This window comes from Lissotriton vulgaris, chromosome 5, assembly GCF_964263255.1.
Source record: "Lissotriton vulgaris chromosome 5, aLisVul1.2, whole genome shotgun sequence".
NCBI lineage: Eukaryota > Metazoa > Chordata > Amphibia > Caudata > Salamandridae > Lissotriton > Lissotriton vulgaris.
Window position 1 is genome coordinate 1,173,756,480 of NC_141693.1, and position 66,691 is coordinate 1,173,823,170.

General features: G+C 49.0%; 1 pseudogene; it reads left to right on the forward strand.

Annotated features, from left to right (window-relative positions):
- Positions 1-23,286: 23,286 nt before the first annotated feature.
- Positions 23,287-57,191, forward strand: LOC147712172 (uncharacterized; annotated as a pseudogene).
- The last annotated feature ends 9,500 nt before the right edge of the window (positions 57,192-66,691 follow it).

Genomic DNA, 66,691 nt, shown 5'->3' on the forward strand with positions numbered 1-66,691 from the left:
CCTCAAGCCCACACCGGCAGCGGGGCTCAAGCACCGCCCCCACTGCTGTCACTATATATTGGGCACTTAACTCCGCAGCGCGGGAGCGTCCCGGGAGAACCCCGGGACAAGGGTGGGACTGTTTGTGACCGTTAGTGCCCGGAAGAGGCCGGGTCGGGCCACCCCCCTTGGGTCTCTGCTCTTTGCTTCTCTGACCCCGCTTGGTGTCTCGGGTTTGAACCTGTAACATATGTACTGGTTACTAACTATTACCACCACATATTGACAACATCATAGATCTGTATATATTGTAATTTCTTGCAACTTCAAAACACAGGATACTATTAACCATCCCGTACAAACAACAGTAAAGAATGGGGAAGAATAACCATGCGATACCTGTCCCTGCCTTAAAGCAAAAGGCATTGCTAAAAACTCCACTACCCAGCCTGAAAGCTATTGACCGCATGCTTCAGAAAACTATAGGGGTGGTGGCTAACGCTATTGAACACACCGAACGCCCCCTCTCCCTCCCAGCCGGCGCTCTTCCCCCTCTCCCCCATACCAATACATCGACGCTTACTATTAATTCCCAGGATTCGCTAATGGCACCTTCCTTTGCAGCTCTCCCTGGGGTTAATCATCTTCCAGCAACTCAAGACATCGCCCATAGCAGGGGCAACGTACTTTCTGAGTCCCTTCCAATACCATCAAGGTTATCTATGACCCCTACCTCTTTTTTAAATGAGTCCATTCCCAATCCCCTTCTTCAGCTAGAGTCTCCCACAGCCAATGAGTCCCCTGATTCACCACTAAGTCCAATCCTGATCTCTACCTCACCTCAGAGTGTAAACAGCGATAGCTCAAGGGTAATTACAAGAGGGCAGAAGGCCAAGCACAAGTCAAAACACGCCTACACAATAGGACCAGTGGTCAAAAAAGATAAGGGGGTTGCAGGGGGCAGTAAACATAAGGAAACAGCTGCTAAAAACAATGCAACAAAGAGGAAAACTAACAAGAACACTTCCCCTACAACTGTAACTGCATCCACCTCTAACAACGATTGTGGCCCTCATGCTATAAACAAGGAAAAGCCAGCCACTCTTCCACCATTCGCCCCTTTCACTTTACGTAATGAGGGTCTTTTCGACAAAATTGAATCTCTTATGAAATCTTTAATGGCTCCCCTCTTCGAAAGGGTAAGGCGATTGGGAGATAAAATAGACAACCTGGAGCAAATAATGAAAAGCAGCTTGTCTATCCCAGAGCAACCCACGGCTGGGGAAAATATAAAGCATACCACCTTAACCCAAAAAACAGGTACTAGACGTACCTCCCAGCCATTAAGAGATCCCCGGTCTACACCTGTTAAAATAACAAAATCCACGGGAACAAAGGGTTGGCCCTTACAGAGGGCTCCGATCAGGCCGGAAGCTAACGAACAGGTCAAAGTGGAGGGTAGCCAGGGAAATCCCACAGAGCATACGGGCCAGGTGGAAAATAGCCCCTGCACACCTAATGTCCATTCCTCGCCTGGCAAACCAAAGAGGATATTTACACATATTGATTTACCACCCCAATCACTGCCATATACTGTAGTGTTAGTTTGTGTCCCGGAGCTCCCCCAAGGAAAAGTTGAATCTTATCCCGAATTAAGAAACAAACTGGCTCAGTGGCTGAATAAGAACAGGCCACTCCCTCCTGATTCATGAGGGAAAATACTTTTTGCAAGAAGGATAACATGGCTGGGGCACAGGAGAAAAGACCACCCAGGGGACTGCATTGTCATCAATTTCGGCGACAGGCGGGTGGTGCAGAATATATGCAATTGGCCTTATCAGTTTGCTGTGTCTAAGATACTTACAAGGGATCTGAGTTTTTTCTACCCTCAACTCCCCCCTCTTCAAACAACTATGAGTCGAAGGGAGTTCGTAAATTGGGAATTGGAAGAGGGAACGGGCATCAGATACAATATCCCAACTTTCAGTTAATTTGATAAACTCTCCGAACTAGAAAGGGTGGACTGACTTCACTGCAAGGGTTCCCCTCCAGTTATAATGAACCCCGCACTCACTTCCCCCCGAAATCTGGGTAAATTAGATCATGGTGCTGTAACAAATGAAGAACTCTCCATAACTACCAGTAAGGCCTACTTCCAAGAAGAAAAAATAGCAACGGCCCCTGAGCTTATCCCGAATAAAGTCGACCGATCAGTTGAAATAGTATTCTGGAACGTAGCGGGCCTGCGTGCAAAGGTCGTGAACGACATCTGGTTAGATTTTGTTCGCAATTTTGGCATTCTATGCCTGCAGGAAACATGGGCGCCATCTGAGATACATATTGAAGGATATAGAACATTCTTCTCTCCTGCACAACCCTCTTCTTCTGGCAGAGCAAAGGGTGGACTGACCATTTTTTTGTCTAACATCCTCCATTTCCCTAAGCATAGTCCCCTTTAAACTGTAGGAAAATTTCCAAATACTCACCTTGCACTAGAGTAACACAAACGCCCTTGTAATTGTGAACTTCTATAATAACCTTTCGCCAGATGACCTGATAAAAACTATAAAGGAAATAAACACCTGTATTCATGACTTAACAAATAAAGCACGAAAGGAGCTGTCAATAATTTGGGGCGGGGACTTCAACCAGACCCTCTGCAGGCAGAGCACTAATACAGTCTGTGGTATTGTTCATGAAAATGGTGGCCAGGTAGCCCATTTTCCCCACACCACAGTCGGGCACTGCTTGAACAACAACACCTTTTGTGGCTTAGGCCTCGGCCTGGCTAACGATTTGCTGGAACCGCCTATTCCTGTCACACCTACCTTTAATGGTAGAGGCAGGCCAAGTGCAATTGATTTTACTTTTATCTCACTTAGCGGGAAAGGATCTACTTAACTATAAAACCCATGATACTACCATTAGCGACCATTACCCAATTAGTGTCACCCTAAAACTTATTAAGAACCGTGTGAGTTTTAACATCAAGACGGCCCTAACCCAAAACAAACTCACATTAGATAAATTGAATGGTTATTCGCTAAGGTGGGAAAAGGTGGACCCCCTAGCTATTACCGCAAAACTGGTTTCAAACCTAAGACCAGTGCTCGACAAGTGCCTTGACCCAGCTACCACTAGTGAGGGAATCATGGCTAATTTTTTTGATATTGACAACAGCAATTAGGGATATCTTATTTGTTAAGACAAAAAATGGCAAAACCAGAAAAAGGGCTGGTTTGATAACTCTTACACCAAAGCATACCAGAGCTTAAAACTAGTATTAAATAAAAAGGACAGAATTCCTAAGGAAATCGCAGCACTCAGGAAAACCTAGAAACAAGCTCTAAAACTGAGGAAGAATACTTTGAAAAAAGATCTGTGGACCCAATTACATAGATCATGTTCCCTGAGGGACAGTGCCGCTTTCTGGAAGGTCGTGAAGTCCCCCTTTTTAACAACCACAACGGCCAATCCCAGTATAGATGTTGCAATCGAGGAACAGTCGTGGGTTGAATATTTTGAGCGGATATTCAGCCTTCCCCCTCCTGCAACTCAATCGACCCTACCTGGGCTAAATTCAAGATCTTTTCTGTTGCCTATCCATATAACACACTAGGAGGTGGAGCTAGCCTTAACGGCCAGTAAAAGCGGTAAAGCACCAGGCCCCAACGGGGTTCCAATAGATTTCTTTAAATCCAATATCGAACTTTGGTCGCCAATTCTAACTAGGCATCTTGTGCCGTGGGTCCTATTGACTCGTGGTCTCAATCAATCCTTGTGCCTATATTTAAAAAGGGGGATCATCAATCACCATCTTGCTACCGCCCCATTTCTCTGTTAGACTCCCTGGGGAAAGTGGCCGGCCGTGTTATTCTAGAGCGCCTCCAGCAGTGGGCCACAGATAATAAAGTTCTGTCTGACCTTCAATTTGGATTTCGAGAGGGCCTGGGTACAACATAGCAGGCCCTTAATTTATCCCTATTGATATGTACATATGTAAATGCGAAAGAGGGGGCCCTCTATATGGCATATGTTGACCTGTCAGCAGCATTTGACTGCGTCAACCATAACAAGCTGTGGACCATCTTAGCCGAGATGGGAATAGAGACGCCCCTCTTAATATTTTTGCGCGAATTATCCTCAGGTGCCACAGCAAGAGTTAAATACGGCGTAGGGGGGAGCTAGCAAAGTCATTCAGAATAGATCGTGGGGTAAGGCAGGGTTGCGTCCTGGCCCCGTTTCTATTTAACCTTTATACCAACGGCTTGGAAAAAGCCATGGTTACGGGGAGCCAGGACCTCCCCACTATAAACAAGCACCCAATTCTTTTACAAAGTGGAAAATACACAAATGTAGAAATCTTTTCTTAAGTTTATTAGAAGTAAAAAAAAACAAGGTCCTGCTCCAGCAACAGTTCTTCCAAGACAGCCACCTTAACCCCGAACATTCTAACATGTCATCATTGTTAACATTCTAATTAAAATTAAAGGAACAGATAAGGATGTAACACATCTCCCTTTTTTAAATAAACAAACAAAAAATAATATTAATAAAATGAATCATATAATTTGGAATAATCTAAAGTTGCTAATATCATGCAAACAATATATGCACTCTAAGATTAGTAACATCATATAATATCATACAAACAATATATGAACTCTAAGATTGGTAACATCATATATACAATATATACACTCATGAATACAAAATATAATCTTTCAGCTTAACTGGTTTTTCCACAATACGCCCAGATAACCTTCTAATGTTAGGAACAATCTTCTGTAGCGATTCAGGATGTGAGATGTCTGAATTAGATTGAATGTTTCCAGGTTGAACCTTTCCAGTATAACCAGAATTTGATTGAACAGATACATCACTTTTCTTGTTCAACCAGCAGTTTCGTTCTAAATCACTGCACAAAGTAACACTATTTAAATTCCATTTGCGACCATCGTCCAACAACACGCAATTCCCTTTTACCTCCAACATTTTCTTAGGTTGAGACCATCTGGAAGAACCATCCTTAGACAAACCAAATCGGGAAGACTTCACCCAGTCACCAACACAAAATTATTGCACACTTTTCTTAATTTTAAAGTTGTGTCTGTTGATATACTTCCCCTGATATGCATTCATTCTCTTACTAAGACTTTCTTTAGAAACACTGCTAGAAGAAGTTTTAAGCATCCACGCTGGAGTCACTTTGTTACATGCAGAGCGACCCTTAAGAAGATTAAATGGAGTCACTAATGTGACAGAATGAGGGGTATTACGATAGCTCCAAATCATCTTCTTGACAGCAATTTTACAATCAGCACCCTATGCCATAGCCAACTGGATACATTCTTTTAAAACACGGTTGAATCTTTCTACCATACCGTTTTCCCTTGGGCAATACACCGCAGTTGTAAAATGTTTTACGCCACACAACCGTAAATATTTTTGAAACTCCTCAGCTACAAATTGTGGACCATTATCAGTAGTGACTGTTTCCGGAAAACCCTCCCTATGAAACAACTCTTCACAAAAACTAATATAATTAGAAGCTTTGATCTCTCTAACAAATGCTACTTCTGGCAATTTACTGTGATAATCCATTAGGACAATGGCAAATTTTCCTGCAATGTTACCAACACTAAATGGACCACAAATATCCATAGCTAATTTTTGCCACGGTTTGTCAGGAAATGGAACAGGACTGATGTGTGACTCTTGAGAAACATGAGACTTGTCACTACAAGTACACGCTGTACAGTTCCTGACACACCTTTCAACATCTTTATCCATGCCAGGCCACCAGAAATCGCACCTACACCTTCTCTTCATACCAGACATTCCTGAGTGCCCCTCATGAATAAGATCTAATAACCTATTACGCAAACCTGATGGTACCACAAGTTTGTCTGCCCTCCTAACAATACCGACAACAGGATCATAAGAAAGTTCTGACCATACCGTCTTATATTCAGATAACTCACAATCACTCCATGACAAACGATTGCATACTGACGTTAACCGTGTAATCACTTGCTTCAATACAAGATCCTCCTGTACCGCTTGCTGCCATTCCTCCAAATCAATAACACCATTGCAAGCTTCATTCACCGTAGCTACTGACCAATCTTCATCCTGGTCCCTTTCAATTTTACCATCACACACCGGAAGACGAGATAAACAATCTGCATTAACATTTTTAATGCCAGGTACATATTTCATTTGAAAATCATACTCTTGCAACTTGTAAATCCACTTTGCAATTCTAGGGGTAGCCCTGCCAGCACCTCAAGTAGAAAATATATCCACAAGAGGTTTATGATCGGTTCTTAGTTCAAAATTAGTTCCCCAAATATAGTTCCTGAAATAATTCACACCCCAAAAACAAGCAAGCGCCTCTTTTTCAATGACCGAATACGAGGGCTCAGCACCTTTTAAAGTACGTGATGCAAATGCTATTGTCCATTCATATTTGTCCTTCCCTTGCATTAAGACAGCACCCAGACCATATGCGCTCGCATCCACAACAATGATTGATTTCTTGTTGGGATCAAAAGGTTTAAGTGCTACAGCATTCATGATGTCCATCTTGATACCCTCAAAAACAGATTGACACTCAGTATCCCACACAAATTTGGCTCCTTTTTTCATCAACAACCTTAAACAAAAAACTTTTGAATCAAAATTGGACACAAATTTGGAGTAATACTCCGCTAGACCTAAAAAAGAACGCAATTGTTCTTTGTCAGATGGAGATGGAGCATTTTTAATAGCATCTAACAAGTTTTTTTTAGGTCTAACACCTTCGGCGATACTCAATTTCATTCCTGGCAAACTTACATTTCTCGGCAGCAACAGTCAATCCAGCACTCTGAAGTTTGGACAATACTTCATTTAAAACTATGTCATGGTCAACCATACTTTCACCCCACACCAGTACATCATCTTGAAACACCAACATGTTGGATACACCTTCAAGAACTCTGCACATGACTCTCTGAAAAACAGCAGACGCAGAGGATAACCCAAAAGGCATTCTCAAAAATTGGAAAGCTCCCTCAGGAGTTATAAATGATGTCAAATGCCGGGATTCTGAGTGCAGCTTTATCTGATGGTATGCATTAGACAAATCAATAGATGAAAAATACACAGCGTCTTTAACTGATGCTATCATCTCATTAATTCTAGGTAAATAGTAACGATCCACCCAAATATTCTTGTTTAAATCCCTTAAATCGATGCACATGCGTAATTTGCCATTGGGTTTGCGCCCTAAAACTACTGGACTAAGCCAATCTGACGCCTCAATAGGCTCAATGATGCTTTCTTGACACAACCTGTCTAATTCAATCTTCAGTTGCGATCTTAATACCAAAGGAACATTGCGCACTTTGTGAACAACAGGTATACAATCAGGTTTGAGAATTATACGATGTTCAAATTTTTTAAGACATCCTAATTTGGAACTGAATAATTCTGGAAATTTTTTATGCCACTTAACACTAGCATCACTTTGAGTTAGTAAAACTGGATCTGAATTGTTCTTGTCGCATTTAGATTCTTTATCAATGTTAGATAAAAGAACTTGATCAGGATGATTTGGGTTCAGAATTATTCCCAAATTCTTTTGTTCATTCCATCCTAACAAAGCTCTGCCTGTTAGGGTTGCTACTGGTCGTCTTACGTAATCTCGTGAATTTAAGATCAGTCCATGTTCACATTAAGCTATCAGTTCAATTATTTATATTATTTATTAGTATGAAACTCTGGAATAGTTTTGTGTATGTAATCTTTTATTTTCAGTCAATGTAATAAGCTGTTTTTGAATTTGCATTTGTCAATGCTTGTTGAATTCTAGACTAAGAATTTAGTCCTTGCATTATATCTGCTAGAATGTGCGCTCGTAACGAGAGAGGCTCGCGCTGGCTCTCGTGACTGGAATCTAATTGGAGAGAGAGCTTGCGCTGCTCTCGTGACAGTGCTATGTCTATAAATAGACATTTCTCCTAACGGTTCGGCGCTTCGTCTCTCGTTGGTTTCCTGACGAGCGCTTCTGACCAAGAGTTGCTGGATTGTGTTAACGATCGATTTCCCCCCTCAAAATCCACTTCTGGGGTCCCTAATTTCAAAACATTTACTTCCCAGCCCCTAGTCGAGTCTTCCAAGCTGTCAGTTTCCTGTCGATGAGTGGCTTCACTGAAACCGAAGCTCCGTGTCTTTCCCTTCGAGTCAGCTGGGATATCGAGTTTCTTTTTCCTCGCGCCTGAAGGCGGTTCGAGTCTCCAGTCACCGTGACAAGCAAGAAGGACAGTAAGATTTATTATTTTCTGCTGTTAAGAACTGAAGAATTTTAGCGCTTCCCAAGAACTGACATTAATAATAGAATCAGAAGACCCACGCTGTTCAAATGTAAAGAGGTTATTATTATTAACAGCCTGAAAAAACGAACCTTGGCAAAGTCAAAAGGTTTATTTAGTGAAACAACTGATGGGTCAATTTAAGAGTCTACAAGTACTTTTAAAGCAAGAGACTAGACTCCAGAAAAAGAATCATGCCTTGGCAAAGGCAAGGAACAATTGTAGAACCAGTTGAGTTTGAATTTATGTGTAAATAGGAAATTGTAAAGACTCTGGAAAGAAGAGTTTATGTTTCAAGTAGCTTGCTGATTTATTCAACTAGATTAACAGCTGTATAGGAGTAGGTTGTTGTATTCTTCTTCTATCTTCCTACTGCAGATTTTTCCATTGAATTGAAGAATTGCTGAAGTCTCCAGGAGTCTTGAGATTGAGGCAGAGCAATTCTGTTATAAATTGAGTGTGAACAAAGGCCACAAGAACCTAGGAATTGCGTGGAACCCGAAGCGCATCCTAAGAAAAAGTCAACGGCCTGGAACACTATCAAGAGAAACAACAGCAGAAGCCAATGTTTATTTATATGTTGTTAGTTTCTCTGTCCACTTCCCCTTTCCCTTAGGGAAAAGTTGATTCATTCAGAGTTGAATTCCTGATTGTGTTAATTGATCCTTGAGGGAGTTGGGAGTTTGCAGCTTAAGAGGAAACGTCGAACGTGACTCTCAGGACTTTCTCAACAGTAGACGAAGCCCTTCTTTTTAAAAAAAATTGTTTCCTCTTGAGTTAGTAAACTCACCCACATGGATGTTTCACTGTTGTCGCAGTTAGTGCAGAAAATGACAGTGGAAATGGAGCATTTATGATTGGAGAATCAATCGCTTCGTCAAGAGTTAGATGAAACTAGAGCGGGGTTTTCTGTTTGGAGCGATCCCTCAAAGGAGAGAAAGCCAGTTTTAGCGCCAACTAGATTTGGAACTGATGTACGTCAGTCACATTCCTCTGGTGATCAGTTAGATAGTCAACCAGTCCAAGTCACAGTTGTTACTCCAACACCTGTCCCTTTGGCAAACCCAGAAAGATTTTTTGGAGATAATAGTAGATTTGCAACTTTCCTTAGTCAATGCCAATTGCATTTCATGTGTAAACCTCAATTTTTTTCTTCTGACACTGCTAAGGTAGCTTTTATAATTTCTTATCTTGGGGGGTGGGGGGTGGCTGCGAATTGGGAAATGCCTTTGGTGGATAATAATGACCCACTGCTTCATAATTTGCAACATTTTAAAGTAGCCATGTCCAACTTATTTTCAAAGCATACCGTAGTTCAGTCTTCTGATAATGAGTTATTGAGTCTTCGTCAAAGGGACCAAGGATCTCATTTCTTATATTACTACTTTCAATAGACTTTTGACTGAAACCCATTGGCCTGAAGAGAAAAGAATTTCTTTGTTTTATAGAGGTCTTAAGGATGATTTGAAAGATTCCCTTGCACACATAGTAAATTTGCCTGGGGATTTTAAGGAATTTCAGGATCTAGTGGTTAAGCTTGATCACAGGTTAGGTGAACGTAGAAATGAAAAAACAAGGAGTGATTTTAGAAGTTCACAATTTAGACTTGAGAAAAAAGAGTCAGAAGTTAAGAATACTTTAGTTGAACCTGTTTTATCGGGAGGGTTTAAAGAACCTTTAACCCCTGAGGAAAAAGAACAAAGACGTATGGGTAACTTGTGTTTGTACTGTGGCAAGCCTGGGCACTTTGCTAAGGATTGTACTGTTAAACCTGCAAAAAAGAAAGTCCTAGTGATTGAAACCCCTTCGACAAATCTGTCAGAAAACTAGAATTCTCGAGGAAAGCCGAGATCGTTTCTTCGAGTAAATCTTCTTCTAAGATCTCCCAATTTGTCACAAATGTAACTACACATATTCCAAAACATTTTACTATTTGGATGGTTTTTATTTTAACTACTCTTCAAAGACATAGTATTCCTGTACTTTTGGACTCTGGGGCCACAGGACATTTTTTCGATATTGAGTTTGCCCATGAATTAAATTTAAAATGTCTTGCCAAGGAGGAACCGGAGCCTGTGAGGGCTGTTGATGGTTCGGTTTTGTCTTCTAGGATGATTCGATTTAACACAGAACCATTGACCTTAGTGGCAGACAATGGGCATACTGAAAAGGTAGTCTTTGATCTTATTGATGCACCAACCTTTGGAGTGATCTTGGGCATTCCTTGGTTGGAATTACATAACCCAAAAATTGATTGGATTAAAAGAACTGTTACCTTAGAGTCTTCTTTTTACAAGTTGCATTGTTATCAAGAGACCAGAGATCCGGTAATGCCTCTTATTTGTGCTACTTTAAATCCTGAAATTAATAGGCTTCCAGTTGAGTATAGGAATTTTTCTAAGGTTTTTGATCCTGTTGAAGCAACTAAATTACCACTGCACAGAATTTTTGATTGCAGGATTGACTTAGTACCTGGTGCTGTTCTACCTTGCAGTAGAATTTACGCCTTAACTGAACCAGAAAATGATTATCTGAGAAAGTATCTGGATGAACTTTTGGAATTAGGTTTTATCCGTCATTCTACTTCTCCAGTCTCGTCTCCGCTTTTCTTCGTTGCGAAGAAGACTGGTGATTTGAGGGCTTGTATTGATTATAGAGCTGTAAACAAAGCGACAATTAAAAATAGATATCCGTTACCTCTGATTCCTGTGCTTCTTAATCAAATTAAAGGTTTCAGTATTTATCCGAAACTGGATCTTAGAGGAGCATATCATTTGATTAGAGTCAAAGAAGGTGATGAGTGGAAGACCGCTTTTCGTACGAAATTTGGTCTTTTTGAATATACTGTTATGCCGTTTGGTCTTTGCATTGCTCCGGCAGCCTTTCAATATTTTATCAATGAGGTCTTGCATGATCTGTTGGATGTCTGTTGTATAGTTTACATTGACAACATCTTAATTTATTCTAAGAATTCGGAAGAGCATGTGCAGCATGTTCAGTCTGTTTTACAGAGACTGAGGGATCACTCATTATTTGCTAAATTGGAAAAATGTGTTTTTAATACCTCCAAAGTGGAATTTCTTGGCTATTGCTTGTCACCCGAGGGGATCCATATGGATCCTAAGAAAGTAGAAGCAATTTTAACCTGGCCAATTCCTGTTTCAATAAAAGACACACAAAGAATTCTTGGATTTGCCAATTTTTATAGGCGATTCATTTCCAATTTTTCAGAAATTGTTACTCCCATTACTCAGTTATTGAAAAAGGGAAAAGCCTTCTCTTGGACTGAGGAAGCTGATCAAGCTTTTTCTTTGTTGAAAAGGGCTTTTACCTCTGCTCCTATCTTGGTTCATCCTGATCCTGATAGGCCATTTTTTGTGGAAGCGGATGCTTCGCAGACAGCTATTGGTGGTGTGTTGCTTCAAAAGGATTCAAATACTGGTCATTTACACCCCATTGCTTTCTTTTCTAGGAAGTTATTATTAGCTGAGCAGAATTATACGATTGCGGAACGAGAACTGTTAGCTATTAAAGATGTGTTTCAGGAATGGAGACATCATCTCTTGGGGGCTAAACATACAATCACCGTATATTCTGACCATAAAAATTTACAATTTTATTCCACTGTAAAGGCTTTTACTCCCAGACAGATGAGATGGCTACAATTTTTTAGTGAATTTGACTTCTTAATTATGTATCGGCCTGGAAATAAGCAGTTGTTATCAGACACACTTTCACGATTAGTTTGTGAAAAAGAATTTAATTCTGTTAAAGAACCGCCAAGTATTCTGCCCCTGGAAAAAATAGCTGCTGAGATCCATTCTGAAAGTTTCTTTGACTCTATTAAGAATGAATTAAAAACTTTTAATTTCCAGGAATGGTTATCAAAGAAAGGGAATTCTATCAGAGAGGGTCTTTTCTATCACAACAATAAATTATTTATTCCCACAAAAGATTTACAAGATAAGGTTATGCAATGGAATCATGATTTGGCAGTTGCTGCACATCCTGGTATTAATAAAACCTTGGATTTATGTCAGCGTCATTTTTGGTGGGAAAAGATGATTCCTGCAATTCAGCAATTTGTGAAAGCTTGTCCGGTTTGTTCAAGACAAAAGGCCTTACATGCAGCTCCTATGGGTTTACTTCGTCCGATGACCATACCTCCTCAACCGTGGCACACAATCAGTCTAGATTTTATTACTGATCTTCCTAAATCTAATGGTTATACTACGGTTCTTGTAGTGGTAGATTTGTTATCTAAAATGGGACATTTTATTCCTTTACACAAAATTCCATCTGCAGCAGAATTTAGTACTGTGTTTTTATCTAATATTGTAAAACTTCACGGTCTTCCCGCAAAGATTATTTCAGATAGAGATCCTCAATTCATATCAAAATTTTGGTCGCAACTTAGTAAACAGCTAGGAATTGAGTTCGCTCTGTCCTTGTCTTTTCATCCACAGACTGATGGTCAAACTGAAAAGGTTAATCAGCATGTAGAACAGGGTTTAAGATGTTTGTTAACAACTTCTTCTAGTCCTTGGGATGAAGTTTTGCCTTGGGCGGAATTTTCTTATAATAACACCACTCATTCGGCTTTGGGTTGTTCTCCCTTTTATTTTCTCACTGGTCAACATCCAAGGTCTCTCCCTATTCTCTTACCTGAGGGACAGCAGTCCATGCCAGCAGTTACTGACAGGTTGACATCACTGATGGATATTCAGGAAAAGGCTAGAAAACAGTGGATTAAAAGTAAGATGACAATGAAAAGAACAGCCGATTCTCATCGTACACCTTGTCCTTTGTACCAAGAAGGTCAGTTAGTTTGGCTATCTACTAGAAACATCCAGTTAGAGGGTCCTAGAAAGTTAAAACCTAGGTATATAGGGCCTTTTCAAATTAAGAAAATTCTGAATCCTGTGTCTGTGAAATTAGTTTTGCCTGAAGAATATGCTATTCATTCTGTATTTCATGTTTCCCTTTTGAAACCTTTTGAACCTTCTACTCGACCTGATAATCCACCTCCGCCAGTGGTAATTGGTGATCATGTTGAATATGAGGTTAAATCTATTTTAGATTCTAAGAGGATAGGAGGTACCTTGTTTTATTTGGTTGATTGGAAGGGTTATGATCTTTCTGAGCGATCTTGGGAACCTGAAAAGAATGTTCATGCCCCTAGACTTGTTAGGTCTTTTCATGCTTTACATCCTGACAAACCTCGACCTGTAAGACGACCTTTGGGGGGAGGAACTGTTAGGGTTGCTACTGGTCGTCTTACTTAATCTCATGTAATTTAAGATCAGTCCATGTTGTAATTTAAGATCAGTCCATGTTCACATTAAGCTATCAGTTCAATTATTTATATTGTTTATTAGTATGAAACTCTGGAATAGTTTTGTGTATGTAATCTTTTATTTTCAGTCAATGTAATAAGCTGTTTTTGAATTTGCATTTGTCAATGCTTGTTGAATTCTAGACTAAGAATTTAGTCCTTGAGATATATCTGCTAGAATGTGCGCTCTTAACGAGAGAGGCTCGCGCTGGCTCTCGTGACTGGAATCTATTTGGAGAGAGAGCTCGCGCTGCTCTCGTGACAGTGCTATGTCTATAAATAGACATTTCTCCTAACGGTTCGGCGCTTCGTCTCTCGTTGGTTTCCTGACGAGCGCTTCTGACCAAGAGTTGCTGGATGGTGTTAACGATCAATTTCCCCTCTCAAAATCCACTTCTACGGTCCCTAATTTCAAAACATTTACTTCCCAGTCCCTAGTCGAGTCTTCCAAGCTGTCAGTTTCCTGCCGATGAGTGGCTTCACTGAAACCGAAGCTCCGTGTCTTTCCCTTCGAATCAGCTGGGATATCGAGTTTCTTTTTCCTCGCGTCTGAAGGCGGTTCAAGTCTCCAGTCACCGTGACAAGCTAGAAGGACAGTAAGATTTATTATTTTCTGCTGTTAAGAACTGAAGAATTTTAGCGCTTCCCAAGAACTGACATTATTAATAGAATCAGAAGACCCACGCTGTTCAAATGTAAAGAGGTTATTATTATTAACAGCCTGAAAAAACGAACCTTGGCAAAGTCAAAAGGTTTATTTAGTGAAACAACTGAAGGCTCAATTTAAGAGTCTACAAGTACTTTTAAAGCAAGAGACTAGACTCCAGCAAAAGAAGCAAGCCTTGGCAAAGGCAAGGAACAATTGTTGAACCAGTTGATTTTGAATTTATGTGTAAATAGGAAATTGTAAAGACTCTGGAAAGAAGAGTTTATGTTTCAAGTAGCTTGCTGATTTATTCAACTAGATTAACCGCTGTATAGGAGTAGGTTGTTATATTCTTCTTCTATCTTCCTACTGCAGATTTTTCCATTGAATTGAAGAATTGCTGAAGTCTCCAGGAGTCTTGAGATTGAGGCAGAGCAATTTTGTTACAAATTGAGTGTGAACACAGGCCACAAGAACCTAGGAATTGCGTGGAACCCGAAGCGCATCCTAAGAAAAAGTCAACGGCCTGGAACACTATCAAGAGAAACAACAGCAGAAGCCAATGTTTATTTATATGTTGTTAGTTTCTCTGTCCACTTCCTCTTTCCCTTAGGGAAAAGTTGATTCAGTCAGAGTTGAATTCCTGATTGTGTTAATTGATCCTTGAGGGAGTTGGGAGTTCGCAGCTTAAGAGGAAACGTCGGAAGTGACTCTCAGGACTTTCTCAACACTGCCCTTCTCTACAACATAAATAATTCCTTGTGTGTTCCTGTCTTTAAAAACAATATCACTGACAAAACATCCAATCACAGGTAATCTGACACCCATGTAACCCACAGGAGTTTTTTTAGAACCTGGAAGATCACACTTGCCGCATGACTCCCACATCTTTTTGTCAATTATGGTATATGGCGAACAAGAATCAGCCCATAAATGCAAACTGCAATTGTTGATAAAAATCTCACATTTAGGTGGTTGAGTTTCTTCAGAAATTTCATTCACTTCGTTATTCCAAATTGCCATAACTTCAACGTCACTGTCACTACTTAAATAAGATTGATCAACCAAATTAACAGAATTTTTCCATGCGCTAGGATTATTAGACCTACACATTTTGGCAAAATGCCCAGTTATATTGCACTTGAAACATGTGACATTTGACACTGGACACCAAGAATTTTCAGCAACATGCCTGCTATTACCACACCTGAAACAGAAACGCTTGTTAACACCTTGTATTTTGTTAGGAAACGATTTGTTTGGCGGCATAACACTTTTGTTGTTACCAGAAAATGTCCGAGGTTTAACCTTGACATTATCATATTTTGTGTTATGTTTATTATCAAAGAATTTTGGTTTATTATTAACTACAGCACATACATCACTTAAATCCTTCCCATCAAAAGGTTTGCGATCCTTGCTATGATCACCACTTAATTCCTTGACGTAACGAGAATTATTCTCAATTCTTCTTGCTATGCTAATGGTCTTTTGAAGAGATGGATCTTTTAGATCTAATAATTTTTCCCGAATCTCAATATTGTTAGTTCTGTTGATAAATTGATCTCTAATAATTTCTTCATGCAAATCCTTAAATTTGCAAGTAGCAGCTAATCTTCTCAACACAGCAACATATTGTTCAACTGTTTCACCAGCTAATTGTGCCCTTGAAAAGAATTTATGCCTTTCTACTACAATGCTTATTTTCCTACCAAAATTTTCTTCTAAAGCTTTTAACGCATCAAGATATTCATCAGAGGAAAACAGCTCAGTTTTTGAACTATCAAACAAAACTTCCTCATCACTAGCATCATTATCTCCACCTTCACTGACTTTTAAAGTGGTAGCGCTAGTACTAGAAGTATGTATAGGTAAAGTTTTCAATACCTTCCTTCCTTCAACTCCCAAACTATGTTTCAATAAAGCCAATTTGCGTGATGGAAGAAAAACTTCCCCACCAATGGCTTCTAAATATGCTTCAAAAGATTCCTGCCAATCCTCCCATATCATGGGTGGAATACCAGGATCTTGTAAAAATTTTGGGGGAGCTAAAATAGTGTTTGTTTCCATGACTCACAATGAAAATAAAATTATCAGCTTGTAAATAATGTATTAATAATTAAAATATAAATTGAAATGTTTTGTTAAAGTACATTTGTAAATCAATAAAAAAATAATGAAAGTAGTCACCGCTGTCTTGTGATTAAAAATAGTCAAACATGAAGTTTAAATGATGGACGATATAATTAAGAACAAACACGATGCTTTTGTCAGTTGTAAATGCTTGTTGTCATGAAAACCTGTCCCAAAATGCCATGTGATGATGATATACTCCAGAATGCACTGCGGCGCTCAAGCTGCTTCCTGCTTCCAGCTTTTACACTGTCCGTGTAAAATTATGGTACGATTATGATTACGAGTGCTCGTTGTTTGTATAAACAAAATGATGTGCTTTGTATTTGTTCGACATCGAGAGTTTACTTTTAAATACAGCGTTCGTGCTGAGATTACCTTTCCATGAAACGCTTTCACCACCTCGCTCCACAGCTCGTGCTTTGTTTACCTTTCAATAGGCAACTAATGTTGTCTCGCGCCTCGTAACTCATGCAGTGTTTTGATTTGAAATAAAAGGCTTACACTGCCACGCGTTTCACAGTCAATGCCAGAAAGCTTAAAAGATTTTTCTTTCCTTTTCTTTCTGTCTACTTGCTTGTTAAATGCTCGCAAAATTCCTCCAGGAATATCAGCCTTTAAAGAAGAAAGCATCCAATCAAAATAAAAAGGCAATGCAGTTACTCACAGTCTCTTGATAATGCAGTCAGTTACAGTCTTTTGAAGAAACGAGGTGTAGGTTGAACGTTGTCGACAGGTTCAAAGTCATAAATTTAATAAATACCTTTTCTTTAAAAGCGATGCTTTTCTTGGAGAGTTTAAAAATGATTTGTTGAAGCGCTTGACCTTTTCTTCTTTTATTTTTCTTAAATTACCCTGGGGGTCAATTCAGGCGGGTTCTCCTCGTCGCCACTTTTACAAAATGGAAAATACACAAATGTAGATATCTTTTCTTAAGTTTATTAGAAGTAAAAACCCTCAAGGTCCTGCTCCAGCAACAGTTCTTCCAAGACAGCCAGCTTAACCCGGAACATTCTAACATGTCATCATTGTTAACATTCTAATTAAAATTAAAGGAACAGATAAGGATGTAACAAATTCCGATCTTGCTCCACGTGGACGACGCTGTAATTTTAGCCCGTACCCCCATGGAGCTACAGCGTGCCCTCACAAAATACCACGCTTTCATGGCATAAAAGGAAAAGCCTTGGACTGGATCATCTCGTTCCTAGCTGGGAGAACTCAGAGAGTCCGACTTCCCCCATTTAAATCAGAGGCCACTGAAGTCATCTGCGGTGTACCACAAGGATCATCACTCAGTCCCACCCTCTTCAACGTTTACATGACTCCACTCGCTTCCATCGCGCGTCAACACAACCTTAACATCATCTCCTACGCTGACGACACCCAGCTGATCCTTTCCCTCACCAAAGACCCCAACACCGCCAAAACCAATCTTCACGAAGGCATGAAAGAAGTAGCCGTATGGATGAAAAACAGCCGCCTTAAACTTAACTCAGACAAAACGGAAGTGCTCATCCTAGGATCATCCCCCTCTGCCTGGGACGACTCATGGTGGCCTTCGGATCTGGGCTCAGGACCCATACCCACAGACCACGCACGTAACCTTGGCTTCATCCTAGACTCCTCACTCTCGATGACCAAACAAGTCAACGCCGTCTCATCCTCCTGCTTCAACTTACTTTGTATGCTCAAAAAAATCTTCCATTGGATCCCCGCCGAGACAAGAAAGACTGTCACCCACACACTGGTTACGAGTCGACTAGACTACGGAAACACCCTCTACGCTGGAATTACAGCCAAATTACAGAAAAAACTCCAACGCATCCAAAACGCATCAGCGAGACTCATTTTGGACATCCCTCGCCAAGATCACATTACCGGCCACTTGAAAGACCTCCACTGGCTTCCCGTCAACAAGAGAATAACATTCCGTCTCCTCTCCCACGCACACAAGGCCCTCTACAAACTAGGGCCCGAATGCCTCAACACTCGACTATCCTTCTACACACCCACCCGCCAACTAAGATCCTCCAATCAAGGCCTCGCCGCAGTTCCGCATATCCAAAGATCCACCATGGGAGGTAGATCCTTCTCCTACTTGGCGGCCAAGACCTGGAACTCACTCCCCACTCACCTCCGCCTTACACAGAACCACATCTCCTTCAGAAAAGAACTTAAAACCTGGCTATTCGGTAAATAATGAACCCCCTCCCCAAGCGCCTTGAGACCCTCTGGGGGAGTAGTGCGCTATATAAATTCTTGAACTTGAACTTGAACCTGGACCTTCATGTTAACATAAAAAAGACGTTTGTCGGGAGGGGGCGTGGCTTGCAGCCAACGATGGCGGCCGCAGCTTAGGGAGGCTCCTGGGCAGCGGCGGCTTTCCGCGAACATCCGTAACAGAATCCTGATATTTACTGGCGGAAAGGGGCGGACCGGACCCAGTGTCCGTGCGGCGAGCATCGCTGAAATTTCTGGGAACGGCAGCGGCCCGATCGGGCAGGATCCCGCAGTCAAGAGGCGGAGGAGGAGCGGGGCCTAACTGCAGCAGTGAAACCGCGGACTGACGGAGCAACTGAATCCGGCCGGAAGTGGCCCAAAGGCGGGGGTGAGTGGCAGGAAGCGCCGGCTCTGCGAGCGCATCACCCCGAAACCTCCGTGAGGCTCCCCTCCCATCAACCCGAGCACTCGGGCGCACATCAACGCAACCCGGCGGCAGCCCCCGGTCCCACACGCATCCACCAGCGGCGAGACAGAAGTTGCGCATAATCGGCCTATTGTCGCCATTACCCGGCCACGCAGACGGAGTACGCCAGGCCCCAGCAGCGGCCGTCAAAGCCACACAGCGACCGGCAGCATCACTCGGCGACCACTGCGGTCGTCGGGCAATAGGCACTGCGGACCTCCCAGCGGGAGCACCGGGGGCCATACGCACGCTGAGCCACAAGAGGGGCAGGAGCCTGGGCAGCGCATATACCGGGGAGGCACCGAGGAGAGGCATACCGCGACAACCCCAGCCGGTGTGGGTCGCAACTTACAGCGCACCGCCAAACTCCCCTTTGGACTTCTTGCTGGGGGACGGCCTGGCACTTGGCCTATACGCAATCTATAGGAGAGCGCTGGACCACTACATACCGGTGAGGAAACACCATCCCCCACTGCGGTGACCATATAATTAGACACAGCCCGCCGCCGGAACGCCCTGCGCAAACCACGCAAGATCACTCTCTCCAGCTGGCAGTTCATTTCTCGGCAGCACCATGTCCCACAGGGGCCCCAGAAGCAACACGACCCAGGCCAAGTTGGACAAATTTGCATATGAGAGGCACTCGCCACCCCAAGACCAACGGAAGGCCGCCGGAAAAACGGCAGAAACCGAGGGGGCGAGAAAGGCCACGCTTGATGATGTCCTGGCAGCTCTGGCCCAAGTACAAACGACGGTGGGTGCCACGGCGACAGAAGTCACCCTGATTAGAGCGGATCTCCAAAAGATGAACGAGAGGGTCAAGCAGGTCGAGGTGGTCACTAAATCGCTGGTTGAGGATGTATCCGAATTGCAAACAGCAGTAGAACGTCTTCAAACCGATAACAAACTGCTTAGGGACAAACTGGATGACCAGGAAGGGCGCTCCCGACGCAATAATGTCCGAATTTTAGGTGTACCGGAGTCAGAAGACACGGGGGCATTAGACCTATACGTGGAGGACCTGGTCAAAATGCGGCTCAAGCCCAAGGGACTCTCGAACTTCTTCTCCGTCGAAAGGGCGCACCGCGTTTCGGGAGGAAAACCCAAGTCGGGGGCCACACCGCGACCAATACTGGCTAGATTGTTTAATTTCCGGGATCGGGATGCCATTCTGCAGGCCGCAAGGGTGGCGCCGGCAATCCAAATCCAGAACTCCAAGATTGCTTTCTTCCCGGACTATACGGCGGAGGTGTCTAGGAGACGGAGAACGTTCCTGGAGGTAAAAAAGACCTTGAGAGACAAAGAACTGCCGTATTCGATGATCTTCCCGGCCAAGCTGCGGGTGGTAGCGGACAAAAAAGTGTGGATCTTCGACTCCCCTGGTGCAGCCCGGGACTGGCTGGAGGGTTGGCACACCGTTGGAAGACAGCGCAAAACACACAGACCGGATCGAGACCGTGGGGAGGGCAGCAGAAATGGCTCACAAACATCAGGTCGAATGGAGGGGGCGGAACACTCGCCTTCACATGGATTTGAAGGGGGCGGCGAGGAAGAATGACCCCGACCACGGACTATGCGCACTAAGCAGTCGCCGACCGCCAAACTGACTCATCACTTTCGATGCTGCACGTAGACGCTGGCATGGCTGCCCCGAAAGCCTTCAGGGAGGCCGCCTGCCTGGGGAGACACTCTCCCCCCTACACGCAAGTACTCTCGTTTTGGGATGGGTAAAGCACTCTGCTCAGTTGGGGTGGCGGGCAGTTGAAGGTCCGTTAAGCAGGGGGGCAGGGAGGGGGGTTTGTTTTGAACTGTTTCTGTTGGGAATGTACACAAAGGGTCGTGGGCATTGTTTCAGTACTTACAGGAATCAGAACACATTGTTGGGAACGGACAGCGACTTTATGCCCCCATGATGCATCTAAACACTTTGCTGCGCGACGACGCAGCCGATGGAACGGCCACATCTTTGGGGCATTACATCATGTACCTAATACCCCCAGATGGCTAACAATCCCGTACCTGCGGAGGGGGTGACTCCCTCTGATACACAATGCCCACCTTTGACCCTGGTTTCCTGGAATGTGAGGGGCTTGGGGGACAAGGTTAAGCGGGGATTGGTATTGACTGCTATTAAGCGCCTGCGACCTGCTGTGGCCCTGTTGCAAGAGACACACCTGGTGGGGGGAGCTACGAAGGCCTTGGATAGACAAGGCTACAAAATGTGGGCCCACTCTGCTTTCCGTCCGGCTCCAGGGGGTCCGGCATTCTAGTACAGAAGAACTCACGTTTCATGCCCCTATCAATTAAAACTGATGATCAGGGCTGCTTTGCGGCCGTGCAGGGACAATGGGAAGGGAAACTCTTTAATTTGGTATCAGTGTATATTCCACCGGCTTTGCACTCGGTCCACCTCCCAAGACTAGGGGACTTCCTTTTAACTCTCCCCGAGGGTGAAACCATTCTAGGGGGGGATTTCAACGCGGTCTTAGACCCACAACTAGATAAACACCCCTCACCCAACCAGACAGGGGGGGAAACATACTTTCGACGATTTACCACGGCCATGGGCATGACAGACATCTGGAGACACTTACACCCGAGCACGAAACAATACACATTTCACTCCGCGGTGCATGGCAGCCTGTCCCGCATCGATTATTTCCTGTCGCTGGTGGAGGCCCTTTGTAATGTGGAGACCCTGGTGATTCACCCTCGTGGTATTTCTGACCACTCACCGCTCACACTGACGCTTTCCCTACAGACGAGAGCACGTAAGCGCATTTACCCCATGCACGCATCATATTTTAAAATTCCACAGGTTCGCAAAGAACTCAAACGCGCCACGAAGCACTACTTTCTTGAAAATACCCGTTCGGTGTGCTCCCCGGCAACGCTCTGGGAGGCCTATAAAACGGTTCTGCGGGGCCAAGCCATTAACTCCATAACCGGTCATAAGAAACGACAATCTCAAGAACTAGCCGACCTAGAGATTACGTTGAGGGAACGAACCACGGCACATGAGTCTCACCCTTCCCCTGCTGCCATGCACGCACTCACTCTCCAGCAACAGCTGTACAGTGATCACCTACGGTTGGTAGTCAAGGGGCACATAACCGACACCCAGAACAGGATTTATGAAGTGGGGGATAAAGCAGGGAAAATGCTGGCATGGCTCGATAAATGAGAGGGCAACTCCAGGGGGGTCCAATGTCTAAAAGATGAACAGGGAGAGACGCACACTGATCCGAGGCAGATAACAGAACTGCTTGCGACCCATTTTGAACAAGTGTACACCCCGGCTCGCGAAATTACACCTGAGTGTGCCAAGGCACTCTTGGCACCGATCGAAGTTTGAACCCTTTCACCGGAGGCGTCGTGCGAGCTGGAGGCGGACATCACAGCCGATGAAATTCAGCTGGCCATTAAGGCACTTAACCCGGGCAAGGCATTGGGACCGAACGGGATACCCATGGAATGGTATCAAGTGATGCCGGACACCCTCAGCAAGTATCTGTTAGAGATGTTCGAGGACTGTTTGGAGAGGGGTTCCCTTCCACCGGACCAGCGTACGGCTGCTATAATACCGATCCCCAAGCCGGGTAAACCCCCTGAGGATTGCTCCTCCTATCGACCCATTTCCTTATTGAACGCGGAAGTGAAAATCTTGGCCAAGCTGCTGGCACAGAGAATCCTGCCCCATCTGTCCTCGATTATACACCCGGATCAGTCCGGGTTTATGCCGCACAGGAACACAGCGCTGAATTTGCGACGGCTGCATGGTATACTGGCCAGAGCCGACACCATCACCACGCCGGCAGTAATCCTGGCACTTGACGCCAAAATGGCATTTGACCTGGTGGAGTGGGAGTACCTCTTCGAAACGCTGACACGTTTGGGGTTCGGGCCTCGTTTTTTAGCGTGGGTCAAACTGCTGTACACAGCCCCAGTGGCTCATGTGGTGGCGAACGGCCACATTTCCCGCACCTTCCAGCTGGGGCGGGGCACGCGACAGGGATGCCCTCTATCGCCCCTGTTGTTTGCCATCTCATTGGAACCCCTGGCGACTCTCATACGAGCCTCCCCCCTCCTCAAGGGAATACCAGGGACCGGGGGTTGGGAAGACCGTCTGTCCCTATACGCAGACGACATGCTGCTGTATCTAACAGACCCCGACGTGGGAATACCGGCCTTGTTACGCATTTGTGACGAGTACGGTAGGATCTCCGGCTACACGCTAAATTGGTCCAAATCAGAGATTTACGTTTTACGGGGTCCGGCTCCAGAGCTCGACGATAATTGCCTGCTGCGACTGGCGGGGTCATCTTTTAAATATCTAGGCATACACGTCACTAGGGACCCGACTGAATTCATAGACAAGAACCTGAAGCCGCCCTTGGATAGACTCAAGCGGGATGTGGAGTTCTGGTCCGGCCTGCCGTTAACACTCCTCGGCAGGGCAGCATTGTACAAGATGATGGCGTTACCACGCTTCTTGTACGTCCTTGACAATTCACCCTATCCTGTGCCACCCAAATTCTTCCAGAAAGTAGCGGCTCTGGTCTCCAACCTACTTTGGGGCAGCCTCCCGGCGCGAGTGGTACAATCCAAGTTACACAGAGACTGGTATAGCGGGGGCATCGCGCTACCTGATTTAAAACTGTACTATTGGGCTGCACAACTGAAACCCATTAATCAATGGATACACGCACCACACGAGGAGCCGGCATTTCATTCGGACAGGGAGCAGATGGGAGCTGATAGTCTGCTGGGTCCACTATATGACCGCCACAAAATGCGCACTCTGATAGGCCCCACCAAGATAACGGTGCAGACATGGCACGCAGCTACGGCAGCATTGGGCTGGAAGGGGAGAATCACTAGGATGACTCCGCTGTGGGACTCTCGCATACTGGGCAACCTGAGGAACACCAAGGGGTTCGCACAATGGGACACAATAGGCATTTCCGTAGTGGGTGACCTATGGGAGAGGAATGAAGTGATCCCCTTCGCCCGATTAAGGGAACTCTATGAGCTCAACGACAGGGAACTATACAGATACATTCAAGTCCGTCACGCACTGCTTGCAGCCATTCCAGCAGACACACAACTCCCAGATTCTTCACCTTTGGAGGATCGCCTACTCACCGATTACATGCTAGAACGGGCGACTTCCCTCACTTACCGTAAGCTACTCAATAACAGCCCTGAACCTACATCACACCTGAAAGAGAAATGGGAAGGGGAGATTAACGATATGGATGAACATGAATGGAACGAGGCACTTGGGTCCCCTAAAGAGGTAGGCATTTTGGCACGCATGCGGCTGGTGCAATTTAAGATCCTGCACAGGGTTTACTATACAAGGAAAATGCTGCACAGCATACACAGGGCGCCCCATCCCTACTGTCTGCGGGGATGTGGGGAGGAAGGCACATTCTTCCATACCATATGGGACTGCCCCAAGATCCAGGAGTACTGGAAACAAGTGCTCCGCACACTTTCACAGGCACTAGATCACTCCATATTACCTGACCCGAGGAGGTGCTTGCTAAATATATGGGGACCTACTGACTTGAATCGATACGAGCAACTCTGGGTCACAGCGGGGCTAATGGTAGCAAAACGTGACATAGCACAGCGCTGGGGGGCGGCAGAACTGCCAACCAAGTCCCAGTGGTGCCTAAACATGGATCGAGTAATGTTAACTGAGCGAGCAGTGTACATCAACCGAGCCTGTCCCGGGAAATGGAATAAGATATGGCTGAAGTGGAATGAATACAGGGGGGACATCTGTGAACCCCTGCGAGAAGATGATCAGGACGAATCTGATGAGGAGGGCGAGGAGGGCTGAACTTGGGCGGGATGGGGCAGCGGGGTGGCGGCCAGGGCTGCTGCAGTAGGCTTCCTCTTAGAGCTTAGGCAGAGGGGCCAAAGGGGGTAGGGGCGGGTGGGGTGGGTAAAGGCATAGGCGCACTGCGGTGGGCTGTCAAGTTCCCATATTCCCAAGAGACACTGGAGACTCGAAATGCACTGATTACTGTTTGACCGCACTGTCATTCCTAACTGTTACTGTTACGAGTTTGTTGGTATTTAACAGTTAAAAAAAAACAAGAAAAAACTTCATCAAAACCTCAATACATGCATTGAATAATTGCTCAACAGGCACTTTTAAACTTTTCAGCACGCTCCGTCGCGACTTTGTTGTTACTGCAGTATTGATATCCTTCTTGCTGGAAATTAATGTGTACAACGATCCTCTGATAGCGGCCGGCCCACAGGGTTGTAGGCATTCCGCTGTGTAATATGCAAAGTGTAATAAAGGTTTTGGAAAAAAAAAAAGACGTTTGTCATGTCTGCAGGGTCGAGGATAAAGAATATTAAGCCCATGTATATTGAAAATCAAAAATAAGAGAGCACTACCACGTACCCTTACCTAGGTATCGTATTCGACCATAAATCCTCCTGCAAGTTTGCTATCGAGTCCAGGAAACTCACTTTTAAGAGGACAACAGAAGCACTGGTTAATTTTGCAATTAAATCAGGCAGGCGACCCACGCTAGAACTTCTTGAAATCGACAGGGCAAAATGCATCTCAAGTCCAATATACGGGGCGGGCGTGTGGGGTTTTGCCAAGGTCGAGGAGGTGCAAACGGTAGAAAATAGTTTCTTAAGATTCCTCCTGGCTCTCCCGCAGGGCACGTCGACCTATGCTTGTCACCTGGAAGTAGGTTTGTCCTACATAACAGACCTGATAAGGATCGAACCCCTCCTTCTGTGGCATTGCATATGGTCGTCCAGTGAAACCGCTCTCTACCGGGGATTCATAGAGAACTGTATCTCCCTCGATAAGGCACACAAGATCGCCTGGATTGCCTATATTAGGAAATTTCTTACCGATCTGGGTATGTCTCAGTATTACTTTTCTCCCACTCTAATTGCAGCAATCCCAAGGAAGCAACCTAAAAAGGCCTGTCTGGCTCACCTAGAATCCTTACGACTGTCTAGTGAGGTCTCTAAAGTTACTGTGCAACACTCACTACAAATTCAAACATCAATGACGGTCCAGCCATATTTAACTTTTAATCTTTCGGGTTACGAAAGACTATTGCTAACCAGGCTTAGATTAAACATTTTTCACCATCTGGTCACTTTCCCTAAAACGAACACCTGGGAAAAATCCCTCCACCACTGCTCTTGTGATGACACCTCTCCTCAATCAACGATCCATACAATAACGTTTTGTAAATTTTACCAGGATCCAAGGAAACACTGGCTTATTCCCATCCTAAAAGCCATGGGTTTATGTAGGTGTCGCCCTGCATTCCTCTCCCTCCAATTTTTAGAGGCTGAACTCTTTGCCAAATCTATAGCAAATTTCTTGAAACTGGCGATAAAGCACAGGCAGAACTTGTAGTAAAAAATGGGTTACACCTCTCCCGCCTACACTGCTGGTTTAACTGTTAATGCCTCTAACTCGCTGCGTTTTTGCACCAATCTTGATATATTGAATTTTTATACACTCTCTCTTAATCTGTCGGTTGTCTAAGCTTATTGTATTGATTATATGTGTAGCTGTACTGCATTTTTCACCTCACTTGTCGTAGCTCTCATGTGAGGAGTTAAAACAGCTTTTTTAATGGATGGAGGAACGGAAAATTGACATTTGTCATTATTATGATATTTTATGATTTTGGTTAGATCTGTTTTAACTGTAACCTTTTTTATCTACTTGTAAATATACTGTGCTTTTATGGATGTTCCTCTTTACAACCGAATAAAGCTTGATTTGATTTGATTTTGATTATTGGATTGGGCAACCCATAGGTGTTATGCCATAAAATAGTTAATCGTACAGCAGTCCAGTTTTTCATTTGCATTTTTGGCCTGGGGTCGTTTGGGTGCTCCATTGCACATTTGCAGATCCGTAATTCATTAGAGGCAATTCTTACCACGGTGAGCAACGACCGCCAAATTACTGCTCCACGCCTCCTCCCCCTTCCACATGCGAACCGCCCCTTCGCTGGAAGACTTCAGGAAGAAGCTCAAGACATGGCTTTTCGACCAAGGATCACAGAACTCCAGCGCTTGGAGACCCCCATGGTGACAAGTCACACCATGCAAGACTGACTGATTGAGCTACAGCTCCTCATTCAATGCTCTTTATGTGAATGAGAGGTGTCAAGTCTACCAGTGATTTAAGAGCTGTACTTCCTTTCCATTTCACGGTGCAGGATTCTTCCTACTACTATACCAAGGCGTGGCCTCACACAAATCAACTTTAAGACTCTCGCTCAGTAGAGCTCTAGAGTTGCAGTGTTAGCTTTCCCTCTGAGTTTCGAATTAAACCTATAAAAATCTGCAAATTGATAACACAGAGTATCCTCCCTTTACTTCATATTGGACCACACTAAACCACGAAGCACAAGTAATCAGATGTGTGGGCATCATGTACCAAGGTGTTTTACAGTCATGCACCCTACAATTGTGAAAAGCACAGCTGTGGTGACCGCAAAACCCCTTTCCCGATGTCTCGCAGCCCTCGTCAAAGTGATTTTAAGCCCCAGTGCGAATTTAAAATACGAAGGCGCACGAGAGGAGTGCCCCCCTCCTCGCTGGAAGTCACAAAAGGGCAAGCAGTTACCGTGGGCCAGGGTAACCTGTAGGAATCCGGCCAGGCAGCCTCAGGGGGAGCAGGCAGTGGCTCAGGGGATCACTGCCTGCTCCTCCGGAAGTGTTTACAAACCAGAATCCATTTTTAAACCAGTGACTGTCTTTTTAATGTACACGGCTGTTTAAAAAAAAAAAAAAATGTTTCTTGTTGGGAATGAAAATGCCAAGATTGTGTCTGCTGTCCCTGCACTCACAGCCATTCACAGAGGGATGCAAATTGCGACCTACCTAGTTAAAGTTAATTAGACAAGTCATTTTGTGGCACTTTACTGAGTGACTCAGCAACCTACAAAAGTGACCTTTTACCACATGGTCAATTGGTAAAAGCAAGCAATTTACACCATTCAAGGCTTACCTGTAAGTACATCAACACTATTCTTTCACGCTTGGTTCGAGTCATGATAAATAAGAAGTTTCGTATACATTCTGTGTTCATCATCAAAGTCTTGTTCTTTATGCAACTGACGAATAGTAACTTCCTGTTTGCAGTGTCCTTTGGATCCAGCTGTTGCCTCTGCAGACTCCATGGGGTTCCTAAAGTGAGCACTGTCTACAAAGGGTAGGGGTGGGATCTTTTTGAAAAGTGTAACACCTTCCATTCAGCTCTGAATATGTGCCATCTGAGCTTCCAGAACACTTTGTCCAGTGAGTCTAAAAAGCAAATATACCTAAAGCTAATTGGATTTCATCTGCCCCCTTGCAGGAAAGGGATTAACGTCCTCTCCATGCCATGATTTTAATAGGAGGCTCCACTACCTGAGCCCGTCATAAAGCATTAGCTATTATATAAACAGCTGGATTTGAACGAGTCAATGGGTTCTTTATCCAGTCCAGTAGCTTTGGCCAGTGGGTGACCAAAGCGTCTTCAACATCTGGCAAAGTAAAGCACAACTGGCTGCCAGCCTCACTGCTAGACAGGATCCCCTCACCAGCGCCCTGTACAACTTCTGTCTCAGTATCTTTCGCATACAATGGATCTCAATATTCAAAAACTCCATTTCCATTACAGGACGTTCGGTGAGAGACGTATAACGAACGCTCTTCCTGACTGTCTCGTTGTCTTTCCCACTAATCACACTCTAAAGATCTGCCCAACTCACTCCCTGAACTCTTTTTTCTTCACAGGAGTGCTTGCACCCCTTCACTGGAGTCACCATTTGTGGGGATGAGTCAAGCCTGTTTTTGGCACTGGTGCCAGTGGGGTCTGCTAGCGACAGACAGCGCTGTACCACTGAGGTTTGAAAAACACACCCGTAGGCTCTATCATGGAAGAGGGTTTGCTACATGTAAGGATTTAAATCTGCAGCCCCCCTGTGGCTGCTGGCCGGGGGGGGAGGGGGTGGGGGGGGAGGTACTGTCTTCCTCTCTCTCTAGCTCTCACTCTTTCGATCTCTCACACAACCATACGCACACCCACACACTCCACTTCACTTCTACACTACTACAAAGACCGCAACACAACACACACACACAGTCATGAATACCCATGCACACCCACCTACCCAGAGATGAGGAGTTCAGCAAGATGACGGATCAGAAGCACCTCCAGGACAGGACTGGAATCCAGACACTGGACAGAGTCCACTGCCTGTGAGTTATGCCCCTGTGCTATTCATTACTCTCTGTTTGGGATTGAATTGGGGATTTGTTGGCAATAGATGAATGAATGAATGATGCAACTTATAAAGCGCATGAATACCCGGGGCGTCCTGGCGCTATACAGAGCAGAGAAGAGCTGGCGATAAATAGTATTAAAGAAGTTAATTGATTAAATAACCAGGGGGCATATTACCAACAACTAGCGATAATTATCGCTATGTTGGTTTAGCGGCGATATTTTTATCGCCGAGCTGCAGCGATTTTTATCGCTTAGGAGCCTTGCTATTATCAATGTTTATCTCCTAAGCGATAAAAATCGGCCGAAATGCATGAATGTAAAGTCAGCGATATTCATGCATTACCGAGCTAATGCTCTTAGCCATGTTATCCACCTTCCATTGGATAACATGGCTAAGAACTGCTCAGGGGCAGGTGTTAGCTTTTGGAGATATTCGCGCTTAGCACGAATAGCGAATATCTCCAAAAGTTGGTAATAGGAGATAGCGATGTTAGCGACTGTTTCCAGTCGCTAACATCTTGGCACGCCCGCTTTGCATGTCATTAGTGATAAATATCACTGACATGCAAAGCGGGGCCCAAGATGGTCGTTATCTCCTACTAGCTGTCGCTAACTGATGTTAGCAACAGCTAGGTAATAGGGAGATAATTTTATCTCCGCTTTCTTGGCTTTTAAAGCCAAAAAAGCAGAGATAAACCCCATTGATAATATGCCCCCAGGTTTTGAGATTATTCCTAAAAATAGAGAACGAGGGCACTGTTTTCAGTTTGAGCGGCAGGCGGTTCCAGTGAAGAGCCGTAATGCTGAAAAAACGTCTTCCCCCCACAGGTGGCGCGTTTGAAGGAAGCAGCCCTTAAGAAGCTTGCTGAACATGAGCACAAAGTTCTACCTGAATATACCACACAAGGTTTTTCTTAAAGTCGGCTGGGGCTTTCCCGTCGAGTGTTTTATAGGCTAGACAGAGTGCCTTAAAGGTAATAGGATGGCAAACCGGGAGCCAATACAATTGTGTAGTGGATGACCTGACTGATTGAGATTTAGGAATTTAAAAAAGAAATCGTGCTGCCGCATTTTAAATAGTCTGCAGCTTCTTAAGTGGACCTTTTGGAAGGCTGATATTAAGACTATTACAATAATCCAGTTGTAATAAAACAAAGGCGATAACCACCGCTGTGAGCAGATCAGCCGGAAGAGATTTTTCCGTTTTTAGGTCTCGCCTGTCAATGCGCATGCGAGACTATGGGGGCTTAAACGGACTTTAACCAACTTGCAAGTCGATGGCGATTCCTTGCAGTGCCCGTGAAATTCAAGCTCAATGCGCATGCGCATTGACATTAAAAGCGCGTGCACATGCCCCCAGCCGCCTGCCTTGCATGTCTTTTCCCTCAGCCGCACTCCTCCCACACCCCCGCTCCGCCCCCTCCCCTGCCTGCCGTGTCGCATTTCTTCAGGGCACCTCCCCATATCAGTTCCCCAGCAGCATCTGTTCCCCAGCCTGCCGAGAGCAGCTCTTCCTGCTCCGCCCTCTCCCCACTCTCTCTCCCCTCACGACGCTCCTCCCGCTCCGCCCCCTCCCCACTCTCTCTCCCAGCACTCTAGCACTGCTTGTCTTCCGTGAAACTGTCTGTTCTGCCTCGAGCGGAAGGAGGCTCAAGACGCAGCTTGCCTCTTGTGTCATACACCTATGCATCACCGCTTACAGTGCGGCTTCTTTGGTTGCAAGTCGCCTCCAGCACAGCCCCTGCCCGACAGCTTTGAGTCTCTCCTACCCATCTGTTGGCGGAAGCCTCTGCTCTCCACACCGATTCCTCTCACAGAACGGGGCATGTTTCCGAGGGCGCCCATAACAAGGATGCTCCGCCAGCAGCTCTTCCTCTCCCCACTCTCTCTCCCAGCACACCTCCCCCTCGCTCCGCCCCTTGCTCTCCGCCCCCTGCCTCCCCAGCCGCCAGCATTCCACACTGACACAGCCTGCCGAGAGCAGCTCTTCCTGCTCTGCCCTCTCCCCACTCTCTCTCCCCTCACGACGCTCTTCCCTCTCCGCCCCCTCCCCCCCAGCACTCTAGCATACAGCACGGAATTCAGGCATCAGCTGGACATGCGGAAAATTGCCCAGATTCTTATAGCGCAACTTGTAGAGATTGCATAAACTGCTCGGTAAAGAAAGAAAGTTACACACTATTTTGTTCTGCAGCTCTTCCCGCTCCACCCCTTGCTCTCCGCCACCTGCCTCCCCAGCCACCAGCACCTCCCCTCATCCGTTCCCCAGCAGCATCTGTTATCCAGCCTGCCGACTCTTAGTCGATCAGCCTATAATCCACTTTACAGCAACACATCGCCCATAACAAGGATGCTCCGCCAGCAGCTCTTCCCCTCCCCACTCTCTCTCCCAGCACACCTCCCCCCGCCCCTTGTTTAAAGCTTGAAAATACATCCCGCCTCTCCTCCCCCTTCCTTCCCTCCCCCCGGCTTCTTCCCACCCTCCTCCCTTTGCCTGAGGACATCACGAGAGCCGCTAACCCTCCTCCAGGAGCCAGATGATGAGGGAGAAGACGCACAACTGCGGACCTCTCCTGCTGGCACACGAACAACGTCACCTTCTTCACTCTTCAGCACACCAGCCATATTTTTGGGGGACTAGCCAGAGTTGTTAAAGTTGAGCTATATGTACTGTGAAGCCAATGCAGACAGCGGCAAAGTGGCAAAGTGGCTTTGAACGAAACTCAAGTCACTCTCACTAGGGTCCGCAAGGCTTTAATGTCGAGAAAGAGTGCACGCTCTAAGAGCTGAAAAAATGGGACAACGTTCGCGTTCACTCAAATTCTGTGATGCTTCTATCCACAGCTCGAAAAGTTATTTATAAAGAAAGAGACATCTTCTCTCCCAGCACACCTCCCCCTCGCTCCGCCCCTTGTTTAAACCTTGTAAATACATCCCGCCTCTCCTCCCCCTTCCTTCCCTCCCCCCGGCTTCTTCCCAGCCTCCTCCCTTTGCCTGAGGACATCACGAGAGCCGCTAACCCTCCTCCAGGAGCCAGATGATGAGGGAGGAGACGCACAACTGCGGACCTCTCCTGCTGGCACACGAACAACGTCACCTTCTTCACTCTTCAGCACACAAGCCATATTTTTGGGGGACTAGCCAGAGTTGTTAAAGTTGAGCTATATGCACTGTGAAGCCAATGCAGACAGCGGCAAAGTGGCTTTGAACGAAACTCAAAACAAGTCACTCTCACTAGGCTCCGCAAGGCTTTAATGTCGAGAAAGAGTGCACGCTCTAAGAGCTGAAAAAATGGGACAACGTTCGCGTTCACTCAAATTCTGTGATGCTTCTATCCACAGCTCGAAAAGTTATTTATAAAGAAAGAGACATCTCTCGCTTTCCTCTCGTTCCTGCCAGCTGTCACCTCCACATTCCATATCCTCCGTACTTTTACTTTTGAATCATTATGTTGCCCTCCTTCTCCGTAACTCATTCTTTCTCCCGACTTTTCTTCCCTTTACTCCTTTGTTATCTACTCCCAACGTACTTCTCTCTTCTAATTTCATTTAATAGGTCGAGCCTGGTCAGCCCATGCACTGCTATGCAAGGTGTGCTGTTTTGGAGTATGGACTTGAAGCCCTGCCCACTCTCTCCCCACCACCACATCCACCACCACCACCACATCCACCACCACCGCATCCACCACCACATCCACCACCGCCACATCCACCACATCCACCACCACCACATCCACCACCTCCACCACCACCACATCCACCACCACCACTGTAGGAGAGTAGGGTCTGCAATCCCATGATCACCCAGATTTTTCGCTTTTGTTTCACTGGTTTACGACTTTCTCTGGCTGTGGGCCTGCCAATCAGACCCACAGCCTGGCTGTTCTCTTTCTAAATTACGAGATGTACCCTAGGTGCATATACCAATTGGTACTGGGCCACCTTATCAGACCCTGTAACCCAGGGCGTAGGTGTATCCAGGGCCGCCAGGGGCTGCAGCATGTATTATGCCACCCCTGGCTGGCCTCCTAAATTTGACACAACTGGCTGCATGACAGCTGGGGCAAAGTCGTGTAATCACCCTTTGCTTTAGATATAGTAGCCCTATATCTAACCCTCCAATGGACACCCGAGTCCCTATCAGTCACTCCTATGGCAGGCCTTGACAATCCTGAAGGCAGAGTGCATGGGCTCGCGTGAACTAAGCTCTGGCCCGAGCCGAGCCCGGTTGCAGCTTGCGGAATCAAGACCCAATGGCTGTTCCATGATAACGCGTACCATATCGGTAACTTCGGTGTCGCGTTATCAAGACATGTCGAGTAAGGTGTCATACGAATCGGGATGCTGTCCTCTCACCAACTCTGGCGACGAGGTTAGCATTCCGCCCTTCTAGAGGGACACGACATGTACGTAACTGTGAACCCCGGTTAAAGTTAACGAAGGCCTCAGTTCCACAAAATGGATGCTGCCACCACAGACACAAGTCTGACCTCCTGCTGCTGGGAGTCCTTCCAGCGAGGAGCACTTGGACAAAGGGTTTCCTGTCGAGGGCGGTGTTCGCACCGTCCCAGACAGGGTTTGTGTATTCTGGGTAGGTAGGGCTTTTGCGAGAAGGTGACTGCGGAGTGGCACCCCGGTGCTCACTACGCATCTGCCGGTTAGAACCAGTTCCAGGGGCGACAGCCCTGGCCTGGGGAAAGTCCGGCAGGGGAGAGGGGTGTAACTACCCCCCTTCCTGGTCCCACCCTTAGGGCAGGACCTAGTCATGTACCCACCCCTTTCTTTAGGATAAAGGCCGGAGCGGGGACCCTTCCAAATTAGATCATCTTTGAATCAAGAATACTTTCTACGAAAGGACTTCAAGACTCTTCTTAAGATTTCTCCCTTGTGACTAAGGAGTAGTCACCCTGCATCAGCGGGCACCATCTAAGAACTCTGCGGTTTGCTGTAAGTCCTTCCTCAAGGAATCCGACGGCCCAGCTCGACGAGAACCGGCTTCCCTGGCACCTCTGACCTCTACCCACGTCATCAGCTCAGCTGTGATCTGTGGGTGCGACGAGACCTCGAGGGACCGGCCATCATCAGAACCTGCACGCTCTTAAAAACCAGCACGACCATCGAGATAACTCTCTGGTGAGTGCTCTGGGGTCCGAGAAGCCCCGACCCTGAGCCGCTCTAGCACCGAAGTGCAGCCTCCCAGCATCTCCACGATCTGCGTGGGGCCCTTCTGCTCGCTGCTCAGCACGTTGTCTGGTCACTAGCCGCTGGCTTGTGCCCTTCTGTGACGACGACCAAGAATCAACACTGCCGGTCTGGTTGCTCCAGACTGGCCCTTGCTTCCATCTTTTGAGAAGCACCCCGGACCCTCCTGGTCCTCTCAAGACGCCGACAGCGACATCCGTCGTGGGACAGCTCGCACCTCCACCGTGGTCGCCGATAACGCCTCCTGGTCCGTGAGACTGCAGAGCCTAGCGTCGCCCACTCACCTGGTCGAGGTGACGGCCAACCGGTGCCTTCCTGGTACCCTCTAACTACTGGCTAGTAGTACGAACTTGGTCCCCTCTGCTTTCAGGTTCCATCAATCTCTACGAACTATTCAACCCTGGTCGCCGGCCAGCAACTCCTTTTCTTCCGGCTCCTGGCTCGTCAGCGAAGACCCCGACGCCTGTAAGACTTGTGCAGCCGCAGCCCTCGTGGCTAGGTAACTCGGCATTTCGGTGCCTGCATAGCCTCCTTACTCTAGGGTCCCGAGTCCCTCGCTTCCGACTTGCCTTAACCTTTCCGTGTCCTCGGACACTTGTCTTTAAACTGTGCACTTGAAGTATTTGCTAAAGAGATTTGGTTTGTGCTTAGTACCCTGTCCTCATAAAGAGTACAGGGCTGTTGTGATTCTTAATAAATATACTGTTTATTTTCATAACACTTGTGTGGTGCCCTTTCACTGGGTGTTCAAGGGGTACATGTGTGGTAAACAGCTGGCTTAACGCGCCCTCTCGAGTCTTTAGCCTTAGACTGCTCGTATCCACGCTACTAGGATAGCTGGTCTATAGGTTGACTTACAACCAAACACCATAAGGGTCGTTGGAACGATACATAGCGGTCGCTAGAATAGCGAACGTTGCATATCGGGCCAACTTCTCACATTGGTGAGCAGCGGTTGGGATTTGAGCTTGCTGTTGTTTTACCACACGTATCCTAAGAATATCTTGTTGAAAGATCGCACAAGTACTGTTAGTACATATAACTAAAGCTTAGAATACTCTGAGTTCTACTGAACCAGCTGTTGTAGCTCCTCAAGGCTTAGCACACCTTGGCTACAGCTCTTAGCAAGGGAAAAGTAGGAAAACACGTAGTGTAGGTAGGTGCATCACTTACACCACACTAGAAACAGTATGTCGGGCCAAGGAGGAAACCCCGAGTCTCCCCTTGTGTCAGTTGACCCTCCACAGGTCATCCCTTCAGGATATACTGTGCTGAGCTTCAAGGAGTTAAGACGATTGTGTCACTCCCGGAAGATTCAGCAGGGGTCTAACCCCACAACGTCCTTTCTGATTGGTCTCTTGGAGACTTATGATGCCAGGAGAGCTGAGAAACTTCGTAGCTCTTCTAATCCAGAAGGAGACATGCCTCCCCTCGAGGGAACCCGGGACGATCCTGACCTCATTCACCTCGCAACCGAGAACGAGGATGTGGAGGAGGATGAGGATGAGGATCTCTCTGGGGACGAGGCAGATAAGGGACAGGTAGAAGTCGGCAGACTAAGCAGGTCCAACTTAAGCAAACATGATAGCGGTACTGGGGGACCCCTGGGGCCACTATCAGGTCAGCTTAACATGGGGAATGGACGAGCCAGATCTCTATCAAGAGGCTCTGGCAGATCCCTTCATACCAACGGCTCTCACAACTCTTCTCAAAGAGGGATGACGTCCCCTCAGAGGAGAGTGTACGAAGCGAAAGAAAGGGCAGCTAATCTGCGGATCGAAAGGGAAGAACTTGCCCTGGCCAAGGAAAAGCTTGCTTTCGCTAGAGAGCAACAGTTAAGTGGGACAGTCCCCACTGGTGGCAGCAATGTACCTAGTAATAGGGAGAAGAGTTTCGATACGAAACACCTTGGGAAGATAGTGCCCCCCTTTAAACAAGGGGACGACATCCACAAATGGATTACTGCTTTGGAGAGGGCCTGCACTGTGCAAGGCGTTCCCCAGAGTCAGTGGGCAGCTATCTTGTGGCTCTCCTTTGAAGGTAAAGGAAGAGACAAGCTCCTCACCACAAGGGTAGAGGACGCCAACAATTACCAAGTCTTGAAGAATACACTCGTTGAAGGGTTCGGCCTAACCACTGAACAGTACAGGGTGCTGTTCAGGGATACCCAGAAAACGCAGTCTCAAGATTGGTCTGATTTTGTCGATTGTGCCACTAAGGCTTTTGAGGGCTGGTTGCTGGGCAGTAAGGTTACTGATTACAAAGGATTGTATAATTTGATGATGAGAGAACAAATTTTAAACAATTGTCAGAACCAGTTGTTGCATCAGCATCTTGTCGACTCGGATCTGACCTCTCCTCAAGAATTGGGGCAGAAGGCAGACAAATGGGTTCGTACGAGAGTTAAACAGAACCAGGGCCAGAATCAAGGTGGTCAGAAGAAAGCAGACCAGAAGGGTAAAGATTCTAAGGGGGAACAAAATGACCAGAAGTCTTCGACAGGTCCCCAACAACCCAAAGAGGGTGGGGGTCAGGCTCCCCAAAAGAAGAAAGAAGGCCAATCCAAACGATGGTGCCAGTACTGTAAAAGTAAGTCTCACTGGTTTAGTGAGTGCACCAAGAAAGGAGGAGGGCAGACTCCTACCACTGCAGCCCCTAAGGCACCTGTGCCCCCTAGTACAGTCAGCAGTGGTAGTGCGCCTCCCAAGGGTTTAGTAGGGTTAACCCTGGGTTCTGAGGGGCGTGACAACTTAGTTGGCACACTCACTCAGGCTGTCCTTGTCAGTACCGGGGACGCGGACGTGTCCCCTGACGTAAGCCCCAATACTTTGGGCAAATACAGACAGACGCCTTTTATAAATGGAAAGATGGCTCAGGCCTATAGGGACACTTGTGCCAGCGTCACCATGGTGACGCCTAACTTCGTGGACCCTGGACAGATCATGCCAGGTACAGAATTCCTGGTGACCAATGCAAGCAATGTCACTACCAATCACAGTATGGCAATTGTAGCTTTCTCCTGGGGAGGGGTAACTGGCCAAAAGAAGGTTGTAGTTAGTCCAGACCTCCCAGTGGATTGTTTGTTGGGCAATGATTTGGAGTCGTCACAATGGTCAGAAGTGGAGCACCGGACTCACATGGAAATGTTAGGTTTGCCAGCACATGTGTTCGCTGTGACTAGGTCACAGGTCAGGAAATGCCCCACTGAACAGGTGCTGGATCCTGGAACAACGGACCAGACACCTCCCAAGAAAAAGAGCAGTAGGGTTAAGGCTGCGCCTTCCCCCTTGCCCCAGGTCGAGGATCAAGTCTCAGAGGAGGCTGACCTACAGGAATTGAGGGAAACTGAGCCGAGAGAGTTCGAACTTGATCAAGTTGAACTCTTGGGCTCAGGGGGACCCTCAAGGGAAGATCTGGGGAAGGACCAATTAGACTGCCCTTCTCTTGAACCCCTCAGACAGCAGGCTGCTGCTGAGGCTGCTGGGAACGCCACAGGTACCCACCAGGTATACTGGGAAGATGGACTCCTGTACACTGAGGCAAGAGACCCCAAGCCTGGCATGACCAGGAGGCTGGTCGTCCCCTTGTCTCAGCGTGGTTTCCTACTTACCTTGGCCCACGAGATTCCCTTAGCAGGTCACTTAGGCCAGACGAAAACGTGGGACAGGCTTGTCTCGCACTTTCACTGGCCGCACATGAACGAAGATACCAAGGAGTTTTGCCGCTCCTGTGTCACTTGCCAAGCCAGTGGTAAGTCAGGTGGCACGACAAAGGCCCCCCTTTTACCAATGCCTGTGGTGGGGGTGCCCTTTGAACGGGTGGGGATCGACATCGTCGGTCCCATGGAACCACCGACAGCATCAGGGCACAAGTTTATACTGGTGGTAGTGGATCATGCCACCAGGTATCCTGAAGCTATTCCCCTTAGGACCACTACAGCACCTGTTGTGGCAAGAGCCCTAGTTGGAGTATTCTCCAGAGTGGGCTTCCCTAAGGAGGTCGTCTCCGACAGAGGTGCAAACTTTATGTCGAGCTACTTAACTGCTATGTGGAAGGAATGTGGTGTCAACTACAAGTTCACTACACCCTATCATCCACAATGCAATGGGCTTGTTGAGAGATTCAACAGGACCCTAAAAGGGATGATTCATGGACTACCGGAAAAGCTTCGGCGTAGATGGGACGTCCTGATCCCCTGCCTCTTGTTCGCCTACAGAGAAGTCCCACAGAAGGGGGTTGGCTACAGCCCTTTTGAACTTTTGTACGGGCATCCTGTAAGAGGACCCCTGTGTTTGGTGAAGGAAGGATGGGAGAGACCTCTCAAAAAGCCTGCAGCCAACATAGTGGACTATGTGCTCGGCCTCCGCTCGCGGATGGCTGAATACATGGAGAAGGCATCCGAAAACCTTAAGGCCAGCCAAGAACTCCAAAAAGCTTGGCATGACCAAAAGGCTGTCTTGACTGTTTACCAGCCCGGGCAGAAGGTGTGGGTGTTGGAGCCAGTGGCCCCAGCAGCACTCAAGGACAAATGGTCCGGGCCCCACACCATCCTGGAGAAAAAGGGAGAGGTCACCTACCTGGTCGACCTAGGAACTCCCCGGAGCCCCCACAGGGTGCTTCATGTCAACAGGCTAAAAGCATATGTCGACAGGAAGGACATGAGTTTGCTCATGGCCATAGATGAGGGACAGGAGGAGGAGAGTGACCCTCTCCCCGACCTGCTCTCTCAGAATCCTGACGATGGCTCGGTAGATGGTGTTGTCTTTTGCGGCAGCCTCTCCGACCATCAACAGAGCGACTGTAAACAGGTTCTTCAGTCGTTCCGACATCTGTTTTCTCTGACACCCAGTCAGACCGATTGGTGCACCCATGAGGTCGACACTGGTGACAGCCTGCCCGTAAAGAGTAAAATCTACAGGCAGCCTGATCACGTCAGAGACTGCATCAAAAGTGAGGTGCAGAAAATGTTGGAGCTGGGAGTCATTGAACCCTCGGATAGCCCTTGGGCTAGTCCCGTAGTTCTAGTGCCGAAACCTCACACCCAGGGTGGTAAGAGAGAGATGAGGTTTTGCGTAGACTACAGGGGTCTCAATGCAGTCACTAAGACTGACGCCCACCCAATACCAAGGGCAGACGAGCTTATTGATAGGCTGGCTTCGGCCAACTACTTAAGTACGTTTGACCTGACAGCTGGGTATTGGCAAATCAGGTTAGCTGAGGACGCCAAACCTAAAACAGCATTTTCAACCCCTGGTGGGCATTATCAGTTCGTGGTGATGCCCTTTGGTCTGAAAAATGCACCTGCCACCTTCCAACGGTTGGTGAATCATGTCCTTACTGGGCTGGATGACTTCTGTGCGGCGTATCTTGACGATATTGCTGTCTTTAGCTCCACCTGGGAGGATCACCTGGTCCACCTGCGGAAGACGTTAGAGGCACTGCAAGCAGCAGGTCTCACTATCAAGGCCACCAAGTGCCAGATAGGGCAGACACAGGTTGTGTACCTGGGCCACCTTGTCGGTGGGGGTCAGGTTCAGCCACTGGAGAGCAAGATACAGTCAATCAGGGACTGGGCTCCTCCAACCACCCAGACTCAGGTTCGAGCTTTCTTGGGCCTGACTGGATACTACAGGAAGTTTGTCAGGAACTATGGGTCCATCGTGACACCATTAAATGAACTAACAAGTAAGAAAATGCCAAAAAAGGTTCAGTGGACAGCGAGCTGTCAAAAAGCATTCGATGACCTAAAGCAGGCCATGTGCACGGCGCCTATCCTCAAGAGTCCGGACTACTCCAAACCATTCATTGTCCAAACAGATGCTTCTGAGTTGGGTGTGGGAGCTGTTCTTTCTCAACTGAATTTTGATGGTCAAGACCAGCCCATTGCTTTTATAAGTAGACGGCTGACCCCTAGAGAGAAGAATTGGTCAGCTATTGAGAGGGAGGCCTTTGCTGTGGTTTGGGCCCTGAAGAAGCTGAGGCCATACTTGTTTGGCACTCACTTCAAGATTCAGACCGACCATAAGCCCCTCTTGTGGCTAAATCAGATGAAGGGTGAAAACCCCAAACTGCTTAGGTGGTCCATTTCCCTACAGGGGATGGACTTCACAGTGGAACATAGACCTGGTACTGATCACGGCAATGCCGATGGGCTCTCCAGATATTTCCACTTAGAACAAGAAGACTTACCTGGTCAAGGTTAGTTAGTTGTTCCGACGTTTGGGGGGGGGTCATGTAGGAGAGTAGGGTCTGCAATCCCATGATCACCCAGATTTTTCGCTTTTGTTTCACTGGTTTACGACTTTCTCTGGCTGTGGGCCTGCCAATCAGACCCACAGCCTGGCTGTTCTCTTTCTAAATTACGAGATGTACCCTAGGTGCATATACCAATTGGTACTGGGCCACCTTATCAGACCCTGTAACCCAGGGCGTAGGTGTATCCAGGGCCGCCAGGGGCTGCAGCATGTATTATGCCACCCCTGGCTGGCCTCCTAAATTTGACACAACTGGCTGCATGACAGCTGGGGCAAAGTCGTGTAATCACCCTTTGCTTTAGATATAGTAGCCCTATATCTAACCCTCCAATGGACACCCGAGTCCCTATCAGTCACTCCTATGGCAGGCCTTGACAATCCTGAAGGCAGAGTGCATGGGCTCGCGTGAACTAAGCTCTGGCCCGAGCCGAGCCCGGTTGCAGCTTGCGGAATCAAGACCCAATGGCTGTTCCATGATAACGCGTACCATATCGGTAACTTCGGTGTCGCGTTATCAAGACATGTCGAGTAAGGTGTCATACGAATCGGGATGCTGTCCTCTCACCAACTCTGGCGACGAGGTTAGCATTCCGCCCTTCTAGAGGGACACGACATGTACGTAACTGTGAACCCCGGTTAAAGTTAACGAAGGCCTCAGTTCCACAAAATGGATGCTGCCACCACAGACACAAGTCTGACCTCCTGCTGCTGGGAGTCCTTCCAGCGAGGAGCACTTGGACAAAGGGTTTCCTGTCGAGGGCGGTGTTCGCACCGTCCCAGACAGGGTTTGTGTATTCTGGGTAGGTAGGGCTTTTGCGAGAAGGTGACTGCGGAGTGGCACCCCGGTGCTCACTACGCATCTGCCGGTTAGAACCAGTTCCAGGGGCGACAGCCCTGGCCTGGGGAAAGTCCGGCAGGGGAGAGGGGTGTAACTACCCCCCTTCCTGGTCCCACCCTTAGGGCAGGACCTAGTCATGTACCCACCCCTTTCTTTAGGATAAAGGCCGGAGCGGGGACCCTTCCAAATTAGATCATCTTTGAATCAAGAATACTTTCTACGAAAGGACTTCAAGACTCTTCTTAAGATTTCTCCCTTGTGACTAAGGAGTAGTCACCCTGCATCAGCGGGCACCATCTAAGAACTCTGCGGTTTGCTGTAAGTCCTTCCTCAAGGAATCCGACGGCCCAGCTCGACGAGAACCGGCTTCCCTGGCACCTCTGACCTCTACCCACGTCATCAGCTCAGCTGTGATCTGTGGGTGCGACGAGACCTCGAGGGACCGGCCATCATCAGAACCTGCACGCTCTTAAAAACCAGCACGACCATCGAGATAACTCTCTGGTGAGTGCTCTGGGGTCCGAGAAGCCCCGACCCTGAGCCGCTCTAGCACCGAAGTGCAGCCTCCCAGCATCTCCACGATCTGCGTGGGGCCCTTCTGCTCGCTGCTCAGCACGTTGTCTGGTCACTAGCCGCTGGCTTGTGCCCTTCTGTGACGACGACCAAGAATCAACACTGCCGGTCTGGTTGCTCCAGACTGGCCCTTGCTTCCATCTTTTGAGAAGCACCCCGGACCCTCCTGGTCCACTCAAGACGTCGACAGCGACATCCGTCGTGGGACAGCTCGCACCTCCACCGTGGTCGCCGATAACGCCTCCTGGTCCGTGAGACTGCAGAGCCTAGCGTCGCCCACTCACCTGGTCGAGGTGACGGCCAACCGGTGCCTTCCTGGTACCCTCTAACTACTGGCTAGTAGTACGAACTTGGTCCCCTCTGCTTTCAGGTTCCATCAATCTCTACGAACTATTCAACCCTGGTCGCCGGCCAGCAACTCCTTTTCTTCCGGCTCCTGGCTCGTCAGCGAAGACCCCGACGCCTGTAAGACTTGTGCAGCCGCAGCCCTCGTGGCTAGGTAACTCGGCATTTCGGTGCCTGCATAGCCTCCTTACTCTAGGGTCCCGAGTCCCTCGCTTCCGACTTGCCTTAACCTTTCCGTGTCCTCGGACACTTGTCTTTAAACTGTGCACTTGAAGTATTTGCTAAAGAGATTTGGTTTGTGCTTAGTACCCTGTCCTCATAAAGAGTACAGGGCTGTTGTGATTCTTAATAAATATACTGTTTATTTTCATAACACTTGTGTGGTGCCCTTTCACTGGGTGTTCAAGGGGTACATGTGTGGTAAACAGCTGGCTTAACGCGCCCTCTCGAGTCTTTAGCCTTAGACTGCTCGTATCCACGCTACTAGGATAGCTGGTCTATAGGTTGACTTACAACCAAACACCATAAGGGTCGTTGGAACGATACATAGCGGTCGCTAGAATAGCGAACGTTGCATATCGGGCCAACTTCTCACAACCACCACCACCACATCCACCACCACCACCACATCCACCATCACCACCACATCCACCACCACTTCACCACCGCATCCACCACCACTACATCCACCATCACATCCACATCCACCGCCACATCCACCACCGCATCCACCACCACATCCACCACCAACACATCCACCACCGCCACATCCACCACATCCACCACCACCACATCCACCACCGCCACATCCACCACCACATCCACCACCACCACCACCACATCCACCACCACCACCACATCCACCGCATCCACATCCACCACCACATCCACCACCGCATCCACCACCGCGTCCACCACCACCACCACATCCACCACCGCATCCACCACCACCACATCCACCAGCACATCCGCCACCTCATCCACCACCGCATCCACCACCACCACATCCACCGCATCCACATCCACCACCACATGACCGTCTGGATTCCCTCCATTACGGTCGCTCGCCCAGCACTCTGCTCGCAAAACGGAAGCCTTCTCCTCGCTGCCTGCCTTGCCTGCCCCGATACCTGCTGCCTGCCGCCCTGTTACAGCGCATAGCTCATTTCACAGCGATTGGTATAGTTTTTGCTCGCATTGCTTTATTGTAATTAAATGCATAGCGGCTGAGCGCTTGGTATCGTTTTTGCTCGCATTGCTTCATTGTAATTAACTGCATAGCGGCTGATGTAATTGTTGGTGAAGCGTCTCTTTGTCTACTTTGTATCAAGATTCATTGACTCAAGCTCCGGCTGTGCCCCAGTTTCGATTTCTTACCGGGCGGCCATTTCAGTTTGTTTTTACTTTTACCCGTGTCTCCTCCCAGACCCCGCCTCCCAGCTGACCCTCCCACACACTGTTACACTACACTCGCCCCGTCCTCTCTTTCCCTGTGACCGTCTGGATTCCCTCCATTACGGTCGCTCCCCCAGCACTCTGCTCGCAAAACGGAAGCCTTCTCCTCGCTGCCTGCCTTGCCTGCCCAGATACCTGCTGCCTGCCGCCCTGTTACAGCGCATAGCTCATTTCACAGCGCTTGGTATCGTTTTTGCTCGCATTGCTTTATTGTAATTAAATGCATAGCGGCTGAGCGCTTGGTATCGTTTTTGCTCGCATTGCTTCATTGTAATTAACTGCATAGCGGCTGATGTAATTGTTGGTGAAGCGTCTCTTTGTCTACTTTGTATCAAGATTCATTGACTCAAGCTCCGGCTGTGCCCCAGTTTCGATTTCTTACCAGGCGGCCATTTCAGTTTGTTTTTACTTTTACCCGTGTCTCCTCCCAGACCCCGCCTCCCAGCTGACCCTCCCACACACTGTTACACTACACTCGCCCCGTCCTCTCTTTCCCTGTGACCGTCTGGATTCCCTCCATTACGGTCGCTCCCCCAGCACTCTGCTCGCAAAACGGAAGCCTTCTCCTCGCTGCCTGCCTTGCCTGCCCAGATACCTGCTGCCTGCCGCCCTGTTACAGCGCATAGCTCATTTCACAGCGCTTGGTATCGTTTTTGCTCGCATTGCTTTATTGTAATTAAATGCATAGCGGCTGAGCGCTTGGTATCGTTTTTGCTCGCATTGCTTCATTGTAATTAACTGCATAGCGGCTGATGTAATTGTTGGTGAAGCGTCTCTTTGTCTACTTTGTATCAAGATTCATTGACTCAAGCTCCGGCTGTGCCCCAGTTTCGATTTCTTACCGGGCGGCCATTTCAGTTTGTTTTTACTTTTACCCGTGTCTCCTCCCAGACCCCGCCTCCCAGCTGACCCTCCCACGCTTCGCCCCCTCCAAACTTCATTTATGCCTGATGTCCCAACGCGCAGCGTCCACGAGCTGCGGCCGCGCCCAAGGTGCGCCAAAGGTAAGCCCGTCTACGCCCGTCCGCGCCAAGCCCGCGCCCTGCGCCAGACCCCCTGGCCCCCGTACCACCCACCCCAACCGCACTACATATGACGCCTCCACCCTCTTAGCCCTTAATCCCGGCCGCCTCCCCACCTGCGTTCAAGCCGCCCCGGGACACACCCATGGACCCTTCACATGTAACTCCTGCAAATTTGACGGCACCAAGACCAACTCCACATCCACGAACACCGAACAGAAATCTGACACCAACCACCTTAAATGCATCCTGCTCAACACCCGCTCGGTCCACAGACACGCCATCAACCTTTGGAATTTTCTAGACACCATCTCCCCGGACGTCGCCTTCCTAACAGAAACATGGATGAACGCCTTCTTAGCCCCAGACATCACCATTCCCATCCCGGAAGGATACAAGATTATTCGTAAAGACCGCACCAAGCAAACAGGAGGAGGCATCGCCATCGTCCATAAGAATTCCATCCGCATCTCAACCAGCTCAGACGTCAACCTCACTAGCTCCGAACACCTTCACTTCCAGATCCACACTGACCCCAAGACCACTCTCAGAGGTACCCTCCTCTACAGGCCACCAGGACCCCGTGCACAATTCAGTGAAGACATCACTGACTTTATCACCCCTCACGCCCTCCCCTCCGAGGACTACATTCTACTGGGAGACCTCAATTTTCATCTAGAAAAGAGCAACGACAGCAACACCACCACCTTAATGGACAACCTCGCCAACCTTGGACTCAAACAACTTGTTAACACCCCCACTCATCACGCAGGCCACACACAATACCCCATTTTCACCTCCAGCAAACATATCTCCGTCAGTCACACCACAGCTCTCCAATGGACGGACCACAGCTGCGTTCACTTTGTCTACAAATAGGCCACAACCCACAACCATCCTCAACCCACTCTACGAAGAAACTGGAACAAAATCACCATCGACCAGATCTCCTCCTCGCTTCTTCAAAACCCCCCTGCCCACTCTTCGAACCCCAACCAAGCAGCCATTAACTTCACTCAATGGCTAACCAACAGCGCCGACAACCTAGCACCTCTGAAAAAACGTCAAAACAAACCAGACCGCGAAAACGCTCCCTGGTTCAACGATGGTCTTAAGAAATCCAAGAAACTCTGTCGCTCCCTCGAGAAGGCCTGGAAAAAAGACCCGAACACCAGCACCAAGGACGCCTTCAAAAACGCCACCCGCACACACCACCATCTGATCCGGACTGCCAAGAAAGCTGCACTTAAAGACCGACTAGACAACAACGCCCACAACAGCAAGGAACTATTCAACATCATCAAAGAATTTACCAACCCCTCTGCCAACTCCAACGACATCACTCCCTCTCAAACCCTTTGCGACTCCCTAGCCTCGTTCTTCCACGACAAAATCGCAGACATCCACAACAGCTTCGACAACCAACCCAGAGACCAACCCTCACAACCTTCTGCCGTACCCTCACCCCCCTCGAACATCCTTAACGACTGGATCCCTATCTCCACGAGGACACCATCCGCCTGATGAACACCATTCACTCTGGCTCCCCTACAGACCCATGCCCTCACCACATCTTCAACAAAGTAGACTCCATCATAGCACCTCACCTCCGGAACGTCATCAACTGCTCCTTCAACTCCGCCACCTTCCCGGAAAGCTGGAAACACGCCGAACTCAGCGCCCTCCTGAAAAAACCCACAGCCGACCCCACCGAACTAAAAAACTACCGCCCCATCTCGCTACTACCTTTCCCGGCCAAAGTCATCGAGAAAGCTGTCAACACCCAGCTCGCCGCCTTCCTCGAAACCAACAAATCCCTCGACTCCTCACAGTCCGGCTTCCGAGCCTAACACAGCACTGAGACCGCCCTCATCGCAGCTACAGACGACATTCGTACTCTACTGGACAATGGAGACACAGTCGCCCTCATCCTCCTTGATCTCTCCGCAGCCTTCGACACAGTCTGTCATAGCACCCTCCTACAACGCCTCAGAAACATCGGAATCCAAGGAAAAGCACTGGAATGGATCTCCTCGTTCCTTGCTGGAAGAACTCAAAGAGTCCACCTCCCACCATTCAAGTCAGAGGCAACTGAAGTCACTTGCGGAGTTCCACAAGGATCCTCACTCAGCCCCACCCTCTTCAACGTATACATGAGCCCCCTCGCGACCATCGCACGCCAACACAACCTCAACATCATCTCCTACGCTGATGACACTCAACTGATCCTCTCACTCACCAAAGACCCGTCCACCCCCAAAAACAACCTACATGAAGGAATGGAAGAAGTTGCTGAGTGGATGAAGCACAGCCGTCTGAAACTGAACTCAGACTAAACAGAAGTCCTTATCTTAGGTACCTCTCCCTCCGCCTGGGACGACTCTTGGTGGCCAGAGGCCCTTGGAAAAGCACCCATCCCGACGGACCACGCACGGAACCTAGGAGTCATCCTGGACTCCTCTCTCTCGATGAACAGACAAGTCAACGCCGTTTCATCATCTTGCTTCAACATTCTTCGCATGCTCAAAAAAACATTTCGCTGGATCCCCACCGAAACCAGAAAAACGGTTACCCACGCACTGGTCACGAGTCGCCTAGACTACGGGAACACCCTGTACGCCGGCACCACCGCAAAACTTCAGAAAAAACTCCAACGCATCCAGAACGCTTCAGCCAGACTCATACTAGACATCCCGCGTAACGACCACATATCTGGTCACCTGAAAGACCTCCACTGGCTCCCCGTCAAGAAGAGGATAACATTCCGCCTCCTAACCCACGCACAAAAAGCACTCTACGAACTTGGACCCGAATGCCTCAACACTCGACTTTCCTTCTACACCCCCCCCCCGCCAACTACGCTCCTCCAACCAAGCCCATGCCACTGTACCTCGCATCAACAAGACTAATATGGGAGGAAGATCCTTCTCCTACCTGGCAGCTAAAACCTGGAACTCACTTCCCACTCACCTTCGCCTCACTCAGAACCATCTAGCATTCAGAAAGCAACTGAAAACCTGGATATTCGACAAGTAATTCCCCACCCCATCAAGCGCCTTGAGACCCTCTGGGTATGTAGTGCGCTATATAAATTATTTGACTTGACTTGACTTGACCACATCCACCACCACATCCACCACCACATCCACCACCGCATCCACCACCGCATCCACCACCACCACCACATCCACCAGCACATCCGCCACCTCATCCACCACCGCATCCACCACCACCACATCCACCACACCCACCACCAGCACTTCCACCACCACATCCACCAACACTTTCACCACATCCACAACCACCACATCCACCACATCACCACCACATCCACCACCACATCCACCCCCACATCCACCACCACATCCACCACCACCACCACATCCACCACCATATCCCCCAGATCCACCACCACCACATTTATATGTGTGTGGCTCTGTGTGTGTGTAGGTGCAAATGCAATGTTCTTGGATTTTTGTCACAATAAAATACACTGAACATAATCTTCACAAAAGTTATTTACAAACGTTTAACCTATTGCCATTATAAATTAAATAAATTATTTAAGTATTAATTATTTACAAAAATTAAAAGCCATTGTTATTTGTAATATCAATACATCTAAGTCACGTAAATACAAAACATGTTGCATTACAAATGCTATAGGTGTCACATTTGCAAAAGTTATAACTATTGGCATTGTAAATGACAAAGCTATTAATTTAGCTATTTTCAAAAACAACACATAAATAAAAAAAACATTTACAAGACCAATAGCTCCAACTTTTCTAATGCGAGACCTATTGCATTTCCAATGCTTGTTTAACAATTCTAAGCCAGTGGATGGAGGAGGAAGTAATTTTGTTGACTTCTTTATATTTTAATTCCCCATCCAACAGGAACCCCACATTTTGTTCTTTGGATATTGGCGTAGGTGCCGTGCCCAAGTCAGAAGGTCACCAGTTAGGAGACCAGATGGACGGATTATTGCCGAATTGAATAACCTCTGTTTTTTAAGAATTAAGCTTTAAGCAATTGCTGAACATCCATCTACTCACTGCACTCATACAATTATTAACCGTACTACAGGAATCATTTTCACTTTTCCCAGTGAGACTATTATTTCTGCCTCAGGGATTTGCAGACCATCAGTACTGCTCTTTGATGCTGCTGCAATGTATTTTAGTGATAGAGAGGTGTCTAAGGAGATCAGACAAACTGCAAAAGGCGGGGGCGCTGGATAAGGTGCGTTAGTGAGAGACGCATGCTTTTTTTGTAAAAAAAAAATTGGGCATTTGAAATGATTACCTATATATCACATCTATCATTGACGATGGTATTGGCGTACAAGTGAAATTGCACAGGCATATCATATATTGGCATAAGAGTATATCATTTCAAGGTTTTAGATCCCCCACTCAGTCTTTTAATTGGTAATGGCCCTTAGAGGCCTGTGTCAACATACATTTAACGTTCATGCAGGGTGATCGCTGTGCCATGCTGGGGATGTGAGGTGTATTTTCCCCCTTTCACATTTTATCGTAGGGGTTATGGGGTGTCAGCCGCATTCTAACCTTGAACAAACTTGGGGTATAGAACTGGGATGCACTGTGTCTTATATGTGTCTCAATGGAGTGGTGTGGCTCACTGGTTAGAGGCGGCAGACCCGAGAGCAGAGGACGGCCCGGGACCAGGGTTCAATTCCCGACGTGGCAGGGTCGTGGACCAGGGTCAGCAGACTCGATAATTCTCACCTCGGTGCCTACTCTAACCAGGGATCACACTCGGCAACTCTGGGCATTAGCTTGCCTCATCTCCACAACAGCCCCCCACATATGCCGGGGATGCCTGGTTTCACCTTGGAGATACCCAGTAGGGACCATCTCACAGGGAAAGCCAGGACGGGTTCCCCAGTGGTCTACTGCGCAGAGATACTCCTTCGGGAGTCGATTCTAGAGCATTACAAACCCACAATTAATTAATTGTGTTTGTGTGTAGTTGATCGCCTGAATGTTGCACTATTGCGGGGTGTCGTGTTGGAGTTGCGCAGGTACAGAGGGGGGAAGGGGATCGCTGGAAGCTGTCTGTATGAGGGTGTGGTGATGGTTCATTGGTGGCCATTAGTTGTGGCCTGTCGGGTGTCTGGACCTTTCGTACGTACACCCGGGCAGCCGCAGGGGCTATAGGCGCTCTGGGAGAACCGACCATCCGTGTTCCTGCCACTGTTAGTGTTTCTTATGTAAAGGAGTGGAGTAACATAGCCCAGGGCATGGAGATTGGATGTTTACGGGTTCCCTAGACTTCCTCTACTCGAAGTATTCCGCTGCGCCCCATTTTTTGACAGCACCCACCCATGCCGCCAGCGGAGGGCCTTCCGGTGACTTCCAGTGCATAGTGATGCATCGTTTGGCCAGGAGGAGCACTAAGGAGGCAAAGAGCATTTCTTCTTTCATGTGTTTGTGACACTAACAGATACCAAGGGAGCTAGCTTCCTATGTGTAGCGGTCTTGAAGTCCTGTGACCGTTCTGAGGGTGGTGTGGATTGTATTCCAGCAGCTGTGGAGTGATTGACAGTCCCATACCATGTGTAGAAATGAGGGGGTGGGCTCCGGGCATCTAGGGTAGGTGAAGGAGCTTTCGGGAAAGTACTTCTGGAGTTTTTCGGGAGTGAGGGTTGCCCGATGCAGGACGTGCAATTGTATGTTTTTGAAGCGGTAGTTGCAGGATACCTTCTTGGTATATTCAAGTGCCCTGGTCCATTCTCTATCATGCAGTGGCCTGCGAAAGTCGGATTCCCATTTTTCCCTGAGGGGTGCAAGAGCGAGCTGTTTAAGGGTCCGTGTAGCTCTGTATATCGAGGTGACTAGGTGTCACCCTGGGCCCATCTGTAGGATCGCATGGATTACCGGGTGTGTGGGAGGTTCTGTATCAATTGTGGATTTGGACCAGTTGACTCTGAGTCCCGCCACTTCTTTAAAATCTTGTAGAATGGGTAATAAAGGGGAGAAGCCTGCTGCAATATCTCGGACGTAAACAAGTACATCATCGGCCTACAGTGACACAGCATCGTGGAGTTGGCAATAAGGGTTCCCCACTCCTTGCCAGAGGCTTCATTACCATGGCAAAAAGTAGGGGGAAGAGTGGGCAGCCGAACTGGGTGCCCTGGCGGACCAAAAAAGGGGCGGAGATGAGTGGGCCTAGTCACGGTCTCGAGGTGGGAGTGGAGTAGATGAGCTTAGTGTAAACTTGGAGGCGGGGTCCTATTACCATGTGTTGCTCAGGGGAAGCAGTCACGTATCTGGTCCTGTACGTGGACAGCCGCCGGATGTTTTAAGAGGTATTTCTACCCGGCACAAATCCATTTTGAACCGGATGGATCAGTTGTGGAAGGACAGTGGCGTATCTATCCGCCAGGATTTTTCTGTAGATTTTATAGTCCGCAGGTAGTAGGGCTATGGGCTGATAAGAGCCCAGTTGGATGGGGATCCCTATCCGGTTTGAGAAGGGACACTATAACTGATTCACACATGGATTGTGGTAAGGCACCATCGTCAAGGGCTGCTTGGAATTGAATCACCAGTTGGGGGACCAATTGGGATGCGAAGGTGCGGTAAAATTCTAGTGGAAGGCCGTCCAAACCGGGGGCCTTGCAGGTAGCTAGCGCCTTCATTGCTTGTCTGATTTCGTCGCACTGATGGGTTCATCGAGGTCTTGGCGGGTGTTGCGGTCTATCTGGGGTAGTTGGTGTTAATTTAGGAAATGGGAAAAGGTTTCCACAGGTATTTGGGCTAGGCTAGCGTATAGTAATGTGTAGTGTTCTTGAAAGGCCTTCAGGATCGAGTCAAGTGAGTATAACAGAATGTCTTGATCACTGCGTATGGCCGTGATTGGCGGGAGGGTCGAATCTTGTTTGACGAGCCACGCCAATAACGTGCCCGCCCTGTCACCCTCTTTGTGAGGACGGGCCGCATATGCAGCTAAACTATACCGGTGCATGCTTGCTAACGCTTCCTCCTATGCTGTTTTGGTGTCAGCAATTTGGGCCGGCGTGGCTTTGTTTGGGTTGGTCTCTTTTGTAAGGGTGGCCAGTTTTGTTCTGCGTTTTTGATGTCTCGCTCCAAGACTTGGTGGACTTTCATACATGTGCCTCTTATGAAAACTTTAAAGGTGTCCCACTCTTTTGCACGTGTGGTGACTGTGTCAGTGTTTTCTTGGAAGTAATGGCGCATGTGGTTTGCCTGAGTTTGTTTAAAAACCGGGTCATCTCTTAAGTCCCTGGGGAGATGCCAAGTAGGGACAGGGGGTGTGGTGGGCGCCATCGGATTGTGATTGTGTGGGCTTCGTGGTCCGATATAGTTCTGCCTAGGTAGTCCGTGTTTGAAATGATAGGCAAGATGCTGGAGGAGCAAAGGAAACAGTCTACGTGCACCCTGAGGTTGTGGGCATTGAGTTGAATGAGTAGAGTCTGGTGGTGGGGTTCAGAGTTCGCCAGGCATCTGGGAGGGACCAGTGTTGTGAATCGTTTTGCCTGTACTGCGATGGGGGATGCCGGTTGGATCTGCCCAGCGCTATGTTTTGTACGCATGTGTAGTCCCCTCCTAGGATCCAGGGGATTTGTGTGTATGTACTAAAGGGGGTGGAGAGTGTGTCCCAGAATTTGCTTTGGTCTACGTTGGGCCCATATATGCTCCCCAATAGCACTGTTTGACCATCCAGCTGTCCCTGCAAAAGAACGTATCAACCGTCTGGGTCAATGGTGTGGGACTACTCCTGGAATGGAATGTCGGGACTTATCCATATAAGGGTGCCCCGAGCAAAGGCCGAATATGTATTGGTGCATATGACTCCCCTCCATCGCTTACGCAAATTTGCCACTTCTCCTGACGTAAGGTGAGTCTCTTGCAAGAACGCAATTTGTGCATGGTGGCGTTTGATGTAAGCGTATATTGAGTATCATTTACGCGCGGCGTGCATGCCATGCATGTTCAGTGTAAGAATAGTGGTTGTGCCGGTGTATATGTGAATGGTATATAGGGCTGAAGGGGCACTTGGGCTCTCTTGGAAGTCTTGAGCTCTGATCTGTTCCTCCGCTGTCCGCTGTGCTTGGGCGTCTGTGCAGCTGTTCAGCCGCATATTGGCAAGGACACAGTGCAGTATGGGTGTGTTCGGTGGGAGGGGGGTACTGGGGTGGGGTGAAAAACAGCCCCAATGCGGGGGACCTAGTGTCAAAGGTGATACGTCCAAAGTAGCTCTCGATTGGCGTAAGAGCAACAATATGTTGTGGGGGTGGGGGCCTGTGTACGCAAGGTAACTCGGCGTGTGGGCTATGCGCGCAATCTATGGCTGTCTGCTGGTCTGCATAAGTGTAAAAGGACAGATTAAGCCTGAGGTTGCATGAGGACGCGTGTGCTATGAGGGCTTGTGTCGGCGTGCAGAAGACGTCGCCTCCCACCCGGTACCTTCATTGTATTGCAAAGGTCCATTTATATCAGATCGTCAGCTGTTCGTGGGATGACCAAAGGCATGGCCACTGAGTCCACTCCAGATTGTGTCGTTTCGCTGTCTTCTTCCTCCTCTGATGAGAATAGGTGGGGAGCCCGTTCAATGTCTGTTGCAGGGGAGGTGGGGCGAAGGCTCACCACCGCCTTCAGGGCTTTACGTCTTTCCTGAACTACTTGTTCAGGAGAAATATGCTTTTTACCCCAGTTGCCTTTCAAGATTCTGAATCCACTGGATATGTTTTGCTGACAGCACCAGACTATGTGGGCCATGGTGAGTATTGAAAGTATGAAAAACAGAAAAAATAACTGTGGGTCTAGAATGATAAGAAAGCTATGTGTGTGGAGATGGCTATATGTAGGCTTCTAAATGTAAGCAGACTACTGGACAAATACCATATGTGATTAAGTGTCCATCAGTTACTCTTCCTGTACCGCCCAATTCATCATATGGTCTACTTCACAGTAGGTAGTCCAGATTGGCCAACTCCAAGGTTGTTATTAGGAGATGGTTAGTGATGATGAAATAATATGTAGGGTGATAGGTGAATGTTATTGGTAACTGAAAGCAGTGCAAATGTGATAAATGATTAGTGATAAAGGAATGTGATAATAAAATAGGATAGTGAACGCAATATAACTTTATTCTGGAGTCGTGCACTTCCAACTATAAATACAAATAGAGTGCAAAAAAGTCAGATGGTTTAAACAAATAACTACTGACTGGGTTATCTGGTCGACATGTTTCTGCGGACATTTAAAGGTCCACATTGGTACCTGCCGCTTCCTCAGGACCCATAAACTTAATTGCTACTGCTCTTGTGAAAGATTAAAAAACATTAGTGAACAAAACTGGTAAATGTCACCTGTTCACTTCTGGATTTCCTCCTTCAATTTAAGGGGAAAGTGTTACTCCTCACCTGGCAAGCAGCTCAGGACAATGGAGCACGGCTCTCTCCGTCTGTACTCCTAGAAGCATGTATTAGCCATTGCACAGTTCCCTTCACCTAACAGGTAGTTAGCTATCTTTCTTGTGATGTCTGTCTGTTGGAGGGAGGACTGCACTACCACTCCCACCATGCCCCCTGGCCCACAACTGAGCAGGATAGAGGCCTCCCCACCCAGAAGCATGTGTTAGCCATTGCACTGTTCCCTTCACCTAACAGGTGGGTAGCTATCTTTCATGTGATGCCTGTCTGTTGGAGGGAGGCCTGCACTACCACTCCCACCATGCCCCCTGGCCCACAGCGGAGCAGGATACAGGCCTCCCCACCCAGAAGCATGTGTCAGCCATTGCACTGTCCACCCTCACCTAACAGGTAGGCAGCCATCCTCACTGGGAGACATGTTTGGGGGTGGGAGGCCTGCACTATCACTACTGGCATGCCCCTGTCCCACACCCCAGCAGCATGGAGGCCTCCCCCACCCAGGAGCAAGTGTCAGCCATCACACAGTTCAACAAACAGACTTACAGGTCGGTATCCATCTAATATTGGAGCACAGTTTGGGGGTGGGAGGCCCTGAATCACCACTCCCAGCATGCCCCCTGTCCCACACTCCAGCAGCATGGAAGCCTCCCCAACCCAGAAGCAAGTGGCAGCCATTGCACTGTTCAACAAACAGACTTACAGGTCGGTATCCATCTAGTATTGGAGCACAGTTTGGGGGTGGGAGGCCCTGAATCACCACTCCCAGCATGCCCCCTGTCCCACACTCCAGCCGCATGGAGGCCTCCCCCACCCAGGAGCATGTGTCAGTCATTGCACTGTCCACCCTCACCTAACAGGTAGGCAGCCATCCTCACTGGGAGACTTGTTTGGGGGTGGGAGGCCTGCACTACCACTACCAGCATGCTCCTGTCCCACACCCCAGCAGCATGGAGGCCTCCCCCCACCCAGGAGCAAGTGTCAGCCATTGCACTGTTCAACAAACAGACTTACAGGTCGGAATCCATCTTGTATTGGAGCACAGTTTGGGGGTGGCAGGCCCTGAATCACCACTCCCAGCATGCCCCCTGTCCCACACTCCAGCCGTATGGAGGCCTCCCCCACCCAGGAGCAAGTGTCAGCCATTGCACAGTTCAACAAACAGACTTACAGGTCGGTATCCATCTTGTATTGGAGCACAGTTTGGGGATGGGAGGCCCTGAAACACCACTCCCAGCATGCCCCCTATCCCACACTCCAGCAGCATGGAGGCCTCCCCCACCCAGGAGCAAGTGTCAGCCATTGCACAGTTCAACAAACAGACTTACAGGTCGGTATCCATCTTGTATTGGAGCACAGTTTGGGGGTGGGAAGCCCTGAATCACCACTCCCAGCATGCCCCCTGTCCCACACTCCCGCAGCATGGATGCCTCCCAACCCAGGAGCATGTGTCAGCCATTGCACAGTTCACCAAACAGACTTGCAGGTCAGTATCCATCTTGTATTGGAGCACAGTTTGGGGGTGGACTGCTCTCCCTCACTTAACCAGTAGGTAGCTATCTTAACTCTTCCTGATGTGTGTGTGGGAGACCTGCATCCCGAAACGCAGCAACAATTGCATGCAATGCATTGACATCCAATATGTATGAGTAAATTATGTTCCTCTGCACCATGAAATTACACACAGTGTTGCCATGAATTGTACTACTGGTTACTTCATATTTGTGTAGTGTACAGACTGTCCTTTATATGCAGCTGACACAATACTTGCACAGTGCCCAACACTAGCCATTCCCCACCTACTCCACAGGTAATGAAGAACTCACTGCAGAGGACCACACCAACGACCAGCAGAGCCAGTCTCCACCCCCGGCACATGGACTCTCAGATGTGGACTCCCAGGACAGTTTGGACGATGAGCTCCAGCCCGGCCCATCTGGTGTGCCACAGACCCAGAGGTCCCAGGACCCCATCCTCCCTACCACCACGTCTGCTGCAACAACAGCGCAGCAGACCCCTGCTGTCACGGCCTCTGCCTCCACTGCAGCCACCACCGTCACCACCGCCACCGCCACTACCACTAGTACCACCAGTACCACCTGCAGCGCCCTCCCTGTCCCAGGGGATGACCAGCCCACAGCAACTACTGCAGAGGGCAGGGAGAGAGTGCGTGGACCAGCAGTGGTGAGGCAAAAGGTCTGTGGCAGAAGAGCAGGTGGGAGGGCCAGGGTCACCACCAGACCTCGGGAGGAGTAGACACCATCCATGGACCACTTTACCAGAGTAGTGGAGGCATACCAAGAGGTCCAGGGACAAAGTGGCCGGTCGGATGAACTTTTAAGGGAGCTCATCCTGCTGATGAGGTCCATCGACAACCGCCTTGGACATATGGTGGACCTCATGGGCCAGCAAGTGGCATTGTAGAGGGACAGGCCTGTGTCCCAACCACCACCTCCGTCCCCTCCTGTTGTGATGCAGGATGACAGTGCACCATCCTCCCCTGCGCCAACAGTGAGGGACGAGACCTCTGATGCCGCTGGCCATTCAGCAGGCCCCCCACCACCAAAAAGACCTAGGGGGCATCCAAAGAAGAGCCTGGGAGTCTCTGGAGGCAAAGCACCTGCCACACGCCAGTCACGGAGCCAGCCATGATGACAACCCTCTTCCCTACCGCATTGACTGTTTGGACTGTCTTTACCCACATTTCCTTGGCAATGTCACCTGTCTGTTGGACTGGGTCACCACATCCATGTGGACTCTACTCTTGCATCTCAGCGAACAGGACTGTCAACTCACTACTCATTCCCCACTGTCATGTAAACATTCCCGCACAAATCACATGCCCACTGTCAAAATAAAATACCTGATGCACCAGGTTTTGTGCTGCATCGTTTTTTTTTTTTTAAAAACCTTTATTATATTCATACACAATACACAGCTGTCAGCCTACATCCCAGCGGGCCGGCCGCTATGACATTTAACCCCTTCGATGCTGGTGACAAAGCCAGCTCGTCATGGGCGTTACCTGCACTGCGCGCATGACGAGCTGGCTTTGTCACGTAAGGCTCATTTTTTAAATTTCAGCGCGCAGCGGGAAAACCCGCTAGCGCGCATGCGGTTAAACATTATGACGTCTCACAGTCAGGCCCCCCGGCACCTTGTTTGGGGGTTAAGCGACCCGCAATATAGTCCTGTACATGACGCAGAATCAAAAGACAAGTATTGTAGGTTTTAGTTTTGGAATTTTTTTTTTTTTTTTGAAAACCTTTATTATATCGTTCAACATAAGATACAAAAGTAACCCTGCAGCAGCAGGGGCCGGTACCACATGTATGTAACACGGATCAGTAATGCCAATCACACAGCTCTTCAGCCGACAACCCATGGGTCCGGCAGCGGTAAAGGATAGACGAATCAAGGATATGAATAAGGTTTCATTTTATATTTAACCCCCCCCCCCAGAACGAGATAAAGAAGAAGATACAGGATAGCCGGAGCTACACATTCGGAGGTATAAAATATGCGGGTAGGTGGTAAAAGCAGTCGTGGATCAAAATAGGCCAACAGTAAAAACGCGAGCGCCAGTAAGTTCACTAAGGGTAAAGAACTAAGCTGCCTATCTATCATCACAGCCACCCACTCCATACCCCGCCCACCCATATACATCAGGATGAAACCAAAAGTTATCGTGACCAGACCCTGCGAGAAAGAGAAAAAGAAAAGGGGCCATAGAACACAACAAAGGCAAAATAACAAACCCCCCTCACACCCCCCACCCTGCTGCCCCGCAATGGCTACGGCCTACCCCACTAGCAGCGCGCCTGTCACCCAGAGGAATACCCGAAAGAGAGAAGAGAAGAAAAAAGGGGCCATAGAACAAAACAAAGGCAAAATAACAAACCCCCCCACCACCCTGCACCCCTGCAATGGCTACGGCCTAACCCACTAGCAGCGTGCCTGTCGCCCAGAAGCATCCCTAAAAGAAGGAAGCTGCGGAGGAGGAGAAACAAAAACACACACTCCCGGACTCCCCTCCCCCCCGCCAGGTGTGACCCCCGGAATCAAATTCAAAAGAAAGGCACCGAAATACACAATCAATCCGGGGAAGTACAAAACATAACACCCGACTCGCGCAGTTCACAGGTCACAATCCCAGCAACCGATTACATTATTGTCCCGTGTCCTGAAAAGCCCCACTAGTTAACCCTGGCCAGAACGAGTGTTCACTGGAGCAATTGTAACCCAGGCCACAGCAGCAGTGAGAGCGGTAAAGCTTTCATGGAAATTCAAGTCAGTACGAACAAGCCAATTAAAGAAGTAAATTTCACAATCTACACAAAGCAAGCGAGGAAAAGCGTGGCAGGATGATAAAACTCTCCAATAGTCACAGGTGATCTTGTTGAGGCAGTCAAGGTTGTCCATAGTGATGTTCGGCGAGATAGGGCTCAAGCAGGGAACGCTGACAATGTTCACGGGTGCGCGATCTGTATTATAGGAATCCGTAGAGCCAAAGGAATCCGGCTCCTGCACAGGGACCTCGAAGTCGGATATACGATGTTCCGTTGGTAGCACCGCTGGCTGCGATTATGGCAAAAAGCCACTGTCCGGTCTCCGGCAAAGATCGTCCATTGTTACCGACAGTGCTCGGTAGTTGACGATGATCTGTCAGTGGAGCGCTCTAATGGCCGCCATTACGGCGTGGAGCGGTGGCATGTCTTTTGTCCCCTCCATCTCCTCTCACAAGCAACAGATCAGGATGCAGACCCCCGGGGGCCGGCTTCTCCGGGGTAGCAGGCAAATCTGGAGCGGACACCAACAACGGGCGCTCTCACCTCACGATGTTACTCCTTCGCCGCTGATCAGGGCTCCCGTCCGCACCCCTACGGCAAGCTACTGCGTCTCCAGGCGTCAGATACTGGGCCAGCAAATGATGTGACACGCCGTAGCGTGTGTGTTGCAGGCAGGATACGAAGTCGCCGTCAAAAAACAGGAAGATTATATCTCCGTTTGGGAGACCGGACAAAGCCCAAGGTTCCAGCCGATGTTGTTCAATTCCAGCCCGGATGGGTTGGAAATCGAGGCCCCGGCTTCAGCTCCGGGGTAGGCCAAGAATGAAACACGGCATATCTCTGTCACCCGGTGTGCTAAAAAGTTCGGGAATGCGCCTTCAGAGTCAGCTACTCCTCACACATACGAGAGTCCGGTGTGAAATCAGGATAACTTGCAGGATATACGAGCTGCTGGCGGAGGTCGGCGGAGCTGGGAGCTTAAGCGGCCATCTTGCTTGCTAGCGTAGCTCCTCCCCCCTAGTTTTGGAATTTTGATGAACTGAACTAAACATAAAACACAGACACATGGCAATAATCAAATACAGGGAATCAGAGGGAGAGGGCGGAAGAATCCGACTAGTATACTATGATGAAGCATATGTCTCGAGATGAAGGGCGGCGAGGAGATCGGTCAGTACATACTATTACAAACTTTTGAAAAATTCTTTTTATTGTTGCATCAGGCACATCATATATACGGAGCACCAGCTATCTCGGGGGAGCGTCAACATTCCGCTCTTTCCGACATTACGCAACTTTTGTAAATATTCAGTTACATGGCATACAGTGTGACGAACTTATTTTTTTATTTTCACCCCGAGCACACCCCCCCCGTAACAACAAGTGAAGTGATCAACTGAGAGGCCTCTATCCGAGGCCCCCCTTCCCGCCCTCCACTTCCCCCCCCCAAGCAGCATAGCACCCTTCCCCACCTCCTCCCCCCGACATCCGTGACTTATTAGGCCCCCTGTGTCATGTCACCATTGAATATAGGCAATCCCCTGGCCCGTACCCTCTAGAGGTAAATTCGCTAGAACCTGCAACACAAGTACCAACCCAGTGGTCCACCCCCTCACCCACCCAGCTCCCCGGTCCGTTACACCCCCCTACTCCAATCCGTGGTAGTGCCTCCACTTAGCCCATATTTTACGGAATTTCCGCGGGCACCCTCTAGCTTTATAGGTAACACGTTCAGCTGCCATATACATATCCAACCCCCTCCTCCAGTCCTCCAGGTTGGGTTTCCCAGGCGCCCCCCACATTTTCGCAATGTCCCTTTTAGCAACCACCAGGGCCAGCTGCAGGAAAATGAGGAGGTATCGTGTGACGTCAACCTCCGTTGACATGCCCAAAAGTGCCAGTTTGGGGTCCTTAGGTATCTCCACCTCTAGTATCGCATGCAGTTCATTGAAGACCTCGTCCCAAAATTCCTGTATCACGGGGCATCCCCAAATGATGTGGAAGAAATCGCCTGGTTGGTGTTGGCATCGCAGGCAGGCGGTGTCATTGATCCTCCCCATCCGAAAGAGCCTCACTCTATCAAAGTAGGCCCGATGAAGGACCTTAAACTGTATGAGGCGAAGCCTCGATTTTATGGCCACTTCTCGAGGGTGCATGAGTATGAGTTCCCAATCCAAATTCTCTAGCGTGCCCACATCCGCCTCCCATCTCTCCCTGAGTGTCTGCAGATCGCCCAACATGTTATTTGTCAGTGTTTTGTACGTCATGGACACCGCCCCCCTCTGAATCCGTTCTTGGAGTAGGCGGCCCTCAAGTGGTGCAAACTGGGGTATGTCAGTGAGAGAAATGTTCTGTGCACCCCATGCGTGTCGCAGCTGAAGGTATTTATAGTACTGGGTTCTCTGGAGTCCAAAGTCTTGCTGCAGTGCCTGGAAGGTTTTAAGTTCCCCCCTTGCTATGATCTCCCCAATTGTGGAAATGCCAATATCGTCCCACCTTTGGAAACCCCGTAGCTTGTTCAGTTCGGTCAGCCACCTGCACGACCACAGGGGTGTTTGGCGGGTGGGCCTTTCGTGCCAGCCCATTCTGACCGTTGCTCTGCGCCACGCCAATAGGGTAATCTTAGTCGCCGGAAGGAGCTGGCGGCCCCTTCTCCCCCCATACAGGAAGTGTAGCACCGTTTTATTGTCCCATTTAGATCTCTCTAGCGCATAGGTGGGGTGATCAGCCGGGGCGTGAATCCAGTCATTGATCGGGGCAAGGTGCTCTGCCCAATAGTAGGCCTCCAGGTTGGGCAGTGAGATTCCCCCACTATACTGGTGGCGCTGCAGAGTCGCGAGTGCCACCCGGGCCTGCTTCCCCAGCCACAAGAAAGAACGGAGATCAGAATGAATTTTTTGCACTGTCATGGCCGGCAAGGCATAGTACTCATTCTGGAGGGCGTATAAAAACTTTGGTAGCAGTATCATTTTATACAGGGCGGCCCTGCCTAGAATGGTGAGCGGAAGCGGTCGCCATCTGTCCATCTCCGCTTTCGCTGCCACCACTACCCTGTCAACATTGTCCGCGTAGGAGCGCCGCTTGTCTCGGGTGATAAAGACCCCCAAGTATCGCAAGCCTTCCGTAGTGTGGATGAGCAGCTCCGGCAGTTCCTCCCCCCGCGGCGCACCTTGCGGGTCGTAGAGGATCGACTTGTGCCAGTTTATAGTGTGTCCGGCCACGGCCCCAAAGTCGCACAGGTCTTTGAAAAGGGCCGGAATCGTCCTAGCTGGGTTTGTCACATACAACAGCACGTCATCGGCATACAGGGAGATCTTCTCCTGATCAGTGTCGGAATCCCCCCTGTAGAAGCCAGTCACGTCACCATTGAACCGGATACGGGTAGCAAGGATCTCTATTGTGAGAGTAAAGAGGAGTGGGGATAGCGGGCACCCCTGACGGGTCCCCCGCTCTATCGCAAACTCCCTGGACATCCGCCCATTGATCCGCACTCTGGCCCTGGGGTTCGAGTAGAGGAGTCGCACCCAACTTTGGAACTTGGGCCCAAACCGTTCAAGGGTCCCCATCAGGAAGGGCCAGTGGACCGCATTGAATGCCTTCTCTGCGTCCAGGGAGAGGAACCAGTGCGGCTCGCTCCTGTCGCAGACTTCCTGGAGCCAGTTGTGCGTGCGCCGCAGGTTGAGTTTAGTGGCCCTGTCCGGCAGGAACCCGGACTGATCCGGGTGTACTAGGTCCGTTATGACGTGTCGCAATCTCCTTGCCAGAATAGTGGCCAGGAGTTTGGTCTCGATGTTTAGAAGGGAGATTGGGCGGTACGAGGAGCAGTCCCCCCTGGGCTTGCCCTCCTTGTGAATCGGGATTATGGTAGCTAAGGCCAAGTCCGGCGGTAGAGCGCCAGAGTCAAGCGCATCCGCATACAACGACTTCAAGTGACGTGAGAGGAGGTCCCCCGTCCGCTTGAAAAACTCCGCCGGGAATCCATTAGGCCCCGGGGCTTTCCCCGGTTTCAGGGCAGTCATCGCTTCCACGATTTCATCTAGGGTGAGGTCCGCTTCCAGAGCCTCGCTATCTTCGGGGGTCAGCTGCGGGACCTCCATAGTGCCCAGGAATGATTGCACCGCCTCGAGATCCCCCAGGTCTCTAGCCCTGTAAAAGTCCTCAAAATAGGTCGCAAATGCCTCTGCTATAGCTTGGTCCGAGGACGCCCGCACCTGTCCCGGGACCTCAACCCAGTCCACCCACCTGGTAGCTTGCTCCCGCCTGCTCAGCCATGTCATGAGTTTCCCCTATTTGTCGCCGACATCGTACAGGCGATGTAGGGTAGCCAGCGCCTGAGTACGCGCCTCATCCGTGATCAGTTCCCTGTACAGCCTTTGGGTGTCTAGCAGTATTCTAAGATCTACCTCCTCCTTCGTTCTGTGGTAGTCGGCCTCTTGGGTCAAGATGTTTGCCTCCTCCCTCGCTATGGCTTCAGTACGTTTCCTCCTGGCCTCCCCCACCCTGGATTGGAAGCTGTCCCTCAACACGGTTTTCATGGCTTCCCATAGTGTAACTCCAGACTGTACCGACCCCTCGTTTTCGGCCACAAAGACTCTAATATCCGCTCTTATGCTCCCTAAAATTTCAGGAGTCTGTATGTCCCATGCCGACATATGCCAGTGTGCCTGCCCTCTCCCCCGTCCACGGCCTATGTGCACAATCAGTGGGGAATGGTCCGAGATACCCCTCGCCCTGTATTCCGCCGAGTCCCCTGCCGAGAGTTCCTGCCTTGAAGTGAATATATAATCTAGTCTGGAGAAGACTTTGTGCGCTCCAGAGTAAAAGGAGTAAGCCTCCTGCACAGGGTGAAGCCACCGCCAGACATCAGTGAGACCAATCGTGGCCATTCTACGCGCCAGAGCTGTTTCCGTAGCCACTGCGTGAGTGTTCCCTGATCTATCGTGTGTCGTGCTCATTACATCATTGAAACCCCCCCCCACAATCTGTACTGTGTCTGCCGTGTCTAGTAGTACATTTGTGATCTCCTGCATCGTTCGTGTCTGTAGTTTGGGTGGAGCATAGACCGATAACAAGGTGTACCTGCGTCTCTTCCATGTCCCCTGCACCGCAACAAATGTGCCCTGTGTGTCCAACCACGTGCGTGTTACTGTGAAAGGCGCCGTTTTTCTAATAAGTATTGCAGTGCCCCTCGAGCCCATGGTGTATCCAGCATGTGCCAGGACCAAGTATTGCCCGCGTGCTAGAAACGCACAGCGGTTTCCCCTCAAATGCGTTTCCTGGAGGAAAATGATGTCAGGAGCTGCGCGCTTAATGTATGCAGTAACCAGGCTCCTCTTAATTTTGGCGCCCAGGCCGTTCACATTCCAGGTTAACACTTTAATCCCGGTGCCTTCACCGTTCGGTGCAGCTAGTGTACTTGCCATTGTACTTTACATGGTCCATCAAGGACCGGACCCCAGGGCCAGGATAGTAGTAAGGGTGACTGTTCCAGAACTCGCTGCTTTATAGACATTCGTTCCCCCCCCACCCCAACATTCCAACACCCCAACGTGGGGTAACAACAACACCCGTGCGCCCCCCCCACCCCCACCCCACCTCCCTCCCCTTCCAGCCGCGCCCCAACATGGGACCAAACCATCAGTGGGAGCAGGTCAGTCGCCCTCCCGCACATCCCTCCCCAACTTAAACAGTAGTTAACTCAAACCCTAGGGGGATATGAGTATGTAAGGGGGGAACTGTGCCAACTTGCGTGCTCCATTCGCGCCGAGTTGCCATCTTCATCGAGCCATACCGCACTAGGGTCATGAATGAGAGTCTTGTGTGTCCGTGGTTAGGCCGTGGCCTGAGAGGTCCTGTTCCATGTGACGGATCTCCTTCGCCAAAGGGTGTAGTGATTCACTCAAGAGTTCCATGTCCTCCTCGCCGGACGATGGACCCTCAGACTCCTCCACGTCGTCGCCCTCCGAGCGTGCGCCCTTCCGGAGTCCACTAAAGCGGGAGCCTGGCGCCGCGTCAGGTGATTCCGATCTGCCGACCCTCCTGCCTGCCGATCCCCGGGTCCTCTATGGTGTCGCGGAAGCCGTGTGTTGAGTCCTCCGTGGCCTCTGCCTTTGTGGTTTCGGCCGTTCCCACTGTGACCTACTCTTCGCAGTTTTGTCCATTGCCTCCCGGCTGGCCACCTCGCGGCTATTCAGGATGGGGCGCTCCTCGAGCAACTGCCATGCGTCCTCAGGATGAGTGAAGAAGATCGCCTTGTCCTTATAAATCACTTTCAGCTTGGCGGGAAAGAGAAGCATGTACCTGATTTGCAGGGATCGCAGCTTAGCCTTGACTGAATCATAGGAACGTCGTTGTTTCGATACCTCCTGGCTATAGTCCGGGAAAATCATTATCGTCGCGTTCTCCAGTCGGATCTCCCCCTTTGCCCTGGCTTCTCGGAGGATCAGGTCCCTGTCGGCAAAGTTCAGGAAGCGTGCGATAACCGGCCGGGGTCTCGCACCCTCCGGGGGTTTGGCCAAGAGCGCTCTGTGCGCCCGCTCGATTATGAAACAGGTGGAAAATGGCGCCGTCGGGAAGGTGGTCTTGAGCCAGGTTAGCAGGAAGGCAGCCATGTCCTTGCCCTCGATTCCCTCTCTAAACCCCACAAAGCGGAGGTTGTTGCGCCTGGACCTGTTTTCCGCATCATCCACTTTCCATTGTAGGTTACGGTGTGCCGCCTGGAGTTCCGCCATATCTCTCCTGAGTTCAGTAATCGCCTCCCCGTCCTCCTTCAGCCTGTCCTCCGCAGCCGTCACCCTCTCGTTCAGGTTCCTAAAGTCTTGGCGCAATAACGTTACCTCCGCCTCGACCTCTCCAATTTTCGTCTCTAGGGCTGATCTCGATGCCTGGATGTCCGTCCTGGACGCTTGAATGGCCTCCAGCAACATGGCCATATCAGGGCGGGCGCCCGGTTGTTCAGTCCCAGTCCTCGGGGCCGCGAAATTGTCCATGGGGCCTTGCCTCGTATTCTTGGCAGCCATCTCTTTTTTCCCCATTTTCTCTACGTGGGTGGGGGGCTCGGGCCGGCTGCTCCGCCGATGTCGTGTGGTACGAGGGTGTCAGGGGGCCGCACAACTCACCGCCTTCTCTCCCGACACCCCCCGTCACTCGCCGGTCGGCCAGGTGCGGAGCGGGGGCCAGCCCCCACCAGGGGAGTCCAATCGTGCCTTGGTCCTGGTACTGCTCCCTCTTTATCGCCCCACGGCCACAGAGCCTGATCTCCGCTTTTTCACTCTGCCGCTGCGCCGTTTTCCGGCGTCCACAGCGAGGAGGGGGGGGGGGGCGGGGGCGGCAGCTACCCCCGCCGGCAGCAGTAATCCCCGGGTCAGGATTCAAGGTCGGCTCGCTCCCCAGCCCACCGCCGCTCCTCGCAGGGCCGCAGATCAGCGCTCCCCGCCGGCCGCCATCTTGGGATGGGACTGTTGTCCGCCGTGCGTTCCGCGCGGATCTGGAGTGCTCTCCCAGCCTCGCGTCGCAGTCCCAGATCGCGGCGGGGGTCTCCGGATGTGTCCACCGCTCGTTCCTGCAGGCAGCCCGCCGGGGCCAGCGTCGGCGTTTTCGCCGTCCTCCTCACCTCGCGGCCGCCATCATGGCCGTCCTTACCCCCGATGTCGCCTCCAGCCTCTCCGAATTACAGGCAAAGACCTCACCCCCACCCTGGCCGCTTGCTCTTCGGGCTCCGGAGTGGCTGTGCCTCAGATTGGTATGTGTTATCGCCCGATTTGCCAGGCTTTGAGTCGGATTTTGGGGCAACTCGGCCGGACCTCCGGCGAGGCACGTCTAGTCGGCCATGCTGTTGGCCACGCCCCCATACTATTACAAACT